We start from the raw sequence: 68,819 nt of genomic DNA on the forward strand, positions 1-68,819 counted from the left end.
TAATTATAATAGGTGAGATTGATACAGTTGTAACCCCCGTCTTTGAAGAACTTCCATTGTTAGAGAAAACACTTCAGGATGTGGATTTGACTGTCTTACACTCTAAAGGAGAAAATATTTTGGATATAAATAAACAATGATAGATGGGTAGTTTCAATTGGAGCACAAATGGGTTTTATTAGAAGAGAAACTCTGATATCCATAGAAGCACTTTGCATCACATTACTTGTTCTATGTTGCAGAGATTGGAGACATCAAAGCTAGTGTGGCGATGCTCAGCTTCATTTTCTCCAGCGCAGCAAAGCACAATGTTGACAGTGAATCTCTGTCCAGTGAGCTGCAACAGCTTGGTCTCCCTAAAGGTGAGTCAGCAAGGCCGGTTGTATTCCTGTCTTGGAACATGTTATTAAGTAAAACATATCTGTAATTCTTTCTTTCAGTCTCCACTTCAAATGATCATTTTAACATGGAGCTTTGATTTCTGTCAAGAATTACACATTCATTTACAAAAAACTAAAACAGTAGGCACAGGTAGTGATATAATTTCCAGGAAAGTACCATATCAGATTATATTGTGGTATTTTTTTCAGGGTAGTTCACAGCATTGTGTATTGTTTTTCATGTGTTCGTCCGCTGGCCGTGGGTGGTGGGAGTGTGAAACAGTGATAGCCTCCTTCTTCCAGCTTGCTGCATAACTGTCTAATTCGTTGTCACTGGGGACATTTTTTCTTTTCTTTGTTACGTACCCCAACCTTTGTGCTTTAGCACTTACTTGACCATGTATTTTAAATATATCTTGGCCTGACATTACACTCACATTCCATTCTCTTAGAGCACACAATGGGGCTCTGCAAATCATATGAAGACAAGCAGTCCAGCCTGCAGGACAAACTAAAAGAGACCAGCCTGAGATGTGAGTGTTTCTGTCTGCCTTGTCCATGTCCTTTTCAAAGAGGAATACAAATGACTACTGATTAGATTGTCTCCTGAGTGCTCGCTGAATGAGCAAAGGCCCGGGAGGCGAGGGTGGCTTTAATTCTGCTTCTGCTGTGAATTTTAGTAGGACGTTTGGATGCTGTCTCTTGGCGCGTCGACTACACACTGAGCTCCAGCATGCTGAGAGAGGTAAATGAGCCATTGATTCAGCTTCGGCTGCAGGCTCAAGGAGTGGCAGCAGGCTCCACAGAGACCACTGTTGTCTCGGTTCCTGCTGACAAATTCAGAGTTTTGCTTACAGGTTTGTTTCTCAGTTTTTCTCTCACTTTAACATTCTTTTTCTGGGAATAATCATGGTCTGACAATTGCTTTCCCGTGTCTCCCTGTAGAGCTTAAACAAGCCCAGTCGATGATGAATGCACTGCAGTGAAGCAGACGAAGTTGGTCCTCAGTAGCTGATCAAAGATCAGCAAAAAGTCTTCAATGGCATGTTGATAATGCTGTTTATATTTGTAGATTTAACCTTTTGTATGAATGTAGCTATCTCAGTGATGGCGCCAGGGACTCCTTGGTGTTTTGAATCAATATTTTTGTGCCATAGTGTTATCAATGAAAATGTATTGAAGGTGGAACATACAAAACTAAATAGGCCAACCTTGTAAAATATTGTATATGAAATCCCTCCATCACAATCATTTTGTTATACATTTCTTATGTAAATAATAAATAAAAAAAAGTGAAACGGGTGTTTCTGATATGGTTTTAGCCACGCCCACATATCCCAGCATGCACCACGTGAAAACATTTACTTTTTATGTTGTGAATGGATCTAAAATATTTTTTTGTACTGTTCTGAAAATAAATGTTCCAACGTGTCAGCTACGTTGAAGTCAATCACAGCGGCGTGCAGCAATGCGTAGTTAGCGTGTCGAGATCAGATCTCGCGACATCAGCGCATGAATGGTGGGACGTTACAAAACATGTTCGGTAACGACTTGTTGTGAAACCCATGTGGTGCCTGGTGTACCTGCACAATACGGTTCGATTGATACTACCAGAGGGTCTCCAGACGCTCCACCATCCCCGCTGTTGTCACTGATCGTCCTGAATGCCGTAACTGCGTTTCCACCGGTGCAGTCTATTTCCTGGATCGAGTAAGTTGGACGATATCTGCAGAGGCGTTTTCGTGCGTTATTGATTAATCTGCTCTTTGCCGCTGCATGGAGTTACTCTTGAAAGACATGTGTCTCTTCATGCAAAGCAGTGACCCAGTGATTATTTATTCATTGATTTATTATTTATATTTTTTAAATGCATGCATCCGTAGAATGCGCTTCTTAACTTGAATTAGCCTGGATCTACGGTAGGAAAAAACAAACCCACTGCGCTTTTATGCTTGGGTGTAAGGGGGCGAAAGCACGGTGAAACTTGGGCAATGTGTACTCAAATTAACTAAATGTATTGAAGTCTTGCAATGAAATTTTGTGTTGGATCGATGACCCATTCGGCGTAATATTAGCTGTGACAAAATAATTACAAACCTCTGCAAGTTTATCTTAAAGTTCCACTCAACATGTTATTCCATTTAATTTTTTTTTTTTTTTTTTTTTTTTTTTTTTTTTTTTAAATCCATAAAATGATTTTACATTCTCTGACTAGTCTGAACAAGAGTCGGGAGAGAAAGAGAGTCTCTGCCATTGACCCAGAGAACCAATCTGCCTCAATGTAGGGGAATCTGATTCTGGATGCCTGCGAGGCAAACCTCTTGCAAGAACACGCCTACCAGAAACATTCTTCACCTCATTGACAAGATTATCTTTCGGGCATCTTAAGTAGTTACTGATTGATGGTTGAAAAAAAGTGATTTGTGAGATTTAGAAGGGATAAACATAGAAGTTTCACATTCCATTTCAGTTTGATTATGTTTTATTTGGTTTATTTCCCAGAGGGATACATGAATACATCTGAAAGAACTGTTATTCTGCCAAGTCAGGTTAATGAGCAGCATTAAAAACCTGAAACATAGACGCACTGTGCCCTAAATTCCACTTCAGAACCATTTTAAAAGTTTTGGGAATTCTGGCATTTATAACAATACTTTGCAAATTGTTAAAAAATACATCATATACTTGATTATGAAAGCAAACAGTGGCCTTAGATCGTCAATCATTAATAAAATATCATTAATGGTAATTTATTAAGGCTGCCAAAACCAAACACTGCCCACGCTGCCTGTTTGGACCAGGAAATTGATTTCTATCCAATCAAAGCTTGCTATGATTTTCCTCCCCAGGTGCCCCATTTGTTCAGACAAAATGCCTGAGGGACCGGAGCTCCACATGGCCAGCATTTACGTTCACAAAATGTGCAGCGGAGTCATTTTCACTGGTGCGGTCATAAAGTCGGAAGTCAGCAAGAGCTCAGATGTGCCCTTCACCTGCGAGGCGTACCGCATCACAGCCACATCCAGGGGGAAGGAAGTGAAGCTCACGCTGACCCCCGTGAAGAGTGACGAGCCAGCACGTCGGCAGAAGGCCGGACAGGCGGACCAGCCCATGGACATAGTGTTCCGCTTCGGAATGTCTGGGTTTTTCAAATTCACTACAGAGGATGAGCTTCCCAAGCACGCCCACCTGCGTTTTTACTCCAGTGAGAAGCCCTGCAGAGTGCTGAGCTTCGTGGACGCGCGCAGGTTCGGTAGCTGGCATCCCGGCGGGGTGTGGCAGCCGAGCAGAGGACCCTGCGTCCTGACAGAGTACAAAGGCTTCAGGTTAGCTGTGCCAAAACTGGAGCGTCACTGGTTCAGCTGTCTCACAGACATCACCTCACTCACCCGCAGATGTGTTCTTTTTTCCACAGGGAGAACGTCATTTCACACCTGTCGGACCACGCCTTCGACCGGCCGATCTGTGAAGTTCTGCTCAATCAGAAGTACTTCAACGGGATCGGCAACTACCTCAGGGCTGAAATCCTTTTCAGGTGACTTACACAAACTGTACTTGACAACTTAAAAAAGCAACAAAAATGATCAAAATGGGTATGAAATTGCTGTTGCAAGACGGTCACGAAAATAAAAATAAAATAAAAATAAAATTTGTGGCCTCAAGTCAGAGTTTCCTTGAGTTGACTCTGCTGCATCAGGTTACAATTGGGAGAAAATGATCTGAGTGGCTTCCCAGCAGTGAGGTGACCTGATGTATTATTTATACTGGTATGGATTGGTACTTGATCTCAGGTCTCACACTCTTTATATCATCAAATATCCAGTTAGAATTTGGAGTGCCCTCAGCCTCACCCTCAATTAAAAGAAAGAAAACAAAGTCCCTGCAGCAGAGAGGCCGCAAAAAGAAAATGCAAGTAGTCTAAAACAATAATCAAGGCCAGGCTATTGTTAAAGAACTTAAACTGAGCAGCGGCTAAGTGTTCCCCTCAGGTATGAAATGAAAAGCTCTCTTTCATTTCTCGGTTGTTTTCCCCTCAGTGCAACGATTTTGAGAAAATGAGCCCGTTGTTCCACAAAACAAGGAGTTTCGATTTGGAATTTATTTTTATTTATTTTTTTTTAGGTTGAACATCCCTCCCTTTGTGACTGCTAGGACTGTGCTGGAAGGTCTTGAGTCAGAAGATGATCATGAAAAGCCTGTGAAACACGAGATCTTGGGCGTAAAGGTTAAAAGAACAACAACCACAGACGGCTCATCAGACAGTCTCCTGTTTTTCTTCCAAACAACATTTCTTTCTGTTTTGTGTTTAACAGACTTCAAACAAAGCGAAACAGAAGAAAGTGAAAGAACAAGCGGCTGACCTGCTCCGACTGTGTCACACAGTACCTCTGGAGGTGGTGAGCCTGGGTGGGTCTTCCAGCTTTCGCCTCAGCTTAATTTGCACTGAGCTGAAAGGCATTGTTCCCACATGGTGAAAAATCTCCTGTGTTCACCTCGTCAGGAGGAAAAGGCTACGACCCACAGAAGTCAGACTACTCCGGCTTTGAGGCGTGGCTGCAGTGCTACTACGTGGATGGAATGAAAAGCGTTCGTGACCACAATGGAAGAACTATGTGGTTTAAAGTATGTTTTCAACAAAAAACAAAATACATTTTAAACTGAATTTAGATAGATCACAGACATTAATTTAAACTCTTTCAATTGCAGGGAGATCCAGGTCCCTTGGTGCCAAAAGGTATGTGATGATTTGCATTCACCCCAAGTAGCTGAGAAACATTGTAACCTTCATCTTCCCCACAAAATAGACGCCAAGTCGCCAAAGGCAAAAAAGAGAGTGAAGAAAGAAGAAGACCATGACTACACAGGCAAGAAAAATGTAAGAAGTAGTGTTTTATTTACTGTACTAATAAAGGTAACGTACTGGTACTGGTTTCACTGATTCAGACCTCCTGCTAAAAGGGATGTATTGTTAGTGTTCACAAGGTAGTTAGAGTCTGAAAATGAAAATAACTGACACCTGCTGTTGGCTGTTGCCACTAACTTCTGTGAGGCGTCAGCACCCTGTGATTTAAAGAAATGCATGTTTTAGCATGCGGTGTAGCAAGTACCTTTACATACATCAGAAAACATAAATTATACTATGTGCCATTGATATACAAAAAAATAAATTCCAAACATTACTCTTCATTTATGTTTATTTGTCCTTTTAAGGTTGCCAGGGGTCGTTCTAACGCAGCAAGGAAAAAGCTGCTCAAACAGGAATCTGTGACCAAATCACCAAAGTCTGAAAAGGAAGTTCCCTTGGAGGAAGTGGGGTCTAAAAGGAGAAAAAAAGAAGTGACTATGACGAAGACGAGATCTGCACGTAGGAGGAAGAGCAGCAGCAGCAGTGTGGAGCCTAAGGCTGCAGGTGAGACCAGGGCGTTCAGTCACGGCAAACTCATTTTCATTCTGCCAATGAAACAGAAGTTTTGATTTTTCCTGGTTTCCTTCATGCAGTGACACAAAGGAAGAGCGGAAGACTGACCAGACAGAGTGGCAAAGGAATCAAAAACTGAAGAACCACTGGACAAAATTGGCTCGTTTATATTTTTATTACCATTTTTAATAAACACTTTTATTAATTAACAAAAACATTGTGTGCAGTTGCTTGATTTCAACTCTATCACTGTACATCTCTTGAGTATTTCTTTTCGTGAGCACTGCACAGCGTTTATAGATTTATAGATCCATCTACGCACTGACCACACTTCATTTGACTTGCCATGTAATACTGAGTTTTCCTTGGATTAAGTTATGACTTTCGTTTCCTCCTACTCCCCCACTCTGTGGTTCCATCTATCTGCGTTCATCTTAAATGTTTTCACCCTTTTAATTCATGATTGACTTCAACATCCAGGCCCCGGTTTATTTCCACGTCGGTCATAAGATGAGAAGAAGCGAGACGATCTGGAATGGGTTAAAGTGAAGGATGATTCCCTCCGATGTCACATGTGCCACTCGACTGGGGTCACGTCTCTCCAATAGATCGCAGCTGGATAAGAGAATAACACGAGTTGTTCCCAAAGACACCACAAGAATAACACAATGCAGCCACGAAATCCAAAAATAAACTTACAAGCAGACTTCATTTATAGGAAGTGTTGTGCGTAGGGTTGCGGTCACGCTGCTTCCATGTGACTCATAAAGCCGGGCCACGATCGCTCCCTTTCCATCCTCAGCCTGCAGGGTGAATGGAACAAGCAGCTAATTAATGGGCTGAGTGGATTACGTCGTTACGTCTCTAACTGTTTATATTTAGATACCTGTTTGACTGTCTCAAGGATGACCGCCGCGCTGCTGACAGAGAACGCACTCCAGGGGGCGCAGTCAGTATCACACTGGACCGACCGCAGAGGGAAGTTGAGGTTGTAGGCGTGCTGGATGACCGCAGCCTCCTGGAAGGATCCTGTGTCAGCACAGAGAGGAAGCGTCATAAACCTAAGTCATGTTAAGAACTTTATGATTACTTAAAAACTGATTGATTGATTGATTGATTAAAACGTTACATTCATACCTGTATGAGGCATAATGGCATAGGTGAAATGGTGAGTCCCCATGTCGGCATTGGCATCCGGGGACTTGGGTGCCCGCAGCCTAAGAAATGAAGCCATTTTTTTAGAACACGTCATAATAATTTTAAAAAAAGCCAGGTTCCAACTTGCGTGTTTCCACAGTGACGCTTCCAACAAAGCGGTGCATTTATTTCAACACAAAACAATGTTGCTCTTTTTTTCCACAACAGTGCAAATGTGGAGTAAAAAGAGCTAAAAATCTATTCATTACACATAAACAAAATGTATGCCACAACATTCATGCCAGATTTCAGTGAAGCCTGTTAGTCAGTCAGCCTGCAGATGCTACTTTAAGCTTGCATCCCGCCATTAAACCACCTCTGCCAAATCACTGACATGACCATCAGTGAGGATGAGAATCAATGTTTTGACCATTGTTAGTATGTTGATGTATTGTCAGGCAATCGAGGCAAATAGTTTGGAAAATAGTGTGGGGAAACTCACAGAGACAGCGTCATGATGTTCTTGTAGCCTGAGTAGCCATATTTGCAATCGTTCAGCAGGGCGACTCCGAAGTTGTGCTCAGACAAATCTGCCCATTTATGACCCCAAACCTGTCCACAACAACCACATGAGAAATATTTCAAGGGGCGGGGAGACGGTGTGCGCAGTACAAACGAACGGCTGACGCAAAGGCACACTGCTGCACCTCGTATCTGGCCCAGTCCCATGAGGTGTTCCTGTGCGTGGGTCTCTGCAGGTGGCCAAACTGGATCTCATATGTCGCGTTGAGGCTGTGCACTCGCACAGGAAACTCCACCTTGAGGAACTTGTGAGACTCCGCCCAGGCCACCTGAGGTCAAAAGGATGCAACGCGCGTTCTAATGGGTTATTGTGCACATTTAAAGGTCAAGCGCGTAATATTTGGAGATTTTGAAGAAGAAACAGCGAAATCAAGTGGTCACATTTTAGATTTAGAGTCTTTAATTCTCTCTCCCCCTCCTGAGCTTGCAAGTGAGCTACGGTGGCCTGCACACCCAAACCTGGATACCTCGTCCACCTTCAGTCACCTTCAACAGTCACCCTAAACCCGCTGTCAGGCAGCTGGATTGTCCATACCAGGCTTCCTTAGGAATATGGTGGTGCGTGCAAGATGGCAGCTAACTGGGAGCAAGACCCTTGCCATGTATATAAACACAAATCAAGCCAAATATGACACACTGGACCTTTAAACAGGAAAATTAATTTCAGTTCATGGCCTAAAGTACCTCTGTGTTGAACTTGAGGTAAGGGCACGCGGCGTCCATGATGATCTCCTGCGTGATGGTGCTCTTATCGCTGATCCTCAGGGAGCAGCTGACGACGCCTCGGAGCTCACTGGAGGAAAGCACGCGTGCGGGCTGCAGCACGTCTTGCACCGGCTTTCTGTGAGGTCGGGTTCAGTTCTGCGGTGAGGTTTGAGGGTTCGCAGCGCTGCGACAGCAAAACAGTGCCCGCGACGGACGGCAGATACCTTGTCTGAAGATGGTAATCCATGACATCCCAAGCATCCCAGTACAGAGGGACGTCGTCAAACATGACAAACTGGTTGCCGTGGCAGCTGTCAGGGACGGCCTCTCTGAAAGCAGGGCAAGTGTTAAACGCATTTAAAAGCATTTATTTGACGTGCGGTGCCTCACGATACGTGATGTTAGTCTTCAAACGGCTTGGCACACACGGGGTTCCTTCAGTACCTGCTCACATTGACCAAAGACAGCGACGCCAGCGTGCCGTCTCTGTTAACGACCGTCCTCAAAATCCCGTTCTCCATGACGACTGTGCCGTCATCCTGTGACGACACACGCACCATTTCAAAGTTAAATCGGCAGCAAATCGTAATTCACTGGCGCGCCATAAATCGCCTGGATGGAGGTGCTCGCTCCAACCTGAGCAGTGACGGAGACTGGAGTCACAGGCTGCGTCTCTTTGACAGGAGCCAAACCAACGCTGGGAACCCTCACCAGAGCTGCACATAGAGTGTGGGTGCAATTGATGAGTCAGAGTTATACACTTCATGCCTTTATAGCCACAGAATATGACAAAACGCACCGAGACGAGAAGGACCGGCGCCATCTTGTGTCTGGACGACTTCAGTCCGCTCCCACGGCAAAGAGTTGAACAAGGCCGCAGAGGTGCCCTTCGACCCCAGGACTCGGAGGGCGTCACGCAGCAGACCAGCGCCGTCACGACGGATGTCTGACAGACAAATGATGTGAATTGAATTGTGAAATCGAGTGTATCGCTGCCATGCTAAAAAAATAAAAGAAAAGGCTCAGTATCGCGCAAGTATGTGAAAGTTCTACATTGTTGAGTGAGAAATTTTCCTGAAACTATCACATTACTTTGTGAAAGTGAAAGGCTCACCGTCACGAATGACTGTACTTTAAGCTTGGTTTGAGACATCGCGAGAACCTGAACTGAGTCAACACCGTTTATGGCATTATTATCAGTATGTGTACTTTGAGGAGGATTTTGAGATGCATGCCGTTTTGACAGTGGCGAATCCACATTGAGAGTCATGGCAAAGTAGCAGCAACTCAGTGAGACAAGTCAGTTCAGTTGGAGACGCATGAAGAGGCGGTCTAGCACAGTGCCTTTGCTTGCCTCGTTTCGGTCAGTTTTGATTTGTTCTCACGAAGTAACATGAAAATTTCCCAATCACAAAATGTTGTGATAGTCTCATGTCATAACTTAAAAATATTATAATTTTTTTTTTTTATAGTATGGCAGCAACACGCTTCAGTGTCAAATAAGAAACAAGTAAAAAGAAATACCTTCATAATACCTGAGCGCGTCCTCCACAACCATCTCAATACAGGAGCCGGGGATCACGTCATGGAACTGGTTCAGAAGAAGAAGCCTGAGGATACAAAAAAAATACATACATATATGTATGTATATATATATACATATATAAATATATATATAAAAAATGGCAAATACACCCATTTTTGTTTAAATTCACGTCCTTTAATAAGTAAATCTGCACCTCCAGAGTGTCTGCAGTTTTTCCACAGGATACTGGAAATTTGCATCCCGGCATAGCGCCAGACTGCTGGCGATCTCGATGTCATGCAGCAGTGCCTCACACTGGCGGTTGCCCAATTTGATCTGCACAGAGAGACGTCACTGCAGAGCAAACCAATTCATCATCGCTGTTTCAATGCTACTGCTCCATTGACTTTTTGATAAAAAAAAACAAAACCTTTGCTCCGTTTTATTCATCATCTGATGTTCATTGTTGTTTCAAAAAATGCTAGAAATATTTATTCAAAATTAAAGGATTCAAAAAGCACGTCTTAAAAATACAGTTACTTTGTACCTATAGCCATAAATAAATAAATAAATAAATAAATACCATTTGATTATTTCAGACTTTTTTTTGGTTCTACCTCTGCCTGCGTTGTGTACGTGCCGTTGTGCAGCTCCAGGAAAAGTTCTCCGGCCCATGTGCAGAGCAGAGCTGAGTCAGCCCAGAGCTGGGAGAAGAACTTGTCTGGGCTGGACAGCTGGACCCTGCGGGAGACCAAAGACATTGAGACGGATACGACCACCGACATTTGTGGTGAGTGTTCTGACCTCAACGTCAACTTTTAACACCCCAATGACATCAGTGGATCTCAGTCATATCCTGTTGAAGCGTCAGAGAGTGAGCTCAACATCTGCACGCTTGTGACACACACGAAACATCATCGCCAAAATCCCATAACGCCAATGTAAAATCTCATGAGTCATTTCTCTTTGGGAAGAGGATGTGCTTCCTCAACAGTGTGGGCTTGGTCACTGTGACTGAGCAATACTGAGGTGAAGTGGGAGACAGCAACTGACTTCGGGAGTCCGTCCGTATCCTGAACCCGCTGAAGTCTGTCAATCATCAGCTGAGTCGGGCCGCCGCCTCCATCGCCATGTCCAAACAGCATCGCGCTGTGATTGGCTCTGCCTTTGTCTTTATTGTTCCTCACAGATTTCACCAGCTGTAGGCAGAGATAGCCGCAAGAAAATAGAATTAGATAAGAAAATAGAATCGAAATAGAATTAGATAGAAATAGAATTTCTAATAGATTAGAAAATAGACCTAAAACTTCACCAACACACAAAACACACCAAACAGAAAGAAAAAATACTCACATCGTTAACCTTGCCCTGCATTCCGTAGGAGTCTCCAGGTGGGAAGTGTGTCAGCACTTTGGAGCCATCCAGACCTTCCCAGAAGAACGTATTGCTCTTTGAGAGACAGAGAAGAGAAAGAAAAATTGAGAGTTTCAATGGAAATGTAAGTTTAGATTATATCATATCCTCTCAGGTGCCTCACTCACTGGAAAGGTGTTGACCAGGTTCCAGCTGAGCTTCTGTGTGAGGAAGTTGGAGATTCCGCAGCCACGCATAATTTGAGGGAGTTGGGCTGAGTAGCCGAATGTATCTGGAAGCCAGAACTGGGAAGAGCCAGGCAGACATACATATATAAATAGACTTTTATGGTGAAACAGTATACATAAATATAGCAGTGCCAAGTCTATTTCGGTTCTGTAGGAATGTCAACCTCTTTGCAGTGGATGCCAAATTCCTGGTTGAAAAAGCGTTGGCCTTCCAAGAACTGGCGGACCATGGACTCTCCGGAGGGCAGGTTGCCATCCTGACAGGCAAACAAGGACAAAACAAACCTGCCACTTGATATATTTGCATCATCACAAACTCAAATTACAACACTAAATGAACAAAATGCGAAGTGAATGATTTCCAGAGTCTGATTTTACCATTTCTACCCACGTTCCTCCCACTGGAATAAATTGGCCTTTCTTGACATAGTGTTGAATCTGGGAGAAGAGACCTGGATACCAGCTCTTCACCCAGTGAAACTGCTGGGCCTGAAACAAGGTACAGGAAAAAAAAAAAAAGCTCAGAAAGGACATTAAAATCTTGAGAGTAAAAATATCTTCTTTTTTTTTCCCCCCTTACGAGGGAATTTACCTGGGAACAGGCAAAAATAAAGTCTGGGTTTTTCTCCATCAAGCGGACAACTGTCACCCAGCTTCTCCCACATTTACGAATGGTCTCCTCGTACGGCCACAGCCAAGCTGCAGACACACAAGTAATTGTGGACTCATTCGACAGAAACTGAAACATTACAAGAGTTTGTCCCCTTTTCTTTGGTCTTTATCCTGGAGGAAATGTGGAATATGACATTTTGCAGTTATCGTAAATGTCCAATTCTGATGATTATCCTGGAGTACGGTGGAGCACAGCGGCACGTTTCAATATGGAAAATCGTTAGATGCCCAGAAAAACAGGAAAATCCTCTGTTTATAGCACTGGGTTTTAGCTTCCTGGTAAAACGGATGGTCCATTATGTTCACATTTTTAAAACAAACAATTGGGGGAAAAAAGAAGGGAATATTATGAAACGGTCAGCAACATTTGCCTGGGGATGCCGTCAGTAAGCTGGCAGTGGCATCTGTGAGCGTTTAATGTCCTCTGTAATGTATCAAAAGACCGCTTTTTCAAAATTGAGCATTTTAGTCAGAACCTACAGGAAAGTACACCAGAAAAGAAGAAAGAAAATCAACTTTTGTAGTTTTTGGTGGCTTCAAACACGACACAGTTAAAAAAGCACTGAGGCAGAAGTTTTGCATAATAGTGGATCTTAAAAGCAACAACTGCAGAATCCCCTTCTACAACAGACCTGAGTCTATGTGGCAGTGGCCCATAGCGTGCACTGTATGCTGACTGTCTCCATTCCGCTGGCTGAAGAATGCGTTGGCGCGAGCGCGAGCCTTGGGGAAGGAGCCGGGGTCAGACGGGTCACAGAGGTTCACCATCTCGTTGATGGTGAAGAGAGCCTGGTAGCCTCGCTGCTCTCCCTCACCCAGTTCCTGTGTGGGACGTTCATGTTTTAATGACAGTAAAATGGGAATGCAGATTAAGAGCGTGGTATCGTTGGCCGTACTTTCACAGTGTCTATCAGCATCTCGAAGTCGGTAAGCAGTTCCCGCACTTGCCGGCTAAAAACCACCAGCTCAGCCTTTTGCACGGAAAACTTCCTGTTTGGATCCGGGGCTGCAATCATGGACCCTTGGCCGGCTCCAGAAAGTGTATTACAGGCAACCTCCACATAAAGGATGAGACTAAGCAAACAACAAGGAAAAATATGAACATCTTTAAAGAATTGCCTTGTTTCTTAAGGTGAGAAGATCTTCAGTTTAAGTGAACAGACCTGTGTGGCTCCTCGTCTCTTAGACACTCAGACAGGATGTAACTTGTCTTTTCACCTTCTTTGGTCAGGCCCTAAAAAATGTACAGTGCATGCCTGATGTTATCACACGATGAATGTGAATAGAATTCAATAACATTCTTTTTAAAACAAAATTCTAACAAACCTGAAAGGGCTGTTCGTCTTTCCAAACCATGGCCTCGCCATCGCTTTCCCACAGAAGATGGACCTCTTTTCCTCTCCAGGATTCTGGGATTCTCAGGGTCACTTTAAACCAACAGGTCCACCACCTTTAACGGACACGTGGGTTACGTTACTGCCACAACACAGATTCAAATGTGAAGAAACTGTGACAAAAATCTGACTTAATGACTTACGTTGGTCCAAATGATTCACCCAGTTTATAAGGTAGAAATTTCTGCTGAGAAGCTTCCGCAAAGGGGATTCGTTTGGGGGATAGGAAGGAGGTGATGGACTCAAGGGGCCAGGACTCTCCATAAAGACTACAAAGAAATGAATATTGTCTTCAAAAGTCTTATATGTTATACAAATCTGTTGTCATGCATAACACAGAGCTGAATTAGAAGCTAAAGTACAGAGTATGTTCTATGAAACTTAATATACAGGTAACTGTTCTTTTTTATTATTATTATTATTATATTTATTAAACACCGTACAGGCTTGTGGAAAATACATGTACGCCTCCTTGTGGACCAAACAGGTACTGGAAGTAAGTGTCTCAGAACGGGGTGAGTAGCCATATTTTTTTCACCCACCTTGGGTGGGATATGCATATCACATATGTTTGTTTCTGGCCTCCATGCAGAAAACAAAACAACATATTGCCAAACCACCGTCCCATAAATCATCTACTTTCATTTTTTTTGTGCGTAAACGTGAGCTTGTGCGTATGGTAGACACTATGGTTGCTATAAGTTATCTGCACAACTGTGGGGATGGGTGCTACAAATTCGCATGCAGGCCATATTTGGTAGACGGCTGATCAGTGTCAGGAAATGAGAAACACAGGAAGTCACACAGTTTTTCAACCGTGTCTCTGTGTGTGTCGAGTCAATGGCTTTTGGTCACACCACTAGTATTTGTCCATTTGTGTAAGCTTGTTTTGAAGTCTTTATTAGAGCTGGCTTTTGTTGGAGTTTGAAATGTTTTTTGAAAATGTAATGTACACATCAGTATGTGTGTGGCACTTTTTGTAGTTAGATTTCCGCTACAGTAGTAGTACAGTGGCTGCAGACTGCAGATACTAAATTGTTGCCAATAGCAGTCAGAAATGGCATTTCGCACTCTGGTGTTCTCATAATGAGTAACTGTTGCTTTCATTTCAGTATCAAAGGTGCAGCCAGTAGGAGTCACACGGCTTACTGGTTTTGTCACTGATAAACTCAAACAAAAGATCCCACCTAGAAGGACATTGGTCTCTATGTGTGGCAAGCGGCAAGGAGAGTGCAAATTAACTGTCTACAGAGTATTTTAAAGACTTCAAAGCTTCACAGTTTCCTCTATGTTGTCTTGGACTTAGAATATTTTGGAACTTCAATGTTAAGAAGTTAGATTAGATTCTCAGCCTGGAGTTTGCACAGTCTCCCTGTGCCTGCCTGAGTTATTTCCAGTTAGTTTTGTTTCCATCTATAATCAAATGAATGTTCAAATTATGCCAATTGCCAACGGTACAACTGCAAATAGGGATGAGTGTAAATGTGAATTGTTGTTTGTTTCACTGTTTTCCCAGTGATAAACTGGCGACGTTTCCAGTGTGTGACCATGCCTTCACACTGACACAGGTGGGATATGCTCCAGCACCAGTGTGACCCTGAGTCCAGAAGAACCACTCATCCATTTCGACCATAAATGGATGGATGGACTGTTACACACTGTAATGTCACCGTAATTAGTCCAGCAACCAGGAATTTCGTGTTTTGTTTTGTTTTTTAAATATATTTTAGGGTTGTTTCTTTTGAAAGCACTTGATCCCATTTTAGGAATAATAACACTAGCTTTTTGTGAGGAAGAAGAAGAAGGACAACAAGGACAACAAGAAGAACAAGAAGAACAAGAAGAACAAGAAGAACAAGAAGAACAAGAATTGTGCACTTCCTGTTAACTGCTGGGCTGCGGCATGCGCGCTCGGAATTTACCTTTACCAAACAATAATTTGTTTATAAATAAAGCAATAATTTCCGGACATTTTAGGCTAAAACTTTATATTTACAAGCCTAGACACTATGAGAAATTTAATTTGATTTAACGCTACATTGAGAAAATGCTTACCGTCCTCTTAGATTGCAGTCAGTAAAATAAATGTCAGAGATGAACTTCTCTGCTCTCTCGAGGAGTGTGCGTCTATTCCTCAGTACAGGCTGCTTGTACATTGTGATGGAACCTACAAAACGAATGCCCTCGGTGCTGCATATACCATGCAAGACGGAATTTACTTCATTTACAGCGTCGATTTTACTTCACTTTGTTTAAATAAACTCAAAAACCCCTTCCGGTACAATTTGGAAAAACAGAAAAGTGTTGTCGTAATTCAGCTTAGTCGGCTGTACTGCAGTCAACGTGCTAGTGACGTGGGAAGGGAAGGGAAAGGTTAATCATGATGCAACGTTTTCTAGTGTTCGTCATGAAACGTTGCATCGCGCATCAGTTCCGGCCGGCCACCGTACTTGAGACTGTTGCAAGCGTATATCCATTCATTCATTCATTCATTAATTTTCCATACCCGCTTAGTCCCGAGCTCAGGGTCACGGGGGTCTGCTGGAGCCTATCCCAGCTGTCTTAGGGCGAAGGCAGGGGACACCCTGGACAAGTCGCCAGTTCATCGCAGGGCAGCGTATATCCAACCCAACAAAAAAAAAGAAGAAGAAGATAAATTAATGTGACGAGTATCCAGTAGATGGGAGTGTTGTCTGACTTCTGTTGTCATCAAACTCAAAGACGTTAACCTGTTTTCAGATAATGAGAACTACAATAACTAATAATGTGAACATTTTGCCGTTAAAAGAGATTTCCTTTCCTTTTTTTTTTTTTTTTTTTTTTAATATGGTCAGAATAAATTACAATTGATCCCTGCTTGGGTGACATGTTGGCACAGTGGTTAACGCTGCTGCCTCAAAAGAAGGTCGTGGGTTTGATTCCGGGCCTGGGACCTTTCTTAGTGGAGTGTGGAACATGTTCTCCCCATGTCTGCATGAGTTCTCTCCAGCTTCCTCCCACAGTCTAAAAACATATATCATGTAAGGTGAATTGGAAACTCTAAATTGTCTGTAGATGTGTATGTAAATGCAAATGGTTGTTTGTCTCAATGTGGCCCTGCGATGAACTGGTGACTGGATGGATGGATGATTCCTGCTCTAAGGTAATAAAAACAACAGTAAAACAGTACTTAGAAACAATATGTTTACTCTTATTATTGCACTTATTCACACATAAACACATGGTAACCGCATGAAATCACATTTACACACATTTAAACATTCACATTTACAATAAGATCATAACAATGTGATGTGAACATAAGAGTAATGAAACCTACAGTAGGAGATTGACTGATTATCATATATTTCGTCAGCATATATGCCATGAGACCATTGTGGAGCAGGTGAACCTGTGCAACCCTCCTGTATTTCTTAACTTTCATCTTACAGTGGCCTCCTTTTTCATCACACACATGCAAATATTGTACTGCACTCTAACCGTATACTCAGTGATATCTAAAATAAACCAAAATAAATGTAAGTATTGTTCACATTTAAAAAAAAGAAAAAAAAGAAAAAGAAAAGACAATGCAGTGGCTGAGTAGAAAACCCTCGGACAAAAACGGTGACTCTCCAGCAGTCCTGAAGTTATGTGCGCAGGCAAACACAGGGCAAACTGAGGGGCTCTCTGGAGTACTGGGCAGTTAGTCATGTGACCAGAATGGGGGAAAGGAGTGAGGGGTCGTCCCACGTGCATTCACAAAATACAAAGGCTTTTTTTTCTCTCTGAATTATTCACAGGGGAGGAACTGTGTGATTTTGTCTTTGCACAAGAGCCAAGTGCCCTTTTATTATAAAATCCATAAAGCGACTCTAACTACAGGCTTGGCGAAATGTGGTGTCGCCCCTCCCTCTCAGGCCACACCACCATCAAGGATGTCTGTCCAGTCCTATACTCCTATTGTTTGCACTGTGGTAGAACTTTCCACTCTGCCAGTAAAGGAATGGGCACTGTGATTTTACTTGACCTGAGAATACCACCGGTCGAGCTCAAGCCTTGGCAGTTGTTGCCTGGAAGCTTCTGTGAAGTACTTCACAAAAGTCACCGCACCACGTCGGATAAATGAAGGGGGATCAAAAAACTTCTCCAGCTCAGAGTGAGATCTCAGCTGTTCAGCATGTACAGTACATCCGATGCGTCTAGAATGTCTAGACTGTGGCCTGGGGGAGAGAACAGGACAGAATGCCGCCTGAAAACCCGCAGCTCCATCCAAATATTATAATGTCATCTACTCAAGCCTTTTAGATGTCTAAAACAATTTCACAAATACAGATTGAGGGACGAGAAGGGACAAGAGTCTAATGGTCTCATTGCAACTCGGTGCTCTTTTGAAGTAAGGTCCAGAGCGATGAGTCATACGGTGGAGCCGTATTCGTCTCTGTCACCAATGCTGTATCCAGCTTTATCTTTGTTGTGTTGTTCAGTGGCTCTATAAAAAAAAGAAAGTCAGAATGAATTTTGACACATCACCATTTAATCTTCTGAACATATTTATGTTTTATTTAAATATAACACCAAGTTTACCACAAGTTTCACAATATGTGGGCAAAACATGGGATTACGCTTTTTAGCTGTACCTTTGAATTTCTTTTTATTACTTTGACATTTTTTCACGATTGGGGATGCATTACCTTTCCACTTGCAGCTGACCTCTTTATAACTAGAAACGGAAAAGGGTATTTGTTGTTGTCTGCGGTTCCTCCTTATTCTCCTTTGGACTGTTTCCTTCATGGGTGGCCAATGCCAATCATCTGCCTCCATCTAACCCTCTTCTCTGCATCATCTTCTACACTAAATTACTCTATGTCTTCTTTCACCACATCCATACATCCTCTAGCCTGTCAGTTCCAACTTCAGTAGTCTTCTACGGACACATGCACAATCTCTCTCCACTCTTCATATCCCAACTATCTTGCTTGCGATTTTAAATATCTTTCATTCTCTGTCTGGCGACTTTGGGTGACCCGAAAAGCGCCATAACAGTAATAGTAATTATTATTGTTATTTAGTTGCTGTGGCTTTGTCTACCAACATGAAATGCTCCCTTGAACAGTGTTCCACCTTTCTAGATTTATCTTCAGCTTGTTCCTTGCTCTTGCAACAGATCATAATGTCATCTGCAAACATCATATTCCATGAAAATTCCTGTACACCGACATCTGTCAACCTCTCCATCATCATAGCAAACAAGAAGGTGCAAAGAGGTGATCACTAATGTAATCCCACCTCCACCTTGAACTCCTCTCACCTACAGCACACCGTAACCAAATTACATAGAACAAATGAAAAAAGTAGAAGTGAAGATTGGACAACAAGAACTGATTGTTCTTCTAGTCGCAACTAATTTAAAGATATTTGAGCCCTCGTTGTTGTTGGGTTTTTTTTTCATGTATACGACCCTTTTGAAATTAACTAATCATTTGTTGATGTTGAGTTTGACTAATATCACATTGAACACATATTATCTAACAAGCATACGTTCAACAAGCATAATTGTTGAATGTCATTCATGGTTGTTTCCCTCTTGCTTACCTTGTCTGCCTTAATAGACAGCAAATTAAAGAGATAATAAGAACAAGTCCCAAAGCAGAACCCACCAGAATGGGAATCAACAAACCTGCAGAGCATGAAGCAACAGAAGCAGAAAGGAGTGAGCAACGATTTGAGTTGTATCTTCAGTGTTTGCTTTTATTTGGGCTATGAAGATGAGTGTGTATTTCCATTACTTACAAAAGTTAGTTTAGTTTAGTTTAGTTTTATGTACATTTTGGGGTCAGTTTGGGTCACATGTTTGTCAAATAAAAAAATGCAATGTAATGATTTAATTATTGCTGTATTTAATATTTTGTTAAAAAGGCTTTGATTATGAAATGTTGAAAAAGGAAAAATGTTAGTTTTTACAACAATGTTGCTTTTCATTTTTTTAAATTGAAACCTAGCATTTCATGGCCAACAAAGTAACGATGCCTTGATGTTGCTAATGAAGACATATAGAACACAACAAGGAAAAATACGAAAAGCAACATACCAGAGTTTATCCAAGAAAGGTCAGCTGAGATACAAAAGAAAGAAAATAGAAGAAGAGAAAGAAAGAAAGAAAGAGCACGGATAAAATGAAAGTTGTACAGAAACAGACACCAATGGTTTGGCGCCATGCAGGGATGAAACAGCTGAACACGTAGAGAGCAAAGTGACAGGAAAGGTTAAGAAAAACAATTTTCAAACCTTAATGACCAAGATTGAACTTGAACAAGATCTGTCAAGCAAACTTGAGCAGCCCAAAATTCAGGGGCCGACTTCCCTATCATGTCAGTTGCAAATATGAAATGGATGGGTCTTGAGTTTGGCATCTTTGTTTGATGAAAAAAGCGTTTATTGAAAATAGTTTCATATGTACAGTAGCTGCGCCATGACTTATTGCAAAAAGCATTTGGAACATTGAATATAAATGGTAAGAAATTACAGAAATTTTTGTAGACACTTGGTAGCTGTTGAGTGAAATTGCATGAGTTTATATTTTATTTCGTATTTCTACTTCATTAACTTATAATATTTTCCCTTTTTAAATAAAATATTAGTGCATACGCATGAAAATAGCTTTAAATAGTTTTAAAATAAATACATTTGCGAGAGAGCTGCTGGTCAAGAATATCCAGGGAGTTGCCTTGCCTTGTGGGACGGACGACTGGCATCCTTTATAGAGAGTGACTTAACTTTTGTAGTCTAGAACTACGGCAGGAATCCCACTAGTCTTCCCACTCCATTGGCAAAAGCCAAGGATGTGGATAACCCCGGCTGTGTGGTTTCTTGGGAACAAAATTTGGGGAAAGACCGCCATTTTTTCTCTCCGGCACAACTGGCTTGACAGCTGTGGGAGACTTCCTCTGCTTGGTCAAGGCTCTTGTCAGAGAGCGATCCAGCTCCAACATTTCGTCTGTTGGCGGCCGTGCCTGAAGAATGTGCCTGATGGTGGGGAGCGCTAGGTCTGACTTACAGTCCATGTAACTCCTGAGGTTGAGTTCAGGGAAAACAGCATCTCTGAGAGACTGAATCAACTGGGCCTCAGCGTGGGACTGCATGAGCTGATGATGAACCTTCTGCTCTATCGAGACGTAACACAGGGCACCAGTAGCCAGCCCTGACTTCGCCAAAGAGTTGTTGGCCTGGTTCTTCTTCAAGGTGGTTTTATTGTACGTGAGATGTTTAGACTTGTTTCTGACGTTTTTCTTCTTGCCGGTATGGAGGTTCTCTTTGCCACCAGGTAGGAGCTGATATAGTCTCTCATCAGCCAAGTCGGCCAGGTCTCCGACCAGCAGCTGCTGGACTATTTGCTTCCTGGTCTGTGGAGATGTGACTGTGGGAATACCCAGCAGCCCTCTGCCTGCTTCAGACACACAGCCAATCACAGCTCGTTAAGCAATCCCAGCTCATTCCCTGACCCAGGCGGAGTACGAGCCTTCACAGCAAGCATGCAACAGCTCTTCCTGTCGTGATAAACCAAAAGCGCAAGCGATCGGTGTTGTAAATAGAAGCGACTTCAAAGGTGCCAGGTCACGACACGTGCAATTAAAGAAGCACAGTAGTAGGGAAGCTTTGAAAATGAGGAAAACATGCACATTCATACCACTTGAGGACAATATCTCGGACGACGTGGTAAACATCTCGACCACATAAAAGCCAGTCTTTAAAGACATATAATATATAAGTGCTGCAGGCAAGTTTAGGTTGACAATGAAGATGCTGTCAAGTCTTACACACTGACCTACATCACCAAACAAGCTCATCAAAAAACAATCGATGGACAACAATTTAAGACATCAACAAGCAAGTCCAACTGCAAGAAGGCGACGCAATAAAAAGTGAGGGAGCTTCATGCTGTGCCAAGATAGAAATGCACATGCAATGTTGAAACCTGGGTTGCGGAGGCCAATCTGTGCATGCGATCTTACACACATGACTTACACTAAAGCAGCCTTGGTCCGAAGACTGTACTTACCCGACTTAAAGGATGCCAGTACGACTCGGTCGTCTGCGGGCTGCGGCTTCCTGAAGTTGTCCACAAGAGGTACTGCGGAAAACTCCTGAACCTCAGTGGCATAAAGGGTTGTTGCCAGAGATAGGTACTATCAACAAACAACAAAACAAAAAGCATGATAGCGTGAGAGCAGCCCAAAATGAGTCTGATTATGAAACGGCTGCAGGATCGCATCCTGTCAAGGCACCTGTTTGCGTGATATTGTGACGGGACTCCTGAAGAGCGTCCAAAGAACGCTGGGATAGCATGGAGGCGTTGTCAGCGACCCGTCGTAGCGGTAATATTCGTCCAAACGACTGGGGAGCAGCGCTCTTATGTTGAAACCGGGAATCTGCACTTTTTGATCTGAGTCAGGACAAAATAAGGTCAAAGTCGTTTATGATCTAGTGGTAGTAGTTTATGTCTGAAAAACAAGTACCACGTGAAACTTACCTCTGTACTTAATGTTGTTAAGGAACTTCAGGATATGCTCAAAGGCTGGATTGAACTCTCCAATCTATATGACAATTGCAATTAGATTCTGCTGCTGCTGCTGCTACTTTCAGGAAACTCACAGTCACTGTGACTAGTGTCCAATGCCTCACCTCAATTAACACACCCAGCACTGCAAGACCGTCGGATTTGTCCACAGCCTTGGACAAACTGTAATACATGTCCGCGTTGTAATGCACAACGTGCAGCTGTGAGAGACGAAGAAAAATGTGACAGGAAATAAATCAAGATCCTCACGAGACAACAAAACAAGAATGACATAGAGTTGTGTGGAGAACAGATGGAACACAATGTTTCATAGCCAGGACAAAAAACAACGGCGGCCAGGCATGCAGAGTGGTTTTTCGGCAAACTGTTGAACTCTCTTCATTTTGTTTTCTTTTCTGTTGTCCTCGTCAGGGGTCACCCTGACAAATCATATGCTTGCCTCTAACCTAATCCTCTTCTTAACTTGAATTTGAAATAATTCATAGACATGATTATGAGACACGGCTATCACTGGAATCCCTGGAATTTATATTGGGCCTGACGTCATTCGTTGGAACAATAACATCATTTTGAGAAAAAAATCTTGTGGCGGTCATCTTGACATTTGACCTTTGAACATAAACAGTTTTTGTAGATGCCAAATGAATTGGAGACAGAATATCCACAGAAATTGATATGACAAAAAAAAATGTAATGAAAAGAAAGGTTCTAAAGTCACTGCAGGGATATAATAAAACCATAATTTATAAGTGTTAATTAACTAATAATAAAACCATATGTAAAGTAGGACTGTTGGGATGTTAATGGCCAGTGGACTTAGTTGTTGTGATTTTGATAAAGTCCAATTTAAAACAGGCATACACAGTATATTTTGTGCTGTAAACATGTCTCGTGCAAGTCTGTTGTCGACATATCCTCAAACATTTTTTTTCTGGACCAACTAAGGCATCTTGGTAAGGCTATTCTTGGGAAATGTTTAATTTCAACATCATTCAACCTACTCTAAACAACATGCCTTCGTGGAACTTTGGTCGTGCAGTCTGGAAAGACTTAGGAAGCTGAACGCTCTTGACGTGTCCACTCTGAAAGCAGGGTCAAACCACAGTACCTCACATGTGGCCATGCTGCTGGTGATGCATGGTTCACAAGAAAGCACACAGGTCGTTCGCTAGCCATTACAGTTTGTGCGAACTGTAATTCACATTGTACCGAAACGTATAAACACACTCCTATTTTTGTTTATGTAATAAAGAGACTCGCACTTGAAAACATTAGTCTGTTTAACTTTGAGTACCAAAGTACAGCAGACAAACTAGTCTGTGAGAACTCCTTACAGTACGTTGAAACATTGAATAGCAGAGAGAGCTTCTCCTTCCCAGAGGTGGTTAAAAACCAGAGCATATTATGGTCTGAAACCCTAATCTCCTTAAACCTCACCAGCATATGACATACTGTCATACTGTGAATAATAAAGCTAAAATGACTGAGTGTATGCAACAGACATTTTTATATGATAGGCACAAGAATGCCTTCAAAAAAAGAACGGCCGCCTCATAATTTCAACAGCATAAACTCTAAACGCTCGAATTCTTGTATATAAGTATCTTTGCCTCTTAAAATACAAGTGCTTTATATAAGCAAAAGTTCCTACATTAAAGTTAGCCAATAAAAGGCGGGACATGCACAGCGAGACCTTTAAAACTGTCTAACAAGTGGATGGCAGCTCCCTGTTTCACGCAATGTCTGAAAATGGAGCAGTAATATGCAGATGCAGGTTTTTCTCCAATCCTCAGCAGCGCCTTGAAGCCTCTAGGGTACATCAGTGGTTCCCATTCCACTGCCAGTAAAATGCCACATGGTAAAATCATCAAGTATTTACTCAACTGTCTTATGAGAGGCATGTTGTTGGATGCCAAAAAAAAAAAATACCCAGAATACTTAACTAGCATCAACATAAGTTAAGAAATGAAAAGAAAAAAAGGGCAGCAACATTGAAGGGATGTTATTTCATACTAATACATCCCTCTTTGACTTCCCTTTCATACATTTATTGTTGATTTTTAATGGTTCTGTGCAGTTCATTTTAACTGCTGCTTTTGAACACTGACGACATTTCATGTCAAGTGTTACGTGAGTCTGAAAAGCAATTTTGCAATACACTCATTCCAGAGAATTAAAAAAAAACAAAAAACACTACTGTTAGCTGTGTTTACCTCTGCTACAGCCTGTTCACCGTCGAGTGTGTGTTCGGCGCCTGGTTTGTTGGCGGAGCCCCAGTGAAAGTGGAGTTGAGCTGCAATGTAGTGATGAGGCAGGCCGGAGATGTACATCTTTGAGGGCAGCGAGAGTTGAACTGTAGAACGGGAGAAATGAAAACCCGCCAGACGTAACAGGGCATGGTTGGAATTATTTCACTTGTCATTAGCGGGGTCAAGAATCATCCTCTTTAACTGCATGGCGGAAGTCAGTGTGGCTGCACTGTCAAAGGCGTTCACTGCAAAAGCTGCGAGGCTATCTATAATACATTACGACGGCGTGACGCAGGAGCAATTTCGACTTGTCTGTCAGCGTATGATGAATGTTTGCATGTGAAAACCCACTGTCAGCTCATTTCAGACAGGCGTGACGCGGATGATGTCACTCAACTTGTGGCATTGAGGCCTAACGGGCATGCACGCATAAGCATTTGTCTGGTGTTGGCGCTCAGTCAGTGGCCAACTGCTAAACCTGACATTGCTAGTGCCCAAACCAAACCCTCACCCGCACAGGAAAGACACTGCACACAATGTGTTTACTATGTAACTGTCTGTTAGGCTGCAGATTATTGCACTGTGCCACACCTTTTTGTCTCAATGAAACTCTTTCTCTTAAAATTATAAGTCAACAACATATTTCATTCTGTGGCACATGAACATACTTGTTTCTGCCCTGAGCATTTGAGCCCTGCGAATATCAGACATTCAACTTGTGTCTTGATGCATCGCAGACAGAGCCCAAGACATGTCTTTGCTCATACATCCACGGCTAAAGGTGGAGCTCATTCATTCTGAGAGTAGTTAAGATAATAAGAGAGTCATTACAGAAAATTGCTGCGGCTGAGTAACTACACATCATCTCTTTTTGGATGACCAAGAAATTAAGCCTCAGACTCAAGAAGAGACTCCTCTGACTAGTTCTAATGAACAGATGCACTAATGAGAGACACTTTTAGTTAAGGTCTTAATGCATCCCAAAACATTGTGAACACTTAGCCTGCTTTGCTGCCTCTGACGCAATAAGCTTTATATACAAACGTAACCTATATTCATTGTACCTGTTGTCCAGCAGGACAGGCTTTAACATATATGTTATATTTTTTTTTTTAAAGGGTGAAAACTGGTTGGGTCACCAGAAAACAGCCTATTTAGCCCTTTGTTTACAGCTTGCTACTCAAACTGATGTTTGGTTGTGCCTTTTTATTTTGAATTGTGACAAAAAGACAAGGTTTTAGTGTGACAGTAAAAAAAAAAAAAAAAAAAAAAAACAGGCTAAGAGTGTTGTTAATAACCAAGAGGTATCAGTGACGTGACATCACAAAAGGCTATTGCCAGATTTTTCAAAGTAAAACATACCAAATAAGGAGTGACTTTTCTCATTTCTGGGAGTCAAATGAAGGGATAGAGATACAAATAACTACTTAACAAAAGTGAATTCTGAATAATATGACCTTTAATTGTTCTCATTAACATGATGACATATACTTACCAGAATGTCCATTATTTCCAAGGGTGAGCTGCTCACTGGGCGACAGATTGTAGTTGTGAACTTCAATTGGACGTAAGGTTGGGTCAAACTTCAGTAGATCCGAGTTGATGTCTATTGGAGACTGGAACGCTCCACCACAGTATGGATAATGTTCATACCAGTGGTCCTGTCCGTTCATACCTGCAACATTAATGGAAATTAGAATCGATTCAACCCACTCTAACTTGTATTTATTTATTTATTTATTGCTGTGCAGTGATCCTTCATATTCACTGTTACATCTTAAGGGAGACGTTGCATGACAGCATTTTATATTTTTAGTTCTTTCACTTGTTAAAAGTCAACCGCAGTCTTGTTAAAAAAGAGAGAATTCCCAAAGGATGACCCTAACTTAGCCAGACATGCTAAATATGCCGTGCTATTGCAATCAAAGTGCTATTATCTGGGCACAGTCCCATGTTCTTCTGCTCCTTCCCTTCTCCGAAGCAGGCGGAGTGTTCGTTGCTGGAAAGTCAATGAGAATGTTGTCTTTTTTTAAAATGAGAGGTTCTCCACAAAGCTCAGGACACTGAAAATGGCTGCATTCGCAGTTCCAATCGTGCTATTTACAAAGCGACCGCAGCTGCACGATTGTGTCTCAATGACATGTCTGCAAAGGCAATGAGGCAAACTGCCTTTAGGAATAATGCAAGGCAAAAAAATGAAAGAACGGTCACGTCAACGGAGGCAAAAGGGGGTGAAAACAGGATGCTCTTAATTTCTTGCTTCTGTACACTAAATGAATAAACTCAGATCAACCTCTCAGCATGCCTTGGCAGGACAGCAAGTGCCATGACAGCCTCTCAGCAACGGGCATACAAAGTGAGCAATATAATTGAATTCAATCAAAAAAATAAAAAAAATAAATGAAAACTTTTCATTGGATGCCAGATGATTGCATATGAATGACCCAGCCTCAAACACAACTGTCATTCTCCAGACCAATGTGGACTGACTCTAAGAGACGTGCCAGAAGTTGTCCATTAAGGTTGTGAAATGCGTGGAGAGTTGTTTGGGCCAGAACTTAGAGGTCAAACCAGGGCAAATAAGCTCATTGCAGAAATAGTTACAACGATGACTGCAATAATTCTGTGTTTACTTAATTTGCTCCTTTAATTAGACCTAGCCTGCCCTTTAAATAATGGTTTGCAGCAGGCTTTGGTAGCCCTTAAACAGACTTTGCCATACAATCCATGACTCAGTGGGTTTTTTTTTTGTAATATCCAAATGTTAAGCAGATATTAAATAAGATTTATGGGATGGTTTCAGTCATGTAAACACCACTGGGTTGATTTGTCTTTGTGAGCTAGCCTCACTGTGGGAAAGCAACAACATTTATTTCATTTCTGCCCCATGTTACAGTTGGCCATTTCTGTCCTCAGCCAGAGGGTGGAGTGCTGAGGTGAAGATAAATGGTATGAGTCAGGTTCAGCTGAGAGTGCAACTGGCCATTGAAACTACTGACTACAATATCGAGGCCTCTGCAGAGTTTGACTGCAATTGATAATAAAAGAAAAGATCTGAGATTTTAGTTTTTCCACTACATCTCATCTTTGTTGTCATGTCAAACCTTTAAATGATGGCTACTTCTAATATTTTATGTTATCATAGTTTTAAAATGTTCTAATTATAATGTAATTTATTCAAGGTACTAATAGGTGAATGTGTTATTTTTTTGTAGTGCTAAAGTGTTATATTAAAATATAGGGGTGATTTATTATTATTTTATTATATAACTACAATTATAAAATAACATTTAATTTAATATAATTTCTCATATGTTTTTGTTGGTGATTTTTTTTTCTGTTACATTTAATCAAATGACTTTGTTTTGTGTGGCCTTTCTTACCTTCACATTCTATTTCACATTTAGTTCCAGAATGCAACAGATCTTAAGAAGCAGTGGCACCAAGACAAGAGGTCATGCTCTGAGCACAGTTTATGTAAGAGATAGTCAGTGACTTTTCAAAGAGTCACTAGCCGCACTCCTTAAGGCATGAGACAAAGGCAGTCAGCAAAAAAGTGCAGAGACTGTAACTTTTTTTTTTTTTTTTTTTTTTTTTTTTTTTTTAAATTACATTAATTCAATATGATAGGGCGTTAGTTTGGAGGTCAAATGACATTAACATTAAATGCTAAACCATTTCAAGACCATCCATCAAATCTAGAGTCTGTTAACTATGCTGCCTTATGCAAATGCAATAAACATTGTCCTTGGATGTGAAGATATCTACCACCCGTCAGGATAAACACAGAAAGACTCACCGTTGTATGTCCATTTAGCACCTGGAACAGCATAAAGGAAATGTCACTTTTAAGCCACTGACACCGGAAATAGCATCGTTTCAAAACTTTACATGTTTACCTCTCCAAAAACAACTATTAGAACATTTCTGGTCAGAATGACTACTGTCTCCCTGTACGTGACAGACGGGCTCCTACCATGCAGTGCGGTGAGGAAGGTCAGCTGCAGCAGCGTGATTGGCGCAAGACTCAGTGCGGCACGCATCTCGGTCTCCTCGGGGATCTTGCGGGCAAAGCAGCTGGAGCATTGAAGCACCAGAGTGGCTGCCTTTTCAGCCCGGCTTTTATATGCATGTTGTCAGGTTCATCGTGGCTCACACTGACGTCAGAACAGCAACGACCAAAGGGGAAGGCAAGGAGAGAGAGAGAGAGAGAGAGAAAAAAAAAAAAACATTCTCCGTCTGGTCAACAGCGGGTGACATCTCAACTGCGGCGACCGCATCCACGCCAAGCCACTCATTTCGAAGCTCCACACGACGCTTAGTGAGCGGGAAAATGTTGTTGTTGTTGTTGTGTGACGCCGGAAGCCGACAATGGGCTGATGGTGTGACCGAGTTTCAACAAGTCCTCTGTGTGAAGACTCCCCCCCGCCCCCCGGACAGCGCTACGTGTTCAGACGGGTGTCACCTGTCAGCAAGTTGTTTGCCCAATTGATGCCGAGCAATCGCTAAGACTTTGTAGGACTGTAAACGAACAAATAAAACTATACGTACTTACAATGAGTCAGCATGCAGTGGCGTGGTTAGAAATATTTATTATGGGGGGGAGGAGGGCACAGGGTGAGATCATTACTCACATAGGAGTGGCACTAAGCAGATACCTGGATTCGTATTATTCCAAATGTTACTGTAGCTGTTGGTGTTTATTGAACATTTTCACTGTGACCTCATAACAGTCGGCCTGTCACCATTGAATTAGTGGAGAGTTTGGTTTGTTTGGTTTTTTTTGGTTTTTTTTTTTAAACCAAAGTTGATATTGATAATAAACCCTTATATTATACATGTTCTATACTCACTTAAGGTCAGGGTGAAATTACATTTCTATCTTTGAGTGTCTTGTTTCCCTACGAACAAAATCCATCCAGCCAATCATGAATTCATAATAATTGTGGAAAAAAGAAAAGATACTGTGCTTCAATGCTTCAATCAACAAAGATGTGACTAGAGATGCTGTAGTGTGGAGGTGGGTGGGTTTTTTTTTTTTCTGAAATTGCACTCCCCACCCCAAAGCCACCACTGGCCACCACATAGCTCCTGATTACAGCATTGTCCTTAAATGCACATTGACATTCACGTACATTCATATATCAACTGAATCTGGGTTTGCTAAATAGTTATTGTCATCAGCCAGGTTACTCTAAATCAGTCATCTGTGTTACAGCTACTGACACCTTACTGATACCTTTCTCAGGTCAAGTCACATGACCCCTTAAAAGTCATTTTAAGGAGTGCTTGTATATTGCCTTTCAAACATTTGCAATGTACAGGACAGCATCGGTGAAAGCTAAAACCATTGTTGAGGAAGTTGTTAGCAAAGGGTGTCAATATGCTAGCTGTCTGGAGGCACAACAGCTTTTGTTTTGTTTTTTTGGTCTGTGACACTTGTAAGAGGTAAACTTGGAGGCCAGAATTAAAATAAAAAATAAAAAAAAATACAGAAACTGAAACGGGAGCTGAATGGGCAGCAGTACATTTTCTTTTGCACATATAATAGGTGCCTTTAGAGATATGATTGAAAAAATGAACACACCAAATCATAAAAAAGTTTTTTTTTTTAAATATATGCTTTTTGTTTGGCTTTCTGTAACTTTATTTGGGACAATGATAGGAATAGTCACAGTTTATTGTCAAAACTCCAACACGGTGAAAATGGATAGATGGCATTAGTGTTGCACAAAATAAAAAGGTGTAGTGAGTGTCTGCTGTGAACTCCAAAAGGGGAGGAATTTCCTTAAAATGCTATCTAATCAAGCTACTGTAAAATGTTAGTTTTCATTTAAATTGCTTCAGATAATCAGGGCTATGAGACACAAACTGTCAACATACTGCACAAAATGACAACTCATCTAAAATGTAAAAGCTGTGTTGCTGCAGGTATGATGGAGCCAAAATGTTCCCGATTGAGACTTGGGGGGTGAGGGAAATGCATTCTGGGTTTGCACTCCATGAGTGTAGATATCGACACATCCGAAAGAAAAAAGTTGCATTACATTTACAACTGAATCATAATCTGGAACTGGTTTCATAGCAAAATACCTCATTGAAACTCACAGCAGCTGTTAATCTTTAATAAACATAGTAAAAAGGGGAAGATACCGGCAGTAAACTTGGGTTTCAATCAACGAGGTCATCATTAGGGAAGTGTTGGTCCAAAGTTCAATACTGCTATATATAACAGTCTCTCCTCAGTCCGGAAAAGACGGCACAGAGACAAGCAGCAAGATGAAGCACCTGCTCTTATTGGGGATTGTTTTTTCGGCTCTTCGCTTCAGCCTTTCAGATATTCCAGGTACACCAGTTTTGTTTTGTTTTGAAATTCTTCATTTGTCGTCGAACTACAGTTGTAATCAAAGTGTCTAGCGACTATGGAATCGGCTCTCAAAATATGGTAAACTATTTGCGCATGGGCCACACAGAATACAGTGGCACTTAGTATTCTGTGTTTTTAAAAGTACCACAAATAATATTGTGACATATTACTTTTGCGTGTTGTGTGCGCCAGTGTTTTCCATTGAAGCATAGGGTTGTGGTTTCAATGAAACTCAATCATGGAGATAACGTTTCACCTTCACTCCGTGCGTCACAAGATGGCGGGTGCAGTTTTGAGAATTGAATGGCCTCAGCCCAGACAGTGTGAGGCCTTCTCATATATTGTTGCTATGGTAGCAGTAAGACATAGAAATACAAAAACTTAACTAATCATTTTTGTATTTATTTTTTTTGCTCTGATAAAAATGTTCTTACACAGCGTTTGTAATCGCTCTAAGCTGACCAGACTGAGCTGATCTATTTCCTCAGTAATTATTGAAAAATTAAAAAAAAGTATTTAAACACTTGGTTGTTTCTGACTGAAAATAAGAAGGAGTAGCAACAACGATCTGTACTGATGTGGAGGTCCACAGGAAAAGAGGTTTCCCGCCAAAAGTGCAAATGGCAGAAGTTTGTTCTGAGAGAAACCGTTGGAAGTAGAAGTGTACCGCAATGGTGACTTTAATTGCTGCCATAAAAAGACAGACCAGGTCTCTAGTTAAACATTATGCGAAGACATTTCCTACTCGAACGCAAACTATTTTTGCGACAGCTCAAAGTGATCATGATACTTTATATTCAATGACAAATTTGACAAAAAAAAAATAGGCTAACAAAAACCATAAATTAATTTAATGCAAAAAAAAAAAAATCATCATTTAAAAAGGGAAAATAATACATCTTATTACTACTGTTTTTTTTTTTTTTGTTTTTTAAATCTCTTTACAGATTTCTGCTCAATGCCGCCTGAAATGGGTGATGGCTCCAGCATTGAAATGCCTCTTTATTACAATCCCACTGAGGATCGGTGCTTCCCTTTCAAATACTCTGGCCAGGGAGGAAATGAAAATCGTTTTTTACTGGAGAAAGATTGCATGAGAACCTGCTCAGCCAACGTGGACAACGTGTACCCCACCATTGGTAAGAGGACTTGATTAATCCATAATGCCTAAAGTGAAAACTGATCAATCATGAACACTGTGTATAATTGTGAAAAGTCATGTAACAAAGAGCGGATACTTCCTGGGTGTTTCTGGGGACTTTGGAACATGCACTGACTAATGTGGTAGTTTTATGACCCTATGGGCCATTAAAGGAAACACTGCACTACCACTAAAGCCTCCTCCCTCTGAAATGAGCTTCAGTAAGTTACTTGTATGGACAGATACTTGAATTACATATGTCAAGGAGTGTACTCATTAGAAAATCACTAACATGTACTGTGTAAGTTTTGTTTTTTGTTTTTTTCAAACAGACACTGTGTAACAGTACAGAGTTTGCTTTACTTGCAAATAGGTTGTTGGACGGATGTATCTGCCGCAGTAGGGAGAGAATACACCACCTAGTGGTCATATTTCAGACTGTTCCTTAAACACAAAGACAACCTCCTGGGCGACTGAAAATACAGCAACATTCCACCCAAATACCTCCTTTCGTCAAAGAAGTTACACTTTCAAAGCTTATTTACAAATTACAATGAACTTATGGTTATGGTTATAGCATTTGTTACAAAAACAACAACACTGGTCTAGAAATACCGGATCAGAACAGCAGGTCTGAGCCTCCAAAATAATAGTTCTGTAATAGTTGTAGTTTTTTTTTGTTTTTGTTTTTTCATATTATAGTATCAAAAAATGAAAACTTGTAAGGATGGTAAAGTGACACATTCTTTTTGTTTGCAGAGAAGAACGCTTGCCTTCTCGCAAAAGAGCAAGGCGTGTGCAAAGGCCACTATTTGAGGTACCACTACAATGCCCATCATGAAAAATGCAAAACGTTCTATTTCTCTGGATGTGGTGGAAACGGAAACCGATTTCGCACCTCTGAGGAGTGCTTGGCCACATGTAATGGAGTTACAAAGGACGGGCGCAGTAAGTGCAGAATTTTCTTGACATTAATGGTGCTGATAATAAGATGTGCTAAGATGTGAGAAAAAAAGGACATTTTGATTTTGATTTAGATCGTAGGGATGTCGAGTTTTGTTTTTTTTTTTGTTGATGATGTTTCTTTAACATGTTTGTGTCTAATGTTTTGCTGGGAAGCTGTAGGTGACGACGGTGCCGAAGACGACGAGTCAGACACAAATGTTGGTCAGTAAACATGTTATTTACCAATCACTCTGTAACAAACAAAATGCCATTTTCAATTATATTCTGTGTCTTTATTTACAGTTACAAACAAATGTTGCTCCTTTTCTGTCAATGCATGCAGTTTTACAAACTGATTCTTAAACCCTATGTCAGAATTCATACTTTAAGAAAAAAAAAACTTTTTTTATTTAAAGATACTTTGTGTCTTGATAAACATTTTCACAGAATGTTTTCTTCTTTTTTCACAGGCGCAATTGTTGCTGGTGTGCTCGGTGTTGTTCTTGTTGGTGTCCTGGCAGCTCTGATTGCCCTGACAGTTCAGTCAAAGTGAGAGAATTATTTTTGTCTTTAAAAATTAAACCACATCAGTAAAAGTGGGAGATTTTTTTGTTAAAAAAAAATCATTCTGTCCTTTCATAGGAAGAAGAAATCCAAGAAAACGAAAGGCAAACGGGACAAGACTGAGGCCCCACTCACGGATCAGGGGATTGAGATGTCATGAGAACGATGACACCTCGTTGGCAACACTCCTAGTCTTTACCAGCATATTGTTTTGTTAAAGTGCATGCAGCCTTAATACCAAAAATAACACGTGAATTCCACATTTATGATCAGCAACAACACGATTACATTTCTTTTTATTTAAAAAAAACAAAACAAAACAAAAAAACATATTTCTTCTGTTTTTGTGCAAAGTTTCTATTATTGCCTGTACCCTGCAATCATTTATAATATTCTGACTCTTTAAAAAAATATTTTTTCATTGGACATGGAGATAATTGAAATAAATAGTTAATAACTGATTATTTTTGTTGCTGTTGTTCTAGGCTCGCAGACTGTATGGATTTGTTGATTTTATACATTTCATATATAAAATCAACACTTACTACGTCAAACAATGTTTTTTATTTTGGTTGTCAAAAGTGATAATTTTGGCTCTATTTGACTGCACACTGCAAGTTTTGTTTGCCGGCTTAGCATTTGGAAACTTTAATTTAGCCTGCAGAGATCTAAAAATAAGATTGTCAAAAACATTGCCTGACTAAATGTATGGTGAAAAACATACACTGTCTTTGTTTGCATGTCAAGATAAAAAAAAAAAAAAAAAAATCAAAGCAGTTTTGCAGAGTACACAATGACAGGATGTTTTGTTTATTATTAATTTTTTTTTAGTAGTTGTAATGCTGTCTTGTTTTGTCAATCATCAAACACCCAGGCACTCATGTTTTTAGAGAATACAACAAGGTGTCTTCTGAGGGAGATTTTGTAACATAGAGTTTGAGTAGTTTCAGAGTTAATGCCAACCTCTGTCTAGATATTGGGATTTGGAAAAACTGTAACTCTTTTGCAAACCATGTTTTTAAAAAATCCCTTCATTTGGGAAATAAAATAAAGGTCTATTGTGATACAAATGACTATATTTTTCAATCAATCACATAGTGGACTTGCTTCATAAGGTAAAGCAACGTGTCAGGAAAAAATATTATTCAGGAGGAGTAACTTTAAATGAGTAAAGGTTAAAAAGGAAATGACACGTGAAAAGGTTAATCGTTTTAATGGAACAGTGACAGCACCGTTTTTGAGGACTGCGTTTCATGACGAAACTTTCGACATGACATTAAATTAATTTTTAAACGTTTCCGATATGTTTTCCATTAACCCCAGGCAAATTAATATGGCCACACAGATGTCTCCGCCTAAAACAAACCGCGAAACACCATTTGGCTTGAAGCGAACCAGAGATTATTTGCGTGGCACACAAGTTGTTTGGTTTGAAGTTTGGGGCATCACGCATACCGAGAAAGACGCAGAGCGCGACGCGTGGTCGTCTTTTTCAAAAACAATAACGCAAAAAAACAAAAAAAAATACCTGGTAAATATTCAGGATGTACAACAACATCATACGCACGGAGCAGTCGGTGTAATCTTCCTTTTTTTTTTTTTTTTTGTTTCACGTTCGAGAGACGGCCCAGCCAGCCGGGCCGGCAGGCGTAACGTCACTTCCTCAAGTTATTTCCATTTGTTTGTGGCAAACGCTAGCTCCCCACACACGAAAGACAACGTTACTATTTTTAAATCACAACATGTTGTCGGCGAAGCAGCGCCGCGTTTAATTTTTTGTTTTGTTTTACCCAAACACTGCCCGGAGCTTAAAGTCAAGCAGGAAATACATGAGCTATAGGGCGTGTTACCAAATCCAGGAAAACGTGCGCCGCTACCAGAAGTAGTTGCTCTGCTAACGCTAGCGAGCTAGTTTGTGTAGTTAAATTGGCTCTCAGTCGTTAGCTGGCTGGTTCTTCGCACCATTGTTGTCGCGGCTGTGGCTAACGTTAGCCCACTCATTCACAATTGAACACTGATGGAGTGCTCTCATCTGAACACAAGCGTAAGCGGTTCTTTGGATTCCTCCCGGTTCCCTAATGGTAGCCCTTCCTCCTGGTGCTGCAACGGTAGGTGTTTGTCTCCCGGCTCAATCCAGCGATGTTCTTGCCGCCGCCGATAGCGGAGAGATTGATCAAGCCAGATGTGGATTGCTGCTCTATGCGATTTTCTTTTATTTATTTTTTTCTTTTCTTTTTTTTAATCCGGCGTCGATTCTGCCGTGTGAATATTAATAACATACAGCTAAATAACCACTGTGTAGTTTTTAAACTATTGTATAGTTAATTTGTTGTTGTGCTTTTCTGCGCTGCAACAGTGTAGTTTCCCAATTTGGGATCAATAAAGTCTATCTGTCTGTCTGTTTGTGTAGCCGGTGCTTCCATAAGTACAACAATGAATTACTAATACACGAAATATTGACTCATGCTACAATTAGAGCAAAGTTGCAATTGTAGCTTACCTTTATTTACCTATTGTTCTTCTTCTTTGTTGTTTACAAATAATCTGCGATTAAAATTCAGTGGCATTTCCTGCTTATTTCACTAATGAGCAGACCAGACAAGACTGATTGATGCCCAGGCTGTGTTGTGATTTGGACAATCTCTTTCTGAATTGAAACAACTTTTTCCATCCACAGTTTGTCGGTCCAATAAAAGTCCATGGGTTTGCCTTACCTGTATGCTGGTCCATTGTGGAAGGTACGTGGATGTCTGACCTTTTTGCCTTTCTCCCAGTCGCTCCGTGACGCAGCAGGTTTCTAAAGTGACTTCATGCCCACAGATATGTCAATGGCCACGCAAAGAAACATTATGAGGAGAACCAGGCGGCGGGACTTTGTCAGAAAAGGTGTGAGAAGGCAGACAAGGAGAGACACCCTCATTCCGTCTGTATGGACTGCAGCAACTACAGTGTGTTCTGGTACGTCACCACAATGGCCGCATCTACAGATTGACGTACTTATGGTTGCACCGAAAGCACAAGAGTTAAATATTTGGTTGCTTCTGTTGTGTTAACACTTGGGATTTGATTTGATTAATGTCCATTATATAGTTACAGGTGTGATGACTTTATTGTAAATGATACCAAACTTGGACACGTGCAGAAGGTGAGGGAGCATCTCCAGAGTTTAGAAAAGTAAGTGCAAAACTCAACCATGAAAGTTTCTTAATCTTGTCTTGTTGATTAATGCCTTTGGGCTTGGATGTCTGCGCTTACACAGTTTTGTGCGTAAAAGGTTAACCTATTTGCACACAGCATCTGCTGTAAGTGGACCACAACAGGGCTGATGATTTCCTTCTCTAACAGCTCAGCCCTGGTCGGAGACAGACAGCGGAAACGAAAGCTGCAGGAAAATCTCACTCCGGATAGCAAGTTGTTAAAAGACAATGTAAGCGTTTGAAAGTAAATTCATACAGTTGTCTGTCATAGAAGTCGAACTGGCTTTACAGTTATGTCCGAGTTCAAAACGCAGCAACACCACCTTTGAAATTGAAGCACACAAATAGTGCATTGTTGATGTGCATATGCCTCTTCTGTTTCAGGATGGAACGGCATCAGGTGCGACAGGCCTTCGGAATTTAGGCAACACATGCTTCATGAACGCTATTCTGCAGTCCCTCAGGTTTGGGTTTGCTGTACAAATTGGGTCGTTAACAGGGTTTGCAGCAGTAACAGTAACTTTGCTCGTACATCCAGGGCCCCATGAGCAGTCATCCTTTATTAATACAGTCTGGGGCACAGTCAGGGGAATTATGCAGGCTGCCTGGATACAGGCTCAGTTAAAGGACAGATTTTTTTTCCAGCTATCGCATATTTCATTTGGTCCTTTGAGGTGACCTGGTGAAATCTTGTTACCTTGCAGGAAAATGTTATCCTACTGCTGGTGCTTCAGAATTTGTGATCAGTCATTACCTTCAAGACTATAAATAAATCTCTTGTCAATGCAGTAGATGCCCCAGATATCATTTACAGGTTAAGTAATGACTGCATCATAAACTCATAAATAATTTTAAGTATTACACATTACTATTACACACACACACACACACACACACACACACACACACTTGCACACACAGGTTTGGGCTATTTATGAAGCTAGCTCTTACTTTGTGTATGGGATTTAAGTAGGAAACCAAGAATTGTCACCTTGTTCTCAACATCTGCGTCTCCCAGACATTTCTAAATCTACATTTCTTTTTACTTCTTAGCGAGATATACATTAACGAGTGCACAGGATTTGTTTCGATTGTCAGAAATTATGTAGCAGCTTGGCCAGCAGGGAGCGCTCCAGTGGTGTTGTTTGAAGTTTGACTTCCATGTTGTTTACAAAGCTAGTATTACTCGTTTTGTGAAGCATGAAACATCGCCCGTGTCTTTTTCAGCCTCACTTTCAGAAGTTTGTTGTACAGTTAATGCAAAAGTGTGACCTTTGAAGTCAACATCGTTCATGTTAAGATCCAGAATTCCTTACTTATGTAGTACTTTATTTCTTTTATTCACATTTTTTACATTTTTGCAAAATACCTTGTGAAACATGCTGATGATTAAAATGTCCTCTTCTTGTTTTTGCAGCAACATTGTGGAGTTCAGCTGTTATTTCAAGGAGCTGCCTGCCGTGTCTCTGCGCAGTGGTAAGACGGCAGGAAGAAGGATGTACCACACCCGTAGCCAAGGGGACAACAGTGTGTAAGGTCCTCTTCTGGAGGAGGGGGGGGTCTGTGGGCTGTGTGCATTTTTCTGAAGTTACTCCCTGCAAGAACTCATTTTACATTATTTGACACTTTATGAATCAAAATGTTCTCTCTGGATGTTCATAATGGGACTCTAGTGTAGTTCAGTTTGAACAGGGATGCAGCAGCGTGTTTAACACATGCTGCTACTGACACTTACATACACACTTATGAAAATATTTCTGTATTAGCAGATACAATAAAATATATAAAAAAATACTCACTAAAACTTAGGAATAAAACTGACATTTATGGTAATGTAACAAATTTGTGCTCCAGTGATATAAAGAAGCGACAGTGGGTCGTTTCTTCATCTCAAATGATTAACTGGAGCATAAGCTGACATCAGGAGGAGTGGTAGCGCGCAACAAAAATAGTCAGTGTCTCTGATAACTTGTCATGTGACCTTTTTTCTCGGCCTTGCCTTGGTCTCATGACGTCAAAATGCGAACCAGTACGATGAAGAGGCCTGTTTAAACACAGACTGTCCTTGAACCAAAGCGTTTAGCGGCCATCATTCATGGATCACACGCTTGTGTTTGTGATTTGTGTGGTTAATCGCCTTGTTGGAGAGCAGCATGTTACGCAATAAGCAGTGAAACATCAGACATTCGGATATCCAAAGTTTAAAAAACATCAATGTAAGTTCACCTGTAAAGGTTGTGTTGCATTTTATCTGCTTTCTTTTTTGACGTCTCAAATTACGCTGATTTCTATTGACGAGATGGCGTTGCATGGCATTGGGAGGTGAATTCTGCAAAATGTGCAGTCTTTTGTGATTTAATAAGTTGGTGAATAATTTTGAGCAACACGTATTTGGCTGTTAAGAGTCAATCCAGAAGAAATACTATAACTGTGCATCAACGTAAAAGCTGGTATCTTTTGTAAACCTTTTTTCCCTCATTCAAGGGACTTGGGATGTGCCATGTGGTAACAGAGCCTCATTGTTTTCAACAGGTCGTTAGTGGAGGAGTTCAGGAAAACCCTTTGTTCCCTTTGGCAAGGCAGCCAGACTGCCTTCAGTCCAGACTCCTTGTTTTATGCCATCTGGAAAATCATGCCAAGTTTCAGGTATGCCGGTGTTGTTAAATAGTTTTTACCTTTGCTCAATGCTAAATGAATAGTAAACTTTTTTTTTTTTCCTCACTGTATTTCACAGCATAATCTTAAAGTTGACAAAGTGTGTGAATTATACTGACAACATGTCTGGTTATCCAGAGGGTATCAGCAGCAGGATGCCCACGAGTTCATGCGTTACCTGCTGGACCACCTCCACAGGGAGCTTCAGTGCAGCCGCAACGGAACGTCACGCCCTGTGTCTCCACCAGGTGGCGTCAGACTGTCAGCCGTGGAGGGAAAAAGCTGCATGTAAGCATTTTCTGTCCTCCAGTTTGCAAAGTTGACTACTGCTAGTGTGAAGGAAGTGTAAGCATTTGTTTGGGTCTTGTAGCCTTTAACCGTGCTGTGTAGGACCTCGTTTCTTTCGCCTTTGTCAAATCTTTGCCTGCATTGTCAACATTCACTGAATATGATCCACAAAAACAATACTTTTGAATGCACTGTGACCCACATTTTTTATTTCAATTCTTATTTTTCTTACTTCTAATTTAAGTTATTATTGTTTTGCATTCCTTGAATAATCATTTTCTTTTGGCAGTAATGGGACTGCCAGTGTTGTCACATCCATTTTCGGTGGAATACTCCAGAACGAAGTCAACTGCCTGATATGTGGGACGGAGTCAAGAAAGTTTGATCCTTTTCTCGGTAATTCAGTTTCATTGTCAATAGTGTTGTTTTTCAAAGTTGTATCATATATTAACTAGTTACTAATAGGTGGTTATGTTTTCTGGTTCTCTTTCCCCTCAGATCTATCATTGGACATTCCTAGTCAATTCAGACAAAAGAGAAGTAAAGACCAGGAACCCGGTCCAACGTGCACCTTGCGTGGTGAGTCCCCACTGGCCTATTCAGACTCTTTCCTTCAGCCCGATTTAACTGCAGCATTTAATATTCCATGGTTCTGTTTTCTCGTCAAGACTGTTTACGAAGCTTCACCGATCTGGAGGAACTTGACGAAACAGAGTTGTACTTTTGCCACAAGTGTAAAAAACGACAGAAATCCACTAAAAAGTTCTGGGTCCAGAAACTGCCAAAGGTAGGGGAACAGAATTGCTCGGATCGTTTACAACCAACCAACCTGCCGGGTGTAACTGTTTCTCTGTAACTGTTTTCCTTCCCATTTGTAGGTGTTGTGTCTGCACCTGAAACGGTTCCACTGGACGGCCTTTTTGAGAAACAAGGTGGATACTTATGTGGAATTTCCTCTGAAAGGCCTGGACATGAGGGGTTATTTACTGGAGGTGAGCTCAGTCGAGAGAGAGTGCGAGAGAAAAAAAGCAGATGGTGGAATTTCAAAATAGCAAGCCTTTTCAGACAAGCAGATCCTGAAGTTTTATAATTTAAGTTCTGCAATTTGGTCAGGAAATAGCCGCGAGTCTCGGGCCACACAAGTTAATCTGCAACAACGCGACGGCCAAGACAGATCTGTGTAATTACCTGCAGTTGGGTGGGACCTGACATTATCCTTCCGCCCAGTTTCTATTACGGCTTCTCCTGCACTCAGGGTCGCGCGCGGGGGGGCTGCTGGCTGTCTTTGGGCCCAGGCGGGGTCACACCCTGGACACGTCGCTAGTTTATCGCACATTTAAAGACAAACAGCAACCGTTCACACTTGCATGCTCTCCCAAGGTCAATTAAGAGTTCCCAATTCGCCTCTCATGCATGTTTTTCTCACCCGTGACCTTTTCACGCCACTGTCTCAGCCTGTTCTCAAAACACACTATCCAAAGTCACGTAACCAGTGACCTAGTTGCATCCACCATTTGACTCCTGACTTCCAAAAGCTCAACAATCAACTATTTTCACAAACTAGTTGAAATGAATTTGGGATTATTTGTTGGAGACTATAAAACACAGCAATGGCTGGAAGGTCATTTTCCACTAAAATGTGGCACACATTACGGTTTGCAGACATTTAACAAGGGAACGTATCTGGGAAGCCTACAATGTATAAATACGTAATTGTATGCTGCGACTGCTGCACTGTAAACTGTGTGGTTTTTACTCGCACATGTAGGAGGTCCTTTTTTTTGCAGCTGCTGTTTTGCAAAGTTTATTTACTAACCGTCTGGCTATTTTGTTCCCCCACTGCTGCTTGTGATTGGGTTAACTGCAAAAACATGTTTTTGCCATTGATAATATGAGCATAAAAAAACACTGTATCTAGAAAAATATGTTCAAACTCAGAACTGAGTCTACAGGATAAAAATGTTTTTGTTATAAAATTTTTTTTTTAAAAAAGCTATAGAACATTAGAAAATATATCTGAGACCCCTGAGTGCTGGTGAAGCGGCCATGCAAAATGTGGTAAATCTGTATTTTACTTTCAAGCATCTGCTTTTCTGTAAGTCGTACTTGCAAGCATGTACAGACACTTAATGTTATTACTACATTAGGTTGTCTAACCATCCAATAACAAATAGCTTACCTTGCTTTTTCTTTTTTTTTTTTCTTTTTTTTTTTTTTTAAATCTTTGCAGCCTGAGAACTCATTACCAGAGAGCTGTCTCTACGATCTCGTTGCAGTCGTAGTGCATCACGGATCTGGGTGAGTAGAAGCCGCTTCTCTCTTTCAAGCTTACACACTGTAATTAATATTTGATCAGAATAACTTACTGTCCCAACGCTATGTGTGGGCAGAATCATTCCCAGGAAGTAAATATGCACTTGTGCTGTCAGTTTGCGCTGCGCCCATTCCGAAGGACGGACCCTTGATTGTTGACACAAATTCACTTTTATCGCAGTTGTTTGCAAAAGTAACTGCTGGGGCTTCTCATAAACAAAACAGTATTTGCTGACCACCTCGGTCGGCTGTCAGCTCCATTCAGACCCAGTCAGCCTGACGGGCCTCCTAGACAGCTGCAGATTAAAAATTCATGCCGTCACTAAATGCTAAAAAGGCCGTGGGGGTCCTTGAAAACACGCGTTTTTATACACATCAAACCTCTGGCCCTTCCACCTTGGGGCTCTAGATGGCAACGTTGCACTGCTGCGTCTGTTTCCATCCAGTCCGACTACAGTTCAGACTAGGACCTGGCGATTTTGGACAAGAATAAAATCCCTTTTTTTCCCCTTGAAAAGTCGATTTTTGATTTTGATTTTTTTGGGGTGGGTAAAACTACAAAACACAATGGTATAAGTTATTTAAAATGTTTTTATCTTAACCTCACTTTCACCAAACGTCACTTGACAATGAACAGGTTCTCCATAAACAAAGATGAAGTTCCCTTATTTGGGAATAAAGGGAAAACTTACGCAAATGAATGCCCCTGTGGACAAAGTGACAACCTTAACTGTCCTTCACCAAAAATCACTTTGAAAATTAAAGGTTTTTCTATCGTCTTTAAAAACAATGAATGAATACAGTGCAAGACTTTCACATTTCGGTGTACAGCCCAGAAGCATGCGAGAGGAAAGTCGATTTTTTAAGATTTTCCTTGTTTTAACATCGTCTTGACTAATAAATCCAATTTCGATTTATAATCGATTAATCGCACTGCCCTCGTCCAGACCTGACTGTCGTTGCATTGTGCGTTTCTCAGAGTGGGATCGGGGCATTACACAGCATACGGCATCCACGAGGGCCACTGGTACCACTTCAACGACAGCACGGTGACTCTGACCAATGAGGACGCGGTGCGGAAGGCCAAGGCCTACATCCTCTTCTACGTGGAGAAGGCCGAGCAGGTGGCCTCAGACGGCAACAGGACAGGCGGCAAAGCGCCAGCTGCTGCAGATGCGGCAGCTGGCGACGGCGGAGCGGCAACAGATGTCGTTTTATTGGACGTAGCGCCGTCACGAGTTAACACCCTGGACAAGGTGGCGGGGGAAAACGCCGCCCTAGGGAAGGAGGCTGACGCCGCCGCTGCCGCAGACGGGGAGACCTCAGGCGAAGCTGCTGCACAGTGACCCTGCCGCTCTGGTCAAGGCCTCAGACCAGCTCGTCCCATAATTGTTTGACTCCACCTCAGTTCAATTTCTCACCGTGTTTGATTTTAACAAATCAGATTTCCACATTTTGTATGCATATGCAATTATTTTAGTTTTGTTTTGTAAGAATTGCAATACGGCATTCACATTTTAATCGCTGCTTCATTATTATTGTTTTTTTTTTTCCGTTTAGGATAACGTTGCATTTATGTGTCTTGGTTGATGGAGACCTCTCTCTCTCTCTCTCTCTCTCTCTGTGATAGATTCCAAATGTGACTGTTTATTGAATAATGAAGACAAGCCTTAGCCTTGGGAAGCCTCAGTCGGTCCAGTGTTTAGTCTAGGCTGATTAGATTATGGTCAGGACCCCCCCCCCCCCCCCCATGTCATTTCTGTGTGAACTTTCTAATTCTGTCGATTCCATCTCTTACACACTCTGTAGTTCTGTTTTCCAGTTACTAGGGAATAACTTTTAGCCTAAATAATAATGCAATGCATTTGTTGACTGATGCATTCAGGAAAGCTGAATTAACTTCCTCATTGAAGCCAATGTGAAAGAAATCCTTGTCAAACTGTTTAGTATGCGTGAGCCATTGCTGTAACGTCACAATGGGATAATGGACTGAAATATGAGGGAAAAAAAAGAAAACTTTTAAAACATGTACCTGACAGAATGATGAAGTACAATGAATTTTTTTTTGTTGTTGGAAAATGTTCCATTTCTTTGAGTGCGTTTGTGTGGTGGAGTGGATGGGTTGTCGGTTCATATAACGGCGTCCGTCAGCTCACACAGGTGACATGCAGCTGGCCTGAATTTATCCATGGATCTTTTATTGGGCCACTAAAGTTATTTCAAGTAAGATTTAAAACAGAATAAGTCATGCAACTTCACATTTGCAGTAATATCTATGTTAAAAAACAGCAATTTAATAATCCTCTTTGCCTATTTATAGAGCTCAATTTATCATTGCAGTTCTCAAGAGAGCAGCTTTGTGCAATTAAATGCTCAACAAAGTATAGATCTCCTGAGGAAAAAGGCACATTTAGCCCACTGTTTACGGCCACCCACAATACACTCAATTTTACCTCCCCTCCTGCCAAACTGCTTGTGCTTTGTGGACCACCTGCATGAAATGAAGGGACTAAAGCTCGGCAGCCTTCAGAGGGGAAGGATGAATACCCGGCCAGGTGTGTTGTCACTAACATGGCAGAGGAGTCGGTCACAGTCTCTGTGTGGCATCTGAATGAGCTGATATCCTGAACTGCATGTTGTGGCTCGGGAAGCAAAGCGTGAAGTTCATTGACGGGCTAGAAACCAGACTAGATTGACTAGAAGTGACTCATCTCCCATATCTCAAATGAAGGAAAACACGCATGTGCCACTTCTGACGTCATGAGCTGGCCACGTGCACTTGTGAGGATGCGTGCGTTCGGTTCTTATTTAGCCGTGCCAGTTTAGCCAGTTCTATAGTTTGTGATGTAAGACGGGCAGGGGATATCACCCACCTCAGGAAAGAGACCAAGTTTCTTCTTCTTCGTCTTCTTATTCCGGTGGGGAAAAAAAGTGTAATAAAATTGTGGTTGCAAAAATCAAAATCTTCTTCTTCTTCTACGTCTTCTTCTTCATTAAAACAGGAAGAAGACGAAGAAGAAGACAGCTTTGTTGTTGTTTTTTTCCCTCTTCCCTTTCTTTGGTCTAGTGAGCATCTCCACCCGCCCACAGACACACACTCGCACATGCACACGCGCACACGCGCACGCGCCCCTCGGGACACGTGCCAGCCAGTCAGCCTCCTCTCGCGCTCGCTCGCTCTCTCTCTCTCTCTCTCTCTCTCTCTCTCTCTCTCTCTCTCTCTCTCTCTCTCGCTCTCTCTCGGGCAGGAACAGGCGCTCCTCCTGTATGATGAGGAACAGCTGCTCTTCCTCGCTCGCTCGCTCACAGGTGGCTGCAGACTTGCTCCTCTCTCTCCATTAATGACACAAGTGGCCCTTTGTGCCCCCCTCCTCCATCCAGCGCCCCCCCCCCCCACACACACACACACCCACCCCTCCTCTCCTCCGCCCCGATCATTTTGCTGTGTCTGTCGAAGGCTACATCGCAGCTGCTAATGATAAGCTCACATTGCGCCCTGTTTTTTGTTGTTGTTGTTTTTTTTGTCAGAGTGGAGCCTCTGTTTTTTTTTTTTTTTTAAAGGACCCCGTGACAGGGTGAGTCACGCTCCAGGCCGTGTTCTGCCCCACGTCCCGACGGTTGCGGCGAATGCCCATCGTTTCCGGTAGGGTGTGAAAACAAGTGGGACAGGACATTGCTGGTAATGCGGTGGAGTGATGACATAGGTACGAACGGGAACGTTTCCGGTGCAGTATGTCCTGTACGCGCCGCTTGAGCACATGCAAGAAGAGAACACAGAGAAATGAGTCATAGTTCTCTAATGCGCTCGTTTGAGGTCAAGGAGAGTGTTCCTGTTTCCAAGGTTCCAAGTTCAGGCTGCCAATGTTGTAATTGTTATAGTTATGTGATTATTGTTAGTGCCAGAGGGTACCTGAGGGTTATTATTACTTTTGGATCAATGGAAGTTGATTGCAAATCACTGAACTTTGGGTCTTCGGACATTAAGTCCTACTTTCTTCTTAATATTCTTTATGCGTCTGTTGTACCTGGTGTGAGGCAACATTAGTCAAATATAAAATCCAACTAGGGATACAACCTTTCTTTCCCAATAATGAAGCATTGGAACTGCCATTCGAGTAAACAAACATAATTTGATCTGCGAAGGCCACCGGGCAAACTAACACGGTTACGCCGACACCCACCTGACACAGGACCTTTGCAGTGCACTCATTAAACCCGCTTGCTGCATAATTACATATACCTTGCTCATTAATTAACCTTAATGTCTTCAGTATCTACAATGTAGAAAGTACTAAAGATAAAGAAAAAAAAACTTTGCATCAGATATTGTGTCCAAACCTTTGACTGGTAGTGCATATTTCTTCAGATACATTTCGATGAGTCCCGTATATGATTAAACATCCAAAAGAACACATAACGCTCATTTATTAGCCCTCTGTTTAGAGCGAAGGCAGACTGAAGCGTCCACGTTAAGTGAAAAATACCAAACATATTTCTTGTTCACACTCCAGCCCCGCTGATCTGTCTAATTGCTGTGCATTTTGGTGGGCCTCTCTCTTTTCTGACTGTGAGAATTAGGCCACGCCAGTGTAAACATCTGCTCCATCTAGTTTTTTTTTTTTTTATCCCCAACCCCACCCCCCACGCCGCCTGTTGAGACCTGTGACACATGAGGGGGAACGTATGGCTCCAACACATCTTCCACCGTGGCTGCAGTTGTCTTCCCAAAATAGCCGGCGCTCCCTGGCCTTATATGTGCAAGGCCTGCAGCGTGTGCCTGAGGCATCATGTATCTGGGCCACACAATACGGGCTGCAGGCTCATTGTTGCCGCTCACCAGCAGGCCCGTCGCCGGCCAACGAGGCCTCTCATTCTGTCCCCCGCACCGCTCACCATGCACGTCACCCAGCTCAACCGCGAGTGTCTCCTCCACCTTTTTTCCTTCCTGGACAAGGACAGTCGGAGGAGTTTTTCGCTGACCTGCCGCCAGCTGCGCGAAGTCTTCCTGGACCCTCAGCTGTGGAATTTGCTCCACTTCAGCTCGCCGTCTCAGCTGAGGAAGGACAACTTTGTGCTGGGCCCGTCGCTGCGCTACCTGTCTGTTAGCTGGTACTCGAGCAGGGTGAAAGTGTGCAACATCGAGGACTGGCTGAAGAGCTCCTTCCAGAAGGACATCTGCAGGAGCCACGCCGGCCTGGTCAGCTCCTTCCTGGCCCACGTCTGCTACATGTAAGTGTTAGTGTCTTGCCTCTCTCCGTGCTCTCACAATGTAAATTCACAAGTAAAATCTGAAAAAACATGGTCATTAATTTGTATTTTCAATTTTGAAAGAGCCCCCAAACGACTCTTATCTTTTCAAACTAGACAATATCTGCTTCAGAAACACTTTCAAATACGTCATCAGGAATTTTAACAAAGTTTACAAAGTCAGGGATAAAAGCTTTATGCCTGCTTTTATTAGTTTGTTCTTGCTTTGCTTTTCAAAGGCTGAGGGAGAACTCTGAAGGAAGCTTGCGGTCAAACAGTTTTGTCTTCCCCATTATCCTCGCAGCCTTTTTTTTTTTTTTTTTCCTGATTTAATGAGATGAGTCTTAAGGATAATTAAATAATCCTCCCAGAATCATTTTCACCCATCAACAGCTAATTGATTTACAGCCAGTGACTCACTGCAATTGGCTCTTTTTTTCTTCTTCTTAGCTGTAGGTAACATAAGGGAACACTGGAAGCAGATGGTGTTCCCATAGCTGCGAATGAAGACAAGAGACGTGACACGTCCGTGGGACGTGAGAATGATTCTGCCAGTCGACATTACAGCGGTCAGACGTCAAATTATGCTCGCCGACTGATGCGACAGTCGAGATTGACATGTCGCTGCGAAGCAGCTGGTACGTGAGCAGGATACAGGCGGGACGGAGCCCGGAGAGCTGTAATGAAGTCCCTGGATGATTCCTCCCCTCCCCCACGCCCCACCGGCAGCCAGTGACAACCGTTAATTTGAGGGAGCTGGCCACTGCAGCTGGCCGGGACCGGAGTGGGAGGGTTGATGGGCCAGGCTTGTTTGCTGAGCGTATACGGCCCTGTGAGCCTCTCCAGTATTGTGAAATCTGAGATTCAAGACGGAAGAGATGTACGAGCCGATAATAAATAACGAGAGAGAACCACCTACGAGCTTTAGGACCTGTCCCAACACCCTTGGGGAACATTCACTGCATACTGATAAAAAAACAAAAAACAAAAAAAACACTCCCAAATTCCCTCATGAAGAAGAAAGCAAGCGCACGTGACGGAGGTGGGAGGGGATGCCGAGGAACTGTGGGGGCGATAGAGAGTTTTGGCTGCGGACCCTCCCAGTCAGCTGCGGGCTGGAGTTTTGCGCAGGCAGGTGGAGCCTACAATTGGCTCTTTGTTGCTGTCGGAGGAGCGAACATGTGCAAGTGTCTCTTCCTGGTTGAGGCTCGACGCAAAGATTATGACGCAGAGCAACCGCGCGTGCCTGCGTTTTTTTTTGTTTTTTTTTGTGGTTAAGAAGGAATGAAAGTGTCTTTGACCTTCTGTAGAGGGAAATCATTTTGTGCAGTTGTCATTTAACAATGACATTTAACAAGTTGTCATTTAGCAATGACAACTATTTCAATTGTCGGCGGAGCATTTTATACATCTATTTATCTCTGTTTTATTTATTTTTGCTTCCAAATATATGTGTTGATAGCAGCATGTCTTCAGGCAAGGTGTAATCAGATGATGTATCGGTAAACAGATGGTGTATTTGTTTTTTCTTTTTCTTTGTTATTTGTGTGTGTTGTTTTTTTGTCCGCTGCTGTATTGCTGTAGGTCATAAGGGAATTAAGAGAACTGACAAATGCAACGAAATGTTATCTTGTAGCCAAACAAAGAAACAAATTCTTCTCAAAACAGCCGGGTTTCTGCGCTGTGCTGCGGCCCAAATAAGACATCTATAACATCTGTAGGAATCTGTGAGGCATTAATAGTCAAGTGATGTTCGTTAGGGCTTTAAATCGTTGTTGTTTTTTTCTTCTATGTATGGCAACAGTAGTCAAACTAGCAAAGAGAAACCATTGTCTTATACCGGTGGGGGAAAAATCACAACTGTTACAGACACCATATAAACATCTCGACATGTGTCTGCGTGGGTGAAAGGTGGAAAAAAAGAAAAAAGAAGATGTTTCCAGCGGGGTTGGCAGGTTACAGTGACACAAAGATCGCGCGAGCGCAGAGACAAACGGTTAAAGACGAAGATGTTCTTTTCTTAAAGCAACACGTCCAAATTTGTGCACAAAGTGAGGGGAGGCACCGCGAGAGGGAGGCTTACGTAACGGAGGGTTAATGTTTTTATTGCCGTCGTGTTTACCTTCGTTCGCATTCGTCATGGTGCCGCTGAGGCTGAGGCTCTCTCTCCGCCGGGCCGGTGCACCTCAGAAAGAGACCAGAGATTTGATCACACGTGACAACACCATCACAAGCCCTCATTTCTTTTTTTTTTTTTGCTTTGTTTGTTTGTTTTAGTCCTCCCACCCCCTCTCCCCCCTTACCCCCGACATTTGAGTTCTTATCACTACTACATCCCTGTCATCCATACGTAACCCCACGCGGCAAAGCGTCGGAGGCACGTGGCCCGTCTGGCGCTGCCCTGACTGCTCAGAGGTTACTGGGGCAGAACCTTTAACACTCGTGGACGACTGGGAATGCGTTTGGCTCACATGTGGTTAAAGTGTTAAGATTATATAAGTCTTTATGTAATCCACATCAGTAAACGTGAATGACATCCTCGATTCTGTCCGCCGCCCGCCGTCTGCCAGCTCCGCGCCGCTGTCAAGCCTGTGCTGCTGCTCGTGACGCCGTCTGCAGCAGACGCATGCGGGGTTTTTTTTTTGGGGGGGGGGGCTTTTGTTAAAGGAACACTTGCAAAGTATGCACAGCTATGTTTAAAAAGCATGAGAAAATGCAGATTTGCTGCTCTCTGATTTATCAAACATCCAGTAATTGTTCTGGGCAAACGGTGCCACACTCTATTTGTTCACAATAGCTTTTTTTTTTTTTTCTTCGCAGAGAGGAAACACATGATCCCAGTGGGACAGTGCTCCAAGAGAAAAATAACGCACCACAAAGCCGCTCTATCTTTAAACCTCGCGCCGCTGGCCGGCGACGCCGCTGCTGCCTCGCGTCTCGGGGCTGAAAAAGTGCACAGAAGCACACATGCCAGTCAAGTGTTGCTTACTTAAGGCTAGTCCCTCTCCAAACAACCTAATCCCACGCACACCTCTCATGCGTATTACAATACGACCCGAGGCGAGACGAGTAAAGGCGAACACTCGCGCCTGCGTTCTCTCTTTGTTTGACTCCTCTTCATTTCATCTCCTCGACAGGTGTCCCAACCTGCTCTCGCTGAGCCTGTCCGGGTGCGGCCACGTCACGGACCAGGACGTCATCTCCGTTCTGCGCAGCTGCGGGAGGCTGCGGCGCCTCCACCTGGAGAACTGCGTTCGCATCACGGACGGCTGCCTGCGGGGCGCGGCGGCGCACGGAGGCAGCCTGGAGGAGGTGAGGGTGGACTTCTGCAGGAACATCAGCCAGGAAGGCCTGCAGGCCGTCAGGGAGAGGAGGCCCAGCGTCCAGCTGAGGGCAGACATGAGCGTGGAAATGATCCCGGACAGGAAGCCCGAGGTCGCGGCGTCCCTCAGGAGTGCGCTGCAGAAAGTCCTCATGGTTTCGTGAGGGAAGCGGAACGTGACGCTCCCGCTTGATAAGTGCGGAGCACGTTTTGTAACGCAATGTAACGTTTTTTATTTCTCATGGTGCTACTTTGTTTACAAGACTTTGTGTTTCACCAAAGTACAAAACAGGGTGTTAGCACCCGACTGTGATTACAACACCAGTGGATGAGTGGCCTTGAAACATTCTTTTTGGTTTGCGGGTGTGTGTTTGTGTGCGTGCGTGTCTTGTATCCACCGTTTTTGTATTTTCTATGTAAAAGCTTCCAAAGTGCTTTTGTTTTATTTTTTATTGTTTTATAAGACAAGTTGATGCAATGCAATGCAATGCAAGCTGTTTCAATACATCATTTGTAAAACACATTTACATGAAACATTATTCACATTATATTATTTATGCATTTTCATTGTTCATTAGGTTGAACACAACATATCCAACATTTGTGCTGTTTCCAATTACATTAAGAGCTCATACACTATACTACACTATACACATACTACTTCCACAGATTCTCTCCTTTCTTCAAATCAGGGTTGCAGACAAAATTGCAAACAAGCTTGTTTTCCAAAATGTCAAACTGGTCCTTTAATTTTATTTATAGCCTGAAAGAAATGCCACATAGAAAGAATGAGGAAGAGCCGTGGATCACTAAAGGTTGAGCTCTCTCTGGAATGCTCTTATATAAGAGTGTCAAACATATGAAAGTAGGTTGATAAGGAGCGTGTGTCTGTTTGAAAATGCCATGTGACCAATTTATTTGCAGGCTGTTGCTGCGGGGTGCTTGCTGCCCGGTGACTGCAGCTTCACAGAATGACCACTTTATTGTCTCCATGAGGACCAAGCTGATGTAAAATGCGCCACGCGGCCTCTTACATTCAAAGTATCACATTACTGTAGCCTTTTATAAGTGAACTGTTTATTTTAAGCGTGCCTTTCTTCTTTTTGTACTGTTGAAAGCGGCCTCGGCCTTCTTATGAATGGGATTAACAACACAGATTTAGCTCTTAAATACAGTGATTTACACAGTTTCCTAGAATGGTGTTTACAAGCAGTAAATGTCATTCTGCAATCACAAATCATATCACAGTTGTCACACTGTGTCATTGGCAGGTTTGTTGTAGCTTGTCTGTAATACTTGTACTGCCTGTTACTGTGTTTTGGAACTGCACTCTTTTACTCTTTGCTATCGTGGAAAAAAAAAAAACCTACTGGTGTTCTGTACTGGTGCTCATATCTTCCACTGAAAACTGCTGGTTCTCGTGACCCTGTTAGCAGACTTGGGGTTTGGGCACATTCATCAAAGTGTCTTTTTCAATATTCTAGACAGCCCAGTTGATTTTAAAACAAAACATTTGCCTCAACTGATTAAAGCATCCTAAACAAAGTATCGTTCAAGAGTCACGGCATTATTTCAGTGCAAAGATGAAAGATGGAACATATACAGTATTTCATCCACGCCGCCTGCTTTTTTCCCCCTCTCCACGCCGCCTCTGTAATCACACGCTATCCAGGCCAGACAGAAAATGCTATGTCATTTGCCATGAAGAAATAAGCCCTAATAGCAAAGTGCTTGTTGCTATGGACTATTAAGAGTTATGAGATCCAGGTGGGGAGACTCCAGGAGCACATCCGGCCGCTCTCAGCACTCCAAGAGCAATAACAGGGCTAAAGCAGGAGACATGTAACAACACGAGCGAATCAAATTTGCCGCCCCCTCCCCCCTCCCCCTCACCTCTCTCACTCGCCTCCCCCACCAGGAGAGCGATTCTCTGTTTATGGCTCGACGTCAAAGGAAGACAGTCTTGATAAGTCCTGTTTATCCGGCTGCTGTCCTTGAAAGTGCTGCCTCTCGCTGTAGGAGCTTCGCAGACGTTGGCACCGCCGCTGTCGCCTTTTCGCCAACGTGTGTAACTTTGTGTAAAATGTAACTTACATCGTGTCTTCAGGCCGTTTCATGGGCCAAACACAGTTTTCAAAAGTCCGGCCCTCTCCCTCTCTCTCTCTCTCTCCCTCTCTCTCTCTCTCTCTCTCTCTCAGGTGGAGAATGGGCTAAAGGCTTTGTTTGTGTCCGAAAAAAAGAAGTTAAATATCACCCTCTAGCATTGTGTGATATAGTACATAGTGTGAACAGCCCTTTTCTCTGTGTGTTATTTGTTATTTAAACGACTCCTTGGTGACACATAACAGGGGTGTTCACCATAACTGCTGCTCGGATTCAAATTCAGGAATGCTGCTGGGCTGTTCAAAGGGGCTGTTTATGAGAAATATATCATCCAAGATCAAAAGTGGACACCCACGTGTGTCCGACTCTGCTACGGTCTCTGCGCGAGAGGTTTTTAGTCCCGCCTGAGGTGCAGTAGGCTGCTTTAAGGGGTCGGGGGAGAGGGGCAAACCAGTCTTCAAACAGACCGACCCTTTCAATTACATCCCATTTTTTATGAGAACAGTCTGCTTGACGGTTTAAAAATGCCTACGCACAATATTGTTCCAGCATACTTCTGGTTGAGGTGGGAGCCAACATTAACCATCCCGTCTTCATTGCCTGCTTCAAAAGTGGCTCAACTCGTTTGTCCTGAGGAGTGTTTCCACTACACGACACGTTTTTTTTTTTAATCCAGTTGTTTTACATAACTCCACCAGAGGTGTTAGAAAAGCCAGTCGGCATCGATATGCAGTGTACGCAGATTGAATGCTGCAGGTATTCTTCAGCTTTAAATGGAAGAAAATCCTCCCCACGACAAGAGAGATTCCGTATTCTGATCAACTGACGGAGGAGCAGTTATATGGATCATTTCAGACTTTGAATTGATTAAAATTTGAGACAGTCGCTTCATTAGAATTTCAAATTTCATTATGACATTTCAGGCTAAGGGCTCCTTCTAATCAGCTTAATTAATTGGCCTGTGCTCTCATAAAGTGACATCATGTGGACAGACGGGAGGATGAGATGAACATAATATGAAATTTGAAAAAATGAGATCTTTTCGCTCAATTTTACCAGATTCTTTCCCTTTTTCTCAGAAAAAAATGTTGCTTATTCTTGGCATAAGCCTTTTTAGGATCTTGTTATTTAACCCAGATGGGTGTCTTGCAGAACTGTACTGCCCTTTTTTTTTTTTTTTTTCATATAATTTGTATATTTGGTGTCACATCTCGTTGTATATGTGATGTTCTGCCTCGTAAGAACATTTGAATAATTAAATAATGGATCGTTTTCCAGGAAACTGTGAGAAAGTCAGGTGGGATCATAAAAAGAGGAAGGTAGTCTGGCAGAGGAGGAAGTTATGTGCTTGGTATCCTGCCCAGTACTTTCATTTCAGGGGCGTACACTGGGTTCAAGTCTTTGCATGACCAAAGCATATTGGCCCTTCTCCTTTTCTGTTTTTTTTTCTCCTGGTGGTGGTGGTTGGAAGGGAGGGAGGGAGGAGTATGCAGAGTGGGGATTAGAGTCTAAAATTTTCAAGTCATCCTTAAAGGTCAAAAAACTAGAAATCTTCATCACATTCTTCGAACCTTCTGAGCACTCTGGACCTTCTCTTTCTTCAAGTGTGCTTTCAAACAGACACGTCGAAGGATATTTGTTGACTTGCAGTTGACAGGAAATACATTGCAATTTGACAACACAATTTACTTTCATCATCTACATTAGATGCTTGTTTGAAAATATCACTGTTAAAGATATATACATATATATATATATATATATATATATATATATACACACACATATACTTTTTGCCCCTCTGGTCAACCTCTCCACAGCACCTACAAGTGGTCAGAGTGCGCCAATTTTTTTTCTGAGAAACATTTGTGCCCATCTAGCACCACATCCTATGATATCTCAAGCCTGTCTTGACTTTTTAGACTAATTGGATGAGTTTGAATCAGGGTGTGAGTTTCACATTTATCACCAGCCAAAAATAGCATTTTACCAGAAACTTAAACAAACCATGTAAACGTCACAAAAAAACACAGCTCCACCTCGTCTGCATGCACTAGAAGGTTGCAAACTCATGCTGTGACATCCTGCCGTTACTACTACTATTACTTGGATAACAAAGAGGTACAATGTCTTGCTTCCGTGGTGCCATTAGTGGAGCAAATTCTCCATACAGGAAATGTGAGTTGTGAGCGTGTTATCTCCAGGGTTCACGCTGGGAGACGCCATGTGTTGAGCCTGTGGCACGGGCCCTCTCCACCGCCACCGCGTGAAATATGAGCTGATAAAGACGTAGCGCTGGTTGTAATAGAGGGAGGGGACTCAAGCCATGAAGATCATAAAACAGAGTCGGTTAGCCATTTGAGCCCTGAAAGTTGAAATCAGCAGTTTCCTGGTAGCCTTATAAGGTCAGCACATGGGAGGCATTTCCAGTATCAGCCTAGTGATTACTCACCCAAAGCAGGGGGGAGGAGCGAGAGGGGGCTTTTACTGAGAGGGGAGGAAGGAAACAAAGAGGAAGAGGGTCGTTGGGTTTCTTTTCTTTTTTTTTTTTTTTCTTGAAAAAGAATTTGAGTGCTTTGCGAGTTTTTCTTGTGTGGCGGACGCGGGGACTTCTTGTTATCTCTTTCGGAAGGGTTAGAGTCATGCCTCCATGCCAGGTGCACCAGATATGACTTCCAGTCGGTGAACTGCGATACTTTCACAACCCAGGGTGTTTTTGGCACCGAAGGCAAAAGTATAGTTACGCTGTGTCATCAAAGCTCCAACGCGCTTTGTCTGCGAGTGACGCAGTCTAGACGGTGAGGCCACGTGTTATCTGCTGCTGTTGTAGAAGATGGGTTGTAAAGAGGCTGTTAATCCTTTAGCTTTTTATTTATCAGCAGTAAACCTCACGTGAGCAGCAACGCCAACATCAAAATCCTGAGCGGCACAGGTGCAGCTGGCAAATGGTGTGAAATTTGAATGAACATCAGACAAGTGGCCTAATAAAAAAAAAAAAGAGCCCACAGTACACCCACTTAAAAATGTTTAATTTTCATCCAAGACTCTAGAGGAGCAGCTGCAAATTACCCCCAAAACCCAAAACCCCTGATCTCTGGTTGTTTGTGTCTCTGCGTTGGCCCGTCAATAGGCTGTAGACTTAGCCAGGTTCTACCCACAGTCACTGTTAAATGGCTAAGGGGTAGAAAATAGCACACACAAACCCCCCGCCCCCCCCCCGTGACCCTCTGAGCAGGATAAGTGATAAGATGGGACACATTTTAGAAAACGGACAGATGATGGATCTCCAAAAAAGAAAACATGGTGCGCTACTTGTAGCTTCCTGCAAAAAGACGCCTGCCACATGTGACATGTGAGCAAGGAAACAAAAGTAGGGCAACTGCTGGCCAGGCTGGTCTCAAGAGTGGAAGAGGTATCTGCTCTCATTGTGACATGGCAAGGGTTGAACTCCAATAACCTCTTGGGTGTTCATTGACTGGCTTCAGGCACATGTCATAGTTCGAGAACATTGGCAAAGTCAATTATGCCAACGTGAGACCTACTGGTTGGTTCCTAAGTGCACTCGGTGTTTGAACTTGCCTTATCTGTTAACCACTCACGAGAAGTGATGGCTATGTGTGAAAGAATGAATGTAACTTAGATAAATGAATGACTTCAATTAGGTAGTATTAAAGGCTCTTTCTCTATCTTCACCCTCTATCTCACTGACATTAACTGCTTATAGCAGCATATCTTTAACACACATAACTGGAACTTTATTTCATGAACCTGCATCAATTCTTTCAATTGGCTGATTTTGAACTGCTGGACTAGTAGAACGCTGCTCACCAGCAGACACAGGTGGGGAAGCGGCTCAGTTAGCATTTGTTTTTAAATTCATCAGTCTGTTCTGATACATTTGCATTTTCTGATCTATTCTAAGTATGGAGGTGTATTTTACATACCCTCAGTCAAAGTAGCACAATTAGATCCGACCAGTCACTAAAAAAAACATCTGGACAGCTAACACACTGACTAAAGGTAGAACTAACTAAATGTCTAAATATGGAAACACAAGTATAACTAAATAAAATAAGCGGATGTCAAACAAATCAAGTAAAAAAAATAAATAAATAGATTTTAGAAATTAAGAAAATGTACTGATGAACTTATTCCCACTCATGTTATGCTATGAACGTACAGTGCTTGTTGCTTCTGTGCACGTCAGTGCCAGTACGTGCGATCTTGCAGCTCTGGTAGGTGTAAGTGTGTGCTTAGGGCCAAGCCTGCAGATGGAGAGGCAGCTTCTGATAATGAAGTCGTGCTTCGAAGCCTTTCACACGCACTGGCATACTAACTATCCGTGTATCCGGCTGGTGTCGGCCTCTCGCTGGAAGCCTTTGGCGGCCCCGCCGAGCCCTGCCGTCACGTTTTGCCAAACACAAAGTGGAGTAACAGAGTGTTGTGATTTGCCAGTTCAGTCCAAGACGCAGTCGTGAATCGTAAATTGCAGCGACGTTACGAAACTGAGAGCACAACTGAGAAAACGTTGAATTGCCTTTTTTGCGGCTTCTTTGAAAATCCTAATCTGGTGGCGGAGCTGGTGGCGCTATTTAAAGCCGAGACATCGCATGCTTCTCACACTGATGCGCTGTCTTGACGTTAGAGCGCAATGGGTGGACAAGGAAGGAAGGAAGAAGGGAGGATCCAGAGGAGAATCCTTCAAGGGAGGGAGAGACAGACGCTTCGAGGACATGTGGAGTCCGGGGGGGGTGGGGGGGGGGGGGGGACAATGTATGTGTCTATCACAACGTGTCAGCTCCGCCCCCCGCCCCCCCCCAAAAAAAGAGAAATAGCGCAGACGACGCATCACAGATGGAGGTTTGACTCATGTCTTTCACCTCCCACTTTCACACTGTCAAACCACACCAACTTCTCGTTGATGCGCTTCGAGTTTGAAGCGCGTCAAACTTGAAGCTCAGATTTCTCAGAATCCCGCGGTTGAATTCTCGCTCGTACGGTACGAGTCAGTTGTTGACGATCGAAAGCCAAAGCTGCCTGTTGTCGCGCTCATATGGTCCTTAGAAGGTGCATGCGGTGACTGTGCTTCAGTCTGAGTCAACCAATCAAATGTCTCGCATGCTGGTAATTCAGGAAATGGGTGGTGAAAAATTCTGACCGTCCAACAGCTGGCCCATCGTAATGGTCTCTTTACTCCCCAGCAGTCTGCAGGGATAACTTTGCCTCGTGATACAGAAATTTGCTCCAATTGTAAAATGAGTCAGCAGCTCAAATGTCAGGCCAAACACAGGCTGAAACCACACGGCAGATGCCTCGACTTTAATACCAAACTGCGAAAATCATCGCAGATCTTTTTTCTTTTTTTTTTTATTGTTGTTCGTCACACTAAGATTGTAAATATCATTTTTCTCCACATTCTTTCAGCTCCTTGTGCCTTTCCTCAGTCCAAGAATTCATGTTTACGCAGCGTGCTGGAAAAAGGAAAGCGCTGCTAATTTAATCTCCGCTCTAAGGACAAACAGCGATACATTTATGAAAGTCCCCCGACCTCCCAGAATTTCTCCATTTAGGTCACCTCCGGTGAAAACAGATGTAGAGATCGCAGGCAAACTTTCCCACCCACCAAACATTCGAGCCACGAAACTGTTTTGTTCGGACAACTCAAAATGTTCTGATGAAATGTTCGGCAGAAAACTCCGGAAATGTACCTTTTTTTTCCCCCAGCTGCATTATGCACACATTCCTCCCTCTCTCTGTCTCTCTCTCTTTCTCTCTCCCTCGGTACTTTTTGGGTGCGATCTAATTCCAAATTTGATTTCCCTGTGGTTCCAAGCGAACTTGTTTTGGCCCGAGGCGCACGCCGAATAGGAGGCGAGAGCGCGCAAAAGTGGGGCTACCGCTCCCCTGTGAACCGGAGGACGGGCCTATTTGCGGAGCTATTTCTGTTTTTTCGGCTGTCGGAGCGACCACAAAAAAAAAAAAAGGGGGGCTGCCGCGCTCCGGCCAGAGCGCATGTGAGGGAGTAAGTGGAGCAGCGAAGGCGAAACGACACTCTTCAGCCGGGCTCCGGGCCGAGCACTGAAGCTGTTTTAGCCGCTAATGCATGCTAACTAGTGATGTGCTGATCGATATTTTTTTATCAATATATTGATCACTAATCAGAGTCAAATTCTGTATCGATAATTTTAAGGAAGTATCGATCAGTATATTTATTTTGGACCACAGCCGCAATGGCTTACTCCCGGCTACTGTAACACACCAAAGCCACTGCGGCTGCGCAGTGACTTTCTATTCATTGAAAAAAATGACTAACCAAAATGTATATTGATATCGATATCGCAATATCGACCCCCAAAATATTGACGATCGTATCGTATTTGAAAAATATGTTATCGCCCATCACTCATGCTAACCTGCTGTTAGCTTGCTTCCCCCTGGCTCCGCCCCCATGTGGGCTGGTAATTAGGCAGGCGAGTGTTAGGGGGGGGGGGGCCGGCCTGTGTTGACTGTCGATCACAAGGTCCACAGAGAGACGCTGCTGCTGCTGCTGCTGCTGCTGCACACTTGCACCAGGCAGGCCGCCTGCCGGGCTGGTCACACGCTGCAAGGCATGTGGGAGGTGGCGGCTAGCCTCCTCTCTCTGACGTTAGCGCCGAAGGGGACGGAGCAGCAGCAGATGACATGTGCAAAAGGCAAGGAGTGGGAGTTGCTGAATGAAGAGCGGCACGTTCGTGAATCACAGCACTCGCTGGCGGCCGCCCCGGCTCACAATGACACGCTCTCAGCTTGTATCCCTGGTGCGTTTTACTCCTTTGTTGTCAGCGTTCAAATAGCACGGAGGAGGGAGAGAGGAGGGCAGGAGGAGAAAATGGGAGGGGAGGAAAAAGCAGAGAGAGAGCGGTAATGGGTTCCAAAATGTGGTGCTAGGCAGCCGGATTGAACCGGTGATGTTTTTCTGTTGGCGTTGTTGCGTTTTTTTCCCTCCCTGTCTTTTCTCTAAAAGCAAGATAATGTGTAATTATGTGTCCGCTATTTAAAACCACGGCACACAGACAAACTTGAAAAGGTTATTTGAGGATTACAGATAGAATACAGATTTAAACCTGGCACACCTGTTAGAAATGTTTCCGAAATAATTTCCCTCTCATCATAGTGGTTGGACAAAGCTTCCACACAGGCCTATATTATTTTAGTAATGCTAGCTTACCCCTCTGTAGCCACCCTGTGACCCCAGTTGCTGTGATTTTTTTTATTTCTTACTTTTCTTTAGTTTTTTTTTTTTTTTTTTCAAACAAATGGTTTCCACAGTACAATTTGCATTTATTTTAATGACTTAAGTTATTTAATGGTTAGATCTTTTTGATGCAACACATGTAAACAAATGAAAAGCTTTTACTCTTTTTTTTTTTAAACATACAGAAATATTGATAAATAGCCAAATAAGTTGAAAAGGTGAAAGAGCATTTCCCTCTGAAATATGGAAACTTTAAAGGACACAGGAGTGCACTCAGGTGCCTCAGAACTCATTAGTGAAGGCAGAGCAACCTGTTGCATGTCATAATGCACCCCTGACCTGGTTTGCATGATTTCCAGCATGATGTGACATGCTGTGACATTTTAGCCGTCTCTTTAGCGGTCTTTCAGAAAAACGAGGTCTGTAGCAGGTGTTGCCGGACCTCACGTTTCACACTGTGTCCTGTTACATTCTACTCAAAGGGTAGGGTCAAAGGTCGGGTCTCCTGCAGTAAGAACACCGAAGAACCCTCTTCGGTCATCACCTCCCTGGTGAAGTACTGCTGGATGGACAATGACTGAGCGTGGGTGACATATCGCATTTCATTGATTCTGAACCTGTGGCACAATGGAAGAGGACTAAATAGAAATGGGCAACACCTGCGCCGCTTCATTGAAACCAACTAGACTTTTGGGTCAAAGTTCAATAGGTGATGAATGGCATATTGTGTTTCTCAGATTATCTTTCTTTCATGTGTATATATATGTATATATATATGTATATATATATACATACATATATATATATATATATATATATATATATATATATATATATATATATATATATATATATATATACATATATAAAATACACAGATCTGGACTATCGGTTTACAGTATTCTAATGGTGGTTTAAGTAATCAATTTAAATGTGGTTTCATTTTTCATTTGACAGACAATTTATCTTCCATTTCAACTATGAATTAAAGGATCAAGTGGCTTTAAACATTAGAGCCTTGAATAGACAGTGACACCCGTCAGATATGAGAAAGTTGTTTTTTCTAATTGGGCCTCTAACAATGACGACTCTAACGCTGGCTGAGACTAAAATGGATTCTCATTTGTGACCACAATCAGACAAGATGCATTTTGAAACTTTGCCGTTACCAACAGTTTCCATTGCTGCTTCTCACTTAACTCGTACCCAAGATTAAAATCTCATGGGTCCGGTAGATATTTGATAAGGTTCTTTTTTTTTTTCAAGAGAATCTCAAAACGATAAGGAAGTGCAAGTTAGTCATTTTTCAAGTGAACTTGAGTGCTAGAGATGACTCACAGATTTGATTCGAGAGTTCACGAACCAAAACACTCTTCTTGTCGCTTGTTATCGTCGAAATTGATCCTAATGCGCTCCTGGAACATGTGTTTAAAAAGTGACAGAAAACCTGTGTCAAAGGGCAGCAACATTTCCCAATAGAAATCAAGCACTCCTTGACATCTGTAACATGCTGGAAGAATTGAGGAGGTTTATTTTACCTTAAAATACACGTTTAGGAGTTAATTATTGTATAAAAAATGATTTCTATCTTCCACTTTTAGATGATATATCATAGAACACTGTTGTTTTGTTTTGTTTTGTTCAAACTGCTGATTTCTGTGTTAGTTTAATTACATGTTTTATTGGATTTGTTTTTAATTTTTTTTCGATTATTGATGTTCTGCGTGAATAAGCTTTGTTAAAGATCCACGCAGCCAATTCATTCAGACAGTCAAATGTAGTGTTCCCTTCAGAAAGGCTCAGCGATCTAGTAATTGCTCTTTAAAATGTAAACACAAGCACTGCCTTGCGTTGCCTTCTTGTAAAGAAACGCACGCATGCACACGCTCTCACACACACACACACACACACACACACACACACAGGTGGAGAAACCCACTGACCTCCTGAAAGACCATCCCCCCACTCTCAACTCGCCACACCAGCTCCTGGGCTCAGCCATCTGTGACACCGTGAACCTACTGACCTGGTGGAAAAGCAAACCAGTAAATTGGCTGAAAGAATTTGGCTGAAAGCGTGTGAGGATCGGCTGTCAGGCTCACGTGCTCCGCCTGAAGCTGATATTTTCTCCTATTGTGCCCGAGATTTACGTTCCGTTACGTAATCGACAAACTCGCCGTTGGTTTCCATGACATCACATCCTGATGTAAACCTTGGGTGATTAGATGGTTTCCGCTGCCCTCTCCAAATAAACCAAGACCATTTAGACATGCGCAACAGTTATCAGACACACAAATGCCTTTTGTTAATTTTCTGGTCTCAGGGAATTGAATCACAATGAACAAATCTGACTCGTTTTGCAGACAAAGATGCTTATTTATCTATTTATTATTTATTCATCAATTTATTTTAATCTCATGGGACTTTCACTGATCCGCTTTGAAAGAAAAGGACACTGTTTCACTTCAGGATCACGTTTCATTGACTGACTAAAAATACCACGGAGAGGGCGGTTCTAACATGGGTGAGCTCACGATTTATTTTTTTATTTCGAATTATTCATTTTGTTGCAGATCAAAAGCACATTCTGTTCTAGCCCAGTTTAGGCTCAGTTCACACGCATACACACAAACGTGCACGCACACAGGCATCATTAGAGTGTTATGGGTACAAAAAAAAACATGTCATTTCAAAGTCCCAGGGATTACAGAAAAGAAAGATTTAGTGCAGGATAAATGGCTGTAATGCTGAGTTTCCTTGACTGTATTATTTTGTGGCTGCACACAATCAGCTGGGTGGCCATTAAGACTGTTTAACCCGGGATCCTGGTGAGCTGAGCTCCCACCAACGCTGCTCAAATTCAGACCTCCTCGGAAAGTTAATGGGTCACGGGGATGTTTGAGCTAAAATTAGGTAACTGAATTTCATCCTGGCTGCGAGATTTGTCAAAGTCCACAGAAGCCCCCCGCCCCCATTCCCCTGTCCAACCCACCTCAACACTAGTCTTTAGGCTGCTGGCAGATTCATTTGCGCTTGACCTATTTAATGTCTCTGGAGAGATGGTGGGGTAAACACACGCTGCTGTTTCTGGAATTTTCCAGACTTTCCACACCCGGTTCGCAGGTCGGATTGTTTGGGGGGGGGGGGGGGGGGGGGGGTTGGATTGTGAAAAACCAACATGGGGAAAACTCAGCGTGTCCTAGCCGATAATACTTCTCTTGATTGTTGTTCACCTTGATAAACCCCAATACAACTAGAAAGATAATATTGTGTGTTTGTTTCAATTGTTCCCTGACTTAAAAGGTCATTAAACATTAAAAGAGATCTATTGGCATGAAATATAACGTCACTAAACATATATGTATATATATATATATAGATAGATAGATAGATAGATAGATAGATAGATAGATGGATAGATATATAGATATAGATATAGATAGATAGATATACATTTACATTACGGCTTGCACTTAGGCAGCCATGTTGCACCACCACATAGCAACAGTAGCGCAAAATGTGGACACGTTCATGATTTTCTCCTGACATCACAGCGGGCAAAGAATGATGGAAGATCCAGTGAGACATCAGTAAACAGGGATTAACATAAACGTTTGTGGTTGTGGTTGTATTTTGTATATTTTGTTTAGTTTGGATTTTTTTTTTTTCACCATCAGATGTGACTAAATCTTACGCACAGGACCTTTTAAACAAATGTTAAGGACGACATCCAGATCCTGTTTGACATGTAAACTCTTGTTCTGCTGCTCAGGCGTGAGTAGATAAACCGCCCACCGTAGGACGGAGACGTTGGGTTTAGAGGCCTTTGTGCTAAAACCGCAGTAAGCCGCATTGTTTCCTTTCACAAATTGCTGCAGTTTGTGGTACAAAAAAATAAACATCACAGGCATGTGCCAATAAGATGCACTCATTAGATACCAGGATGCCAACTTTTATCATAACCATCCATGTTTCTGTGGGTGTATGCAGATACCATATCCTGAATACAATGGAAATATACAGTATATAGTAACACTTGTGAATGTGTTTGTTGTGTTTCTTCTTATTGACTTGACTGAACAACTGAGCACTGACAGCAGTTGACTGTTTGTACTTAATGCAGATTGTGCCTAAGTTCTCAGTGATGATTATTTATACTATGCACACTGTAGTACGTCTGTAAACTGTGAAGGACAATTATCAACAACAAAAAATAAATAATCTTGCTGTAGCTTCTGAAATCTGCCATGGCTGTATTCATTTGAAAGTAAAGCTAGTCTTTAGTCCAGTGATACCGGCAGCTCGCTCGACTTGTAAAATGTAGCCTTTGTTTACTGTAGAAGGAAGTGCAATAATAAAAAAACAAAGGTACCCCACATACTAGATTTCCATATCCTGAAGTTGAGCGTACAAATGACAGGGAAATTATATTCATCCCTTCCGCAACCTCTGACATAGTTGCAAAGTTCCTCATAGCAAATCTGTTGTTTTAATCACGCAGTATTGCGAAAATACAACAAAACATGTAAATGCTCGCAGCAAAAATGTCGGTGAAGAATACGTAACATGACTCACTAAATCAAAGAAAAGGAAAGAGCTAGTGTTGCAAGGTCACATGAGGTAAAGCTTAAGAAGAAGCAAGTGGAACCAATCACCACATGGCAGAAAATCAAAATAATTGGAAAGGAAAAGAGAAGTGAGACACAATGGGGGAAAAACAAAATAAGCCTAAAACAGGAAGCAGCAAACCAAAATCTTCAACAAAAAAAAAAAAGCTGTTGTTCTCAGTGGCGATTCAATTACACAGAGAAAGAAAAGAAACATTCCCGTGACTGTGGAAGAGGGCATTTCATCTGAAAAGAAATACATACTGGACAGGGTGCGGGGCAGGCAACCAAAGTTATACATTTATATCCTATATATCCTTTACCCAGTCTGCCAAGTGGGCTGTGTCAAAGGCAGAGGAGCCATTTGAACCTGCCACACATCAAACAGAAGGGGGATTTTCTAACTCATCATTTTAAGTTAAAAAAAAAAAGAATACATAGTGTTGCTTTAAAGGGTGTCGAATGACCCTGACAGTTGAGGCATTGGCAGTTCACACCTGCACCTTTGTTAAAAATATCCTCATGAAATGAAAATTGCAGCTCATGTTCACCGTCCTAATCTGTGTCAAAAATCCCATTATGAACTCATTCACCACTTCTAATAAGAAATACTAGGCTCCTCATACCCAACTTTGTTATAGGTGGCAAATTTAGATTTTTCACTCTTATCCCATCCGTTATGCGGAACATTAATATTCATATGAATATTAATGTTTTGCCTGAGGAAGACCTGAATTTGGAAATGTCTCTAATGAATAAAAGTGAGCTGAAATTCTAATGTTCCCCCTTTGCTAAAGACATGTTGGTCCTTTCCTATCCACTTTCTTCTCCACTGAGGTTTTATGGCGTGACTACTTCTATAAAACGAAATTCTGACGTCAAGGTCCCCTCGTATGACACCACGAGACCACAGACGCAAATTTATGAAGATTTTGTCCCACAGTCCCTTGTCAGACCGTAATTTGTGCTCCAGAAAAATTTAATGAAGGTAAATTATTCTCCTTTTTGCCTCTCAAGGTCAACTTTTAAGAGCCTTTATCTCAAAATACCCAATTTCTAAATGTGCAGAGCATTGGAGACGCCTCTCTTTAAATTTGACACACATTATCTTTTCATTCACATATTAGTCGTGATGCCTGGACCGACGGAAATTGCTCTTGGCATCATCCTCTCTTGCCTTGTTTCTTGCGCGTTTAAGCTCACACTGTACTGGCAGAGAGGGTGAAAAAAAAAAAAGCCTGTTGCTCACTGCGGCGAACGTCATATTCTGGCTCTGCATCGGCCTCGTGTTGTCTGTTTTTAACCGGAAGATTCACACTTTTCCATGTTCCTAAAACCACAAAGAAGAGAATGCGTTCCCAAACGCCGACGGCAAGAAAGAGCTGTGAATCATGCCTTTCTTTAGCGTTTTTTTTGTTTTTTTTTCGGGGGGTGGGGGGAGCAAGACGCAGAAATTCATTGTGATTGTGCGGCACGATCGATCGCATGTGGCCGTTGAGGGTGAGCGACGGGAAGAGCGCTGAAAGAACTGTGTGAAAGACTGCAAAAAATGCCAGAAAAGGGCACCGAGGGGGCAGGAGGTTCGCTCCGTGCAGCGCGTGGATTCATAGAAGGTGTGTGTCCGTCTGTGTGTGTGTGTGTGCGCGCGCGCGAGGGAAGGAGAGAAAGAGAGAGTGGAGAGTCACGTGTATGCCAGAACAGCAGCAGCAGCCGCAGCAGCAGCAGGGCCGGCGCTCAGTCTCACCATGTCGAAGCATCCGGGTTCCTCGGGTCCCTCGTCGTCCTCCTTCCTCATGTTCCTCCCGCCACAGACGCATGTCGACCCCTGTCTTCAACTCCTCTTCTGTCTCCCACTCTACTCACCATCTCCCACTTTTAGACACGCTGTAGAGAATCGTGACTCTCTCATCTCTGTCGTTTTTGTAAATTCTGGCTCCACTGGTGAACAACGTCATTGTTCCGTGACATTCCAATATGAATTCCGCTTCAGTGTACGTTACTGTTGCTGATATTTGCGAGCCACTACGCATTTGAGTATCCTCGTAAAAAAAAAAAAAAAATAAAAGTCATGTACGTGTACGTATAGGATAGGTGCCCTGCAGTCCAGGCACAGGCGTGTGTGTGTGTTTCAAAGGTTGAGGTGGGGCAGAGGCTACGTTGGCCTCCTCTCTGCGGCCCCCCTGTTCGGTCCCCGCGCTGCTCTTCATGAGGAAGCTGAACGGATGCCAAGCACTTTTATCTCACTTTTGAAAGGTTGGGATGACGTCCAAACAAAAAGTGCTGCAGTCCTAATGCAGGCCTCATGATGTTACGCAAGCGGAGGGTCGCTGCAACTGCATAATAACGGTCGAAAGGCGAAAGGCACACAGAGCCCACGCCGATCTCTCCTCCCTTGCTCCTGTTGCCGAGGACGTCAACACCTGTGGCGGGGCCAAGGACGCGTCTTGGCAACAAACAACTCCCACAATTAAAGGTCACGTCTGGGTGGAAATTCTAGACACGCAGAGTCTCAAAACACCCTTGCAGCTTTGGACATGTGGTGATGTTTTATTTCCTCTTCCGTGGGTGAGGGTGCGAACCCGACACACCAGGTGGAATGTTTAATGTGCGTATTTCGCATGTCCACCTAGGGACGATGTTTGAGGTCTCTTCACATTAGATTTGACATATTTCACTATTGCCAGTGGTACAAGTTCGTAGCAGTGCAACGCTCCCTGTTCATACTTCTTCATTCTGGTCTATGCCCTTGACATCTTGTCTAAAAAACACAAAAATAAATGATGATGAAGAAGAAGAAGAAGAAGAAAAAGACACTGATCTGTCCAGTCATATTTCAACCATCTGATGATAAGGCATCAGATGACGGCTGGAGGTTTAAAATGGCTCTGTGGGATTTCAAATGAAAAATCCCAACAATGCAGCTGCTTTGCAAGGTTGTGTCTGCGAGACGTGTCAAGGTAAAGCCTAACACCGACCTTCTGTCTCTACCGATGGGATCAGAATGTAGTCGATGCTACATTTTCAAAATGTAGATGCAACAGTTTGGCTAGTTTTCACAGGCTGTGTTTTTATACGATTATGCTGATGTTTGTGCACACAAAACCATGGATGATTCCAAGACTTCCAAGACTTTTTAACCAGTACTTTAAGGGGGGAAAACAGTTATCTTGTGCTTACCTTGGGCAGCTCTGAGATAAAATAGCTTCACAGTGTTTTGAGTTACTCAGGAAGTTGGTAACGTAGTAACACAATTCTTTGGCGAGCAAACCTCGGCAACTGTCGTAAAAATAGCTTCAAAAACATTGTTGTCATTTTCCCTTAAAACCTGTGGAAATTTCCTTTGTGTTATCTGGAATTGTAAAAGGTGCAAGTCTTTGCCTTCATTTTGGGTTGCATTGGAATTACGCTTATGCAAAAAAGAACCATAATCTGATAGCAGGTATGTAGGTATGGTAGGTATGTACAAATGTCAATGTGAAGTCCTCCCCCCCCCCCCCTCCGTTCTGTTTTGCAATCAAAGCATTTTAGCCTTGTTGTCGAAAATAATCAAGATTAGTGATCTTGATATGCTATGGAAATGCAATGCGGTGTATGTTATCTTGCGTATCTTATTTATGCAGTCTCAACAGTATTACCACATCGAGTAGTAGGAAAAAAAAAACTTTCAAAGCAATAAATGCTCGTGTCTGCGATCCTGTCGCCCAACCTGCGGTGAATATTGGGGTCAAGACTCATCTTTTCTAGTCTCCAGTCGATCATCTGTCGCCCCCCAAGTGTGGTTGGACGCTTGCCTACCAAGAAATTATCGGCCCATATCGCATCACTTCTTGATAGCATCTCACACTGCAACACCCACACAGTGATCCCATAAAAGTGCTAGCAGAGGGAGCGTGGGCAGTTCCACATTGGACATGAAATTGGCGGCGAGCCTGCCATCAGATTCTCAGAAGCTGTCCAGCGGAAATGCGAGCGATGCGTTGATCAAGCGCTTCAGAAGTCTCCACATCGCGTCTGAATGAAAATTACAGCCCAATTGTCAGCCCAATATGTTTATTCCGACCCGTGTGATCACAGATGAATGATCCGCAGTCAAAAGTGTGACTGGAGCTGCCAACACTTTCGTACACTCAGTTTCTGGCCTCCTGCAGGGTTTATTTTTTTCTACTCTTAAAAATCCCCTTATGTAATCGTAACCTTCACATTAAGACATTATTGCTGCGGGCCCGAATGTTACATCACGTGAAATCAATATTGCGGAGTCTTATTCATTTGTGCTCAAAGGCGCTTTTTTTTTTTTTTTTTTCTTTTTAAGTTTCTTTTTTTGTTTTTCAAATTTCAACTGAAAAGCAGATTCTGCGAAAACGCGCCTCAGCTCAACTTTCAGCCCAGCGAAGGAATTATTTAACGCTCTCGCGACGGCAACGGCTCGTGTTGAGCTCACGGTCCTCTGCATCATGCGTAGCCCTCATCTGTGTGTGGAGAACGAACGCAGGCTGGAGCACTTACATAACCCAGTTAAAATATACCCCAGTCACATGTAACGTTCAGCCCTGCAGATAGATATCCCACTGTCGCCTGAGCTGCTCTGGCAGCAGTACAGACATTAGACAGCGTG

The 68,819-nt window shown here is 42.5% G+C and overlaps 7 protein-coding genes across 11 annotated transcripts; 5 read left to right on the forward strand and 2 right to left on the reverse strand.

The window, feature by feature from the left end:
• The first annotated feature begins 212 nt into the window (after positions 1-212).
• LOC142882004 (COMM domain-containing protein 4-like) lies at positions 213-1,402 on the forward strand. Its single transcript, XM_076016443.1, has 4 exons — positions 213-362; positions 833-913; positions 1,061-1,237; positions 1,326-1,402. Exons 1-4 carry the CDS (start codon positions 272-274, stop codon positions 1,364-1,366), a joined length of 390 nt encoding a protein of 129 aa, XP_075872558.1. The 5' UTR covers positions 213-271; the 3' UTR covers positions 1,367-1,402.
• A 341-nt stretch (positions 1,403-1,743) lies between these two features.
• On the forward strand, positions 1,744-6,014 carry LOC142882003 (endonuclease 8-like 1). Of its 2 annotated transcripts, none has more exons than XM_076016442.1 (10): positions 1,744-2,090; positions 3,230-3,706; positions 3,796-3,915; positions 4,533-4,605; positions 4,694-4,787; positions 4,882-5,003; positions 5,088-5,115; positions 5,186-5,256; positions 5,592-5,790; positions 5,880-6,014. In XM_076016442.1, exons 1-10 carry the CDS (start codon positions 1,897-1,899, stop codon positions 5,936-5,938), a joined length of 1,437 nt encoding a protein of 478 aa, XP_075872557.1. In that variant the 5' UTR covers positions 1,744-1,896; the 3' UTR covers positions 5,939-6,014. The 2 variants fall into 2 exon arrangements, with proteins under 2 accessions (XP_075872557.1, XP_075872556.1); XM_076016441.1 differs by having other exon boundaries at positions 1,747-2,090; positions 4,503-4,605.
• On the reverse strand, positions 5,961-15,788 carry LOC142882002 (alpha-mannosidase 2C1-like). The gene is made up of 26 exons (XM_076016440.1): positions 15,471-15,788; positions 13,559-13,684; positions 13,348-13,471; positions 13,185-13,255; positions 12,918-13,095; positions 12,654-12,843; positions 11,942-12,048; positions 11,728-11,838; positions 11,514-11,606; positions 11,290-11,406; positions 11,102-11,197; positions 10,802-10,947; positions 10,366-10,489; positions 9,963-10,084; positions 9,748-9,833; positions 9,023-9,169; positions 8,860-8,939; positions 8,668-8,762; positions 8,448-8,552; positions 8,203-8,359; positions 7,644-7,787; positions 7,439-7,548; positions 6,937-7,016; positions 6,686-6,828; positions 6,499-6,602; positions 5,961-6,414 (listed from the first exon to the last, which is right to left on the reverse strand). The coding sequence occupies exons 1-26, from the start codon at positions 15,569-15,571 to the stop codon at positions 6,303-6,305; spliced, it is 3,069 nt and encodes a 1,022-aa protein (XP_075872555.1). The 5' UTR covers positions 15,572-15,788; the 3' UTR covers positions 5,961-6,302.
• Positions 15,789-16,584: 796 nt separating this feature from the next.
• On the reverse strand, positions 16,585-28,522 carry LOC142882000 (carbonic anhydrase 12-like). Of its 4 annotated transcripts, XM_076016435.1 has the most exons (11): positions 28,198-28,506; positions 28,021-28,041; positions 25,717-25,896; positions 24,186-24,325; positions 22,077-22,172; positions 21,925-21,988; positions 21,680-21,837; positions 21,454-21,580; positions 19,486-19,509; positions 18,990-19,074; positions 16,585-17,886 (listed from the first exon to the last, which is right to left on the reverse strand). In XM_076016435.1, exons 1-11 carry the CDS (start codon positions 28,262-28,264, stop codon positions 17,811-17,813), a joined length of 1,038 nt encoding a protein of 345 aa, XP_075872550.1. In that variant the 5' UTR covers positions 28,265-28,506; the 3' UTR covers positions 16,585-17,810. The 4 variants fall into 4 exon arrangements, with proteins under 4 accessions (XP_075872550.1, XP_075872551.1, XP_075872549.1 ...); XM_076016436.1 differs by lacking the exons at positions 18,990-19,074; positions 19,486-19,509 and having other exon boundaries at positions 28,198-28,410; XM_076016434.1 differs by lacking the exons at positions 16,585-17,886; positions 18,990-19,074; positions 19,486-19,509 and adding an exon at positions 19,516-20,838 and having other exon boundaries at positions 28,198-28,522.
• A 2,620-nt stretch (positions 28,523-31,142) lies between these two features.
• LOC142882001 (boophilin-G2-like) lies at positions 31,143-33,495 on the forward strand. The gene is made up of 4 exons (XM_076016437.1): positions 31,143-31,727; positions 32,489-32,896; positions 33,145-33,223; positions 33,317-33,495. Exons 1-2 carry the CDS (start codon positions 31,442-31,444, stop codon positions 32,734-32,736), a joined length of 534 nt encoding a protein of 177 aa, XP_075872552.1. The 5' UTR covers positions 31,143-31,441; the 3' UTR covers positions 32,737-32,896; positions 33,145-33,223; positions 33,317-33,495.
• Positions 33,496-34,891: 1,396 nt separating this feature from the next.
• On the forward strand, positions 34,892-43,735 carry LOC142881999 (ubiquitin carboxyl-terminal hydrolase 3-like). Its single transcript, XM_076016432.1, has 15 exons — positions 34,892-35,346; positions 35,916-35,976; positions 36,059-36,196; positions 36,329-36,412; positions 36,584-36,665; positions 36,820-36,899; positions 37,853-37,966; positions 38,968-39,081; positions 39,229-39,378; positions 39,668-39,774; positions 39,877-39,957; positions 40,047-40,165; positions 40,257-40,370; positions 41,609-41,676; positions 42,671-43,735. Exons 1-15 carry the CDS (start codon positions 35,256-35,258, stop codon positions 43,035-43,037), a joined length of 1,770 nt encoding a protein of 589 aa, XP_075872547.1. The 5' UTR covers positions 34,892-35,255; the 3' UTR covers positions 43,038-43,735.
• Positions 43,736-46,035: 2,300 nt separating this feature from the next.
• On the forward strand, positions 46,036-50,801 carry LOC142882009 (F-box and leucine-rich protein 22-like). Its single transcript, XM_076016448.1, has 2 exons — positions 46,036-46,920; positions 50,076-50,801. Exons 1-2 carry the CDS (start codon positions 46,361-46,363, stop codon positions 50,422-50,424), a joined length of 909 nt encoding a protein of 302 aa, XP_075872563.1. The 5' UTR covers positions 46,036-46,360; the 3' UTR covers positions 50,425-50,801.
• Positions 50,802-68,819: the final 18,018 nt, after the last annotated feature.

The sequence above is a fragment of the Nelusetta ayraudi genome, unplaced genomic scaffold (assembly GCF_046127955.1).
Source record: "Nelusetta ayraudi isolate G7.1 ecotype Tasmania unplaced genomic scaffold, CSIRO-AGI_Nayr_v1 ptg000228l, whole genome shotgun sequence".
In the NCBI taxonomy this organism is placed as follows: domain Eukaryota; kingdom Metazoa; phylum Chordata; class Actinopteri; order Tetraodontiformes; family Monacanthidae; genus Nelusetta; species Nelusetta ayraudi.

Bases quoted from the DNA above. Each gene is read 5' to 3' on its own strand.
- LOC142882002 (XM_076016440.1), bottom strand. From the start codon at position 15,571: ATGTACAAGCAGCCTGTACTGAGGAATAGACGCACACTCCTCGAGAGA. The intron at 13,685-15,470 runs GTAAGCATTTTC...ATTTCTTTGTAG, and splicing joins GACTGCAATCTAAGAGGACG to TCTTTATGGAGAGTCCTGGC. The intron at 11,198-11,289 runs GTGAGTGAGGCA...TGTCTCTCAAAG, and splicing joins ACCTGGTCAACACCTTTCCA to AGCAATACGTTCTTCTGGGA.
- LOC142882003 (XM_076016441.1), top strand. From the start codon at position 1,897: ATGGTGGGACGTTACAAAACATGTTCGGTAACGACTTGTTGTGAAACC. The intron at 3,916-4,502 runs GTGACTTACACA...ATTTTTTTTTAG, and splicing joins AGGGCTGAAATCCTTTTCAG to GTTGAACATCCCTCCCTTTG. The intron at 5,116-5,185 runs GTATGTGATGAT...CCCACAAAATAG, and splicing joins AGGTCCCTTGGTGCCAAAAG to ACGCCAAGTCGCCAAAGGCA.
- LOC142882000 (XM_076016433.1), bottom strand. From the start codon at position 28,264: ATGCGTGCCGCACTGAGTCTTGCGCCAATCACGCTGCTGCAGCTGACC. The intron at 28,042-28,197 runs GTAGGAGCCCGT...ATGCTGTTCCAG, and splicing joins CTTCCTCACCGCACTGCATG to GTGCTAAATGGACATACAAC. The intron at 20,842-21,453 runs GTAAGTACAGTC...GTGTGTCTGAAG, and splicing joins ACTGGCATCCTTTAAGTCGG to CAGGCAGAGGGCTGCTGGGT.
- LOC142881999 (XM_076016432.1), top strand. From the start codon at position 35,256: ATGGAGTGCTCTCATCTGAACACAAGCGTAAGCGGTTCTTTGGATTCC. The intron at 35,977-36,058 runs GTACGTGGATGT...TCATGCCCACAG, and splicing joins ATGCTGGTCCATTGTGGAAG to ATATGTCAATGGCCACGCAA. The intron at 39,958-40,046 runs GTGAGTCCCCAC...TTTCTCGTCAAG, and splicing joins TCCAACGTGCACCTTGCGTG to ACTGTTTACGAAGCTTCACC.
- LOC142882009 (XM_076016448.1), top strand. From the start codon at position 46,361: ATGAGGGGGAACGTATGGCTCCAACACATCTTCCACCGTGGCTGCAGT. The intron at 46,921-50,075 runs GTAAGTGTTAGT...TCTCCTCGACAG, and splicing joins CTGGCCCACGTCTGCTACAT to GTGTCCCAACCTGCTCTCGC.
- LOC142882001 (XM_076016437.1), top strand. From the start codon at position 31,442: ATGCAAAAAAAAAAAAATCATCATTTAAAAAGGGAAAATAATACATCT. The intron at 31,728-32,488 runs GTAAGAGGACTT...TTTTGTTTGCAG, and splicing joins CAACGTGTACCCCACCATTG to AGAAGAACGCTTGCCTTCTC.
- LOC142882004 (XM_076016443.1), top strand. From the start codon at position 272: ATGCTCAGCTTCATTTTCTCCAGCGCAGCAAAGCACAATGTTGACAGT. The intron at 363-832 runs GTGAGTCAGCAA...CCATTCTCTTAG, and splicing joins ACAGCTTGGTCTCCCTAAAG to AGCACACAATGGGGCTCTGC. The intron at 914-1,060 runs GTGAGTGTTTCT...TGTGAATTTTAG, and splicing joins AAAAGAGACCAGCCTGAGAT to TAGGACGTTTGGATGCTGTC.